Source organism: Biomphalaria glabrata, chromosome 5 (assembly GCF_947242115.1).
Source record: "Biomphalaria glabrata chromosome 5, xgBioGlab47.1, whole genome shotgun sequence".
In the NCBI taxonomy this organism is placed as follows: domain Eukaryota; kingdom Metazoa; phylum Mollusca; class Gastropoda; family Planorbidae; genus Biomphalaria; species Biomphalaria glabrata.
This window is the reverse complement of record NC_074715.1, coordinates 13,326,389-13,398,477: the sequence shown is the minus strand read 5'-3', so window position 1 is coordinate 13,398,477 and position 72,089 is coordinate 13,326,389. Positions and strand designations below refer to the sequence as shown.

The 72,089-nt window shown below is 36.9% G+C and overlaps 3 protein-coding genes across 9 annotated transcripts in view; all 3 read right to left on the bottom strand.

Annotated features, from left to right (window-relative positions):
- The window catches only part of LOC106050841 (putative ferric-chelate reductase 1), a 22,210-nt gene extending 9,181 nt beyond the window's left edge, over positions 1-13,029 (bottom strand). The window contains exons 1-4 of one of the 3 annotated variants that reach the window (XM_056029939.1): positions 12,871-13,029; positions 3,288-3,508; positions 2,075-2,214; positions 713-825 (exon numbers count right to left, since the gene is read on the bottom strand). In XM_056029939.1, coding sequence (XP_055885914.1) covers positions 713-825; positions 2,075-2,214; positions 3,288-3,477 — 443 coding nt within the window. In that variant the 5' untranslated portion in view covers positions 3,478-3,508; positions 12,871-13,029. The remainder of the gene's footprint in view (positions 1-712; positions 826-2,074; positions 2,215-3,287; positions 3,509-12,870) is intronic. The other 2 variants (XM_056029940.1, XM_056029941.1) reach the window with 2 other exon arrangements.
- A 6,220-nt stretch (positions 13,030-19,249) lies between these two features.
- LOC106059539 (putative defense protein 3) lies at positions 19,250-38,498 on the bottom strand. Of its 5 annotated transcripts, none has more exons than XM_056029946.1 (5): positions 38,367-38,498; positions 24,356-24,571; positions 22,941-23,080; positions 22,209-22,321; positions 19,250-20,922 (listed from the first exon to the last, which is right to left on the bottom strand). In XM_056029946.1, the coding sequence occupies exons 2-5, from the start codon at positions 24,543-24,545 to the stop codon at positions 20,760-20,762; spliced, it is 606 nt and encodes a 201-aa protein (XP_055885921.1). In that variant the 5' UTR covers positions 24,546-24,571; positions 38,367-38,498; the 3' UTR covers positions 19,250-20,759. The 5 variants fall into 5 exon arrangements, with proteins under 5 accessions (XP_055885921.1, XP_055885920.1, XP_055885919.1 ...); XM_056029945.1 differs by having other exon boundaries at positions 24,356-24,598; positions 38,367-38,446; XM_056029944.1 differs by lacking the exon at positions 38,367-38,498 and adding an exon at positions 35,632-35,840 and having other exon boundaries at positions 24,356-24,592.
- An 833-nt stretch (positions 38,499-39,331) lies between these two features.
- LOC106062694 (putative ferric-chelate reductase 1 homolog) lies at positions 39,332-69,475 on the bottom strand. Its single transcript, XM_056029938.1, has 16 exons — positions 69,129-69,475; positions 68,202-68,388; positions 62,969-63,111; positions 62,754-62,851; positions 61,167-61,551; positions 57,842-58,030; positions 55,916-56,014; positions 55,411-55,564; positions 53,589-53,702; positions 52,627-52,742; positions 51,509-51,595; positions 51,037-51,108; positions 47,792-47,891; positions 46,011-46,151; positions 41,866-41,960; positions 39,332-40,445 (listed from the first exon to the last, which is right to left on the bottom strand). The coding sequence occupies exons 1-16, from the start codon at positions 69,150-69,152 to the stop codon at positions 40,338-40,340; spliced, it is 2,112 nt and encodes a 703-aa protein (XP_055885913.1). The 5' UTR covers positions 69,153-69,475; the 3' UTR covers positions 39,332-40,337.
- Between the last annotated feature and the right edge of the window lie 2,614 nt (positions 69,476-72,089).

Genomic DNA, 72,089 nt, shown 5'->3' with positions numbered 1-72,089 from the left:
TTCCTGACACGTTGAGAAGTGAACAAGATTTTCTATTCATATTTGATTTATCCACAGTCGTAATTTTGCTTGAAAGCACTTCACATGATCACGCGCAGTTGTGACAATTTTGTCTTTACTTTGAATTTTCAAATTCAAGTCTTTCAGGTGACCAGCGAGATCCTGAATCCATTCCTCAGTTTGGAAATGTTCAACAGGTTCACCTTTCATGTTCAGAAACAATACATTTTCTTCACGCAGTGCAAAAAATCTCAGCTTTAACGACACACTCCTTCATAAAATCACATTCACTAAATGATTTGCTATGGCTTGCAATTAAGTTTAGACAAAATGTAGCTTGCATTCACTGCAGACTCATTCTCGTTGTTCAGCTTAACAACTACTTGTTTCAATTCAAGTAGCTTGTTATCTCTTATTTTCCAGCGTAATAGTCTAACATTATTTTGATAATTTTTGAAGTGGCCAAGCGGGCCGCATGCTAATTGGTCGCGGGCCGCATGCGGCCCCCGAACACCCTGTTTGACATGCCTGGTGTATGTATTAGATCTAGATCTACATACGTAGCGCAATGATATTCATTTTTTTAAACTAACTAAACGCTCGGTAAATCAAAAATTTTAACCAAATCACTCGATGCCAGAAAACATTACATCAAAAGCACTTGCCTAGATAAAATAAAGCATGCAGTCTACTACACGGTTACATAACTGACCTCATTTTATATACAGAGCCAATGACGGCACTTGCGGGAGCTGACCAATCAAATCCAACACTCGTTTTCATTTCATTGGTCGAGTGGGTGATGGCTGTGTTCTGTGTTGATCCCTAAAAGAAATAGAAATAAATCATTTTTAGCGGCCGCCGAAAGATGAATATCCACTATTAGTTTTGTGTGATCCGTCCGTCCGTCCCGTTTACATCACAGATATTAGAAATGATTTTTTTCTGAATACGAATAATTTAATTTTTAAAATTAAATACGTAAACATTTTTTTCTAAAAAATACTAGTTTTTAAAACTATTAGGCTAACAATTAATATTATTTAAAAAAAAAACACTGGAAGGTATTATATCAAAGGTGACCCTTCAATATATTCTTAACACAATTATGCAAATTTTTTTTTTTATCAAAATTTTTTTGTTATAAAATGTATTACTAAGTTGAAAGCTTTGTGTTATCAATACCATATTTGTTTTTTTTACACTTGTTATGGCGACGTAACGGTCTATTAAGTATGTATATAAGCCTAATGTAATTTAAAACAGCATTCAATAAGCAGTGTTTCACATCATGCATATGAATTGCCATATGAAGGATCAATAATGATTAAAATCCTAATCTAAGGGAAAAGTCTCTTCCTTCAGGCGTTGAATGACAGATTAGCCCTTTACAAAACAATTAAATCAAGAAGATAATCATTCAATTACATCAGTTAGGCCGGGTTCACATTGAACAATACCTTCATAACTATCAGTTTATTGAAGGCATATGAATATTAACAATGTAATTAAAAAAATATTAATAAATCTCTGTATCCTGTGGTATCATGTCTTTGTAGTTCATAGTCTCCGGTATTCTTGCGGAAAATATTGAGACCTGCCTTTTTACCTGCCTGAGTGGACCACTTCTTGGATCGATTATATTGTTCCGCCTACATAAACTATTGTACAAGTCTCAAAAAGATTGGTGAAACGGTGCTGTTTTAAAAAAATACCAGATATACATGCAGATAGACATATTTTTAAAAAATGTCCTTAGATAATTTACCGATACAGAGCTAAAATAGAGCTTACAGAAAAAAACTAAACCCCTTACAGAAGAACTAAACCACTTTATGAAGAACTAAACCACTTTATGAAGAATTAAACCCCTTACTGAAGAAATAAACCACTTTATGAAGAACTAGATCACTTTATGAAGAACTAAATCACTTTATGAGGAACTGAACCACTTTATGAAGAACTAAACCACTTTATGAAGAACTAAACCACTTTATGAGGAACTAGGCCGCTTTATGAGGAACTAAACACTTTATGAAGAACTAAATCACTTTATGAAGAACTATCCACTTACTGAACAGTTCTGCAGGTGAGCGACCTTTGAAGATGATGACGTCAGATAGAATTGTCCAACTGTTTTATTCGATTGGTCATCATTCTCACTGGCGGCACACATGAAGCCCATAAAAGGACTTCCCTTGCTGGACAGCGTCACTGAAATGGAACATTTTAAAGTAAATTGATACATGCTAATTAAAAAATGTAAATGTTTAAGCAATGTTATTCTCAGCACACATTCCAATGTGAATCAATAAATCTGTCTAAAAAAATTTGAAAGATAATAAATATGCATGTATGTAAATCGAACTCCTGAAGACAATGGTTTTGACTGTGTTCTATGTGGTAAAATATGTAGGTCACTGTTAGCTCGCAACGTGTGTGTTTTTTTTTAAAGTTATTCTTTCTAGGATTACTTGAGTTTGTATCTTGTTTGTTTGTTCTTAGTTCATTAGCGCTTAACTATCTAATTGTTGAAATTTCTTTTAATACTTCAGTATTTTCTTGGTAACATTATCTTATGTAACAATCTGCCAGTTTCTCATACCGGTTAGGCTCTACGGGTGTGACATCTGAGTGATACCTCTGTTCAGAGATGTAGAGATTCTGACGGTACTGAGTGTACACTGATCCGCTCTTGAACAATGTAATAATGGAATATTATAAACTGAAACCTTCATTGAGGATCTGTACGATAAACCAAACAATCTCAAGGGAGCTAAATCAATAAATAGCTTCATAGTTGCCAACTATATAAAAAGTTAGGTTACGAACGGGAGAGATTTAAAATCTTGTCTACGAGAGGTTGTAAGTTACACTAATCGTATGTAATTTAAAACTTGATTAGTAATGTTTTCATACTTCGGAGGTATTGCATGTGCATTCTTATAGTCGATTTTCAAACGTCGCGGAAACACTATAAATAGAAAGCCGTTTGGTGTATCCGGTGTACAAAATCAAGGAAGCGCCGACAACGTAGATCTTTTTAAAAAGGTTAGATAAACACCACTGTGATAGTGGTGAAACGAAGAATAGTAAACCAATGATCCATAATATTCACGTTTGCCCCTCTGGCATCTAATGCAATTTAGAATTAACTGGATTACGGTTCTTAGAAACTTCCAATGATTTCAACGACAAAATTTGTGGTAAAGCAACTCTCGTTGCTATTGACAACCAAATGACACGTTATATTATGTGATACACACAGACACAAAGACAACGCGTACCAGAAACTCTGCCTCCTGGTTCAACCGTTGCTCGACTCACGCTCATGGCATACGGTGGTGTCGACGTCTGCAGCTCATCATTGTGACCAGGTTTAAGAGTCTTGCACGAGTAGTAAGGTCCACCTGATGGGAACCCGTGGCTCAAGGTAGCAGTCACCAAAATGAAGACAGCAATCAAGACGCTGGCCATTTTTTTTTTCTCTCTCTCTCAATGTTGGCTGCTAAAAGAGAAAGCACAAGCATCACAAAGTGGGCGTGTTAGCAAAACAAAAGTTTAAAAGAATTAAATCTAAAAAACAAAATACAGTTCCAGTTAGAATGTGATGCAGCTGACATTGCTCAATAATAGCATTTAAAAAGTTCGTTACACAAACTCGAAGGCCCCTTTGGGTCCGTTTTTCTTTACTCAAAAGTAATAATGGTAATGCAAACAAATGAATGAAATCAGATCATTATGCCTGAAGGACAACGTCTTTGGCTACTTCAGTTCACATTGTATGGATGTTGGTCGTATGAACTAACAAAGAAATTAGTAAAAAAAAAATATTTACAAAATCCCTGACATCCATTGATTAATTTGTTCCCTGCCTCGTGTTAAATGGTAGCATTAAAGAGCTCACATTCCGAAGACGACATCCGTATGTCTTGGAACTCGAGAACGGATCATCAGTAACACGAACCGCCGTCTTTAAAAATGGTTTATAAGTAAGTGCATGCTAAATAAACAAAAAAATGTGTTCGCTTTCAAAAGACGAAACGTAGACGTTACACCTATATCAAGCAAAATCAGACTTTTAATAGCGCTATTAGGTCTTGAGATGTATAAGAGATAGATACTCTGACAGATGGACATCTTTTTGGCCTGCGGGGAGCGCTAAACAAAAAAAGCCATTTGTTACACCGCGTGTAAAGCGTTTTAAAGAGATGAAAAATGTTCGTTATTGTTAATTTGATTGGTCAGTTCACATACCCCACATCATTCTCCTCCCCTACCCCCAAAGCTGTCCCCCTCCCCAATCCATTTCGTACTTGATAGAATTATTACATGGTCATGGAGAATCTTTTTGACTCGCACATAGGCGTTGAACATGAGATACCAGACACCTGCTCTTTCATAGGAAGACAATCAGGAGGAAGAAGCCCTACATAGGAGGACAACGGCGAGGACAAAGCCTTACCTAGGAGGACAATGATGAGGACAAAGACTTACATTGGAGGACAAAGGCGAGGACAACGCCTTTCAAAAGAGAACGCAGAGGAAACTAAGACAAAGCAAAGTAAAAAAAAAAAACACATGACGAAGTAAACTTTAAAAAAACACAACAGTCTTGCAATGTATTTACTGAAATATGTCAGTAAATGATTGACTTTAAAACTGAATAAAACCAAGTACATATCGTATTTCTCAGACCAAGCGACTCTACTTAGTAGTTCGTCCTTCGCGGATTATTTACGTTCCACAACAGTGCGTCGATAAGAAGCAAAGTGTTCAGCCCGGAAATTAACACACAAAAAACAACAACAACAAAAAACAGATTTTGAAGTGTTCTGGTGTGTCTTATAACTGTCTTAAATATACCAACAACTGTCCAAGACACACAAGATCTGTTCACCATCTGTCTTCACCCCTGTCTTTTGCTAGGAGTCTCTTCCATAGCCATGCTCGTCCATTTCATAATGTTGTCCTCTCATCGCTTCCCTGGTCCGCCTCTGACAATTATATATGGGGAACGATATGGCCTCTCTTGTGCCGATGTGACAAAATTAAAATCAAATAACAAAATGTCTCCACTTCACAATCACAAGAATAAGTCGTAAACTGGACCACATCGACCTCTTGTGTCACATCGGCAGTGGCGTAGCTAGGGATTTGGGGGCCGGGGGGCTGGACCTCTTTAAGGGCCCCCTTGCATTTTGACATTCGACATCATGACATGAGATAATGGCGTAATATTTAATGTAAAAACAAATTTCAAGTGGTGGCCGGAGGTATTTTCAAATTTGGACCCCCGCCTCCACCCTAGCTACGCCACTGCACATCGGTATGGTCCAACTTCAGGTCGTGTTTAAAAATTAAGTCGTCTCTGTATTGAGACAAAAATGTCTCTGTGTCTTTATAGTCCTTAACTCTTTCTCTCCGTAATTATTTATCACATTCTGGTGGCATCAACGTTGGTATCGTCAGTTAGGAGAGAAAGAGTTAAAGCTAATTCTAATGTATTCTCCAATTATCATTTATTCCCCCAGACTCCGCTAGCCCCTTTCTTTTACGACATGAATCTAAAGATGTACTACGTGCTACTTCCGGTTGCACCCCCCCTCCCACGACTGTGGTATCACTTACCCTTATCGTTTGCTAAGTTTCCTTTGAGTTTATAGTGTCTGTGAAACGTCTGACTGGAGGCCTATCGGTCACGGTCGTGAGCCTGGTCTAGGTCTAGTAAGTGAGCCGCGTGAGACCCAACAACCTGGCATTAACTAGACACTTTACAGCCACACACACACACGGTGACAATGGACACCACGGCAAAGCAGAAAGAAATGTGTGGAGGGGGAAGCCAAAGAAGACACGGAGAAAGGTGACCTAGCACTCGGAACAGATTGTTAGCATGTGATCAATTGCCAAACTGCTGACGTGGTGATGTCTATTGCAAAGAAGTGGAGTCGCAAGGTGGGGGCGAAAGGAGCGGACGGCGCCAGATCACCCTATTAGGGCGTGACGCAAAAAGTGGTAAAATGTCAGTGACAACCCACATTTTACAGTCGCGAAAAGATCACTGTATAATTTCAATAGTTCTATTTGTATTATAGACGCACTACTAAATAGCAATTGAATTAGATCTAGAATTTTAAAGTATGGCTTTTTCAGTGGCCCTCGAAAGGGGAATAACTGCTATTAGATTTTTTGTGGTCCAACCGTCCGTCTGTCCCATTTAGATCACAGAAACTAGAAAAGATATTGAAAATCCGACATCATAATATTTTAGACCTTTCAAAGTTCTGATGCAAAGACTACTTTTTTTTCTTTTCTGAAAGCGAATCATTTAACTTTTAAAAGTAAATATGCCAGCATTTTTTAAAAATAAAATACGCCATTTTTACAACTATTTACTATTAATAGTAAAAAAGTATGGGAGACTATATTTTGAAGGGAAGCCACTCACTTATATATTTTTAAAATAGTTATTCAAAGCTCAAAATTTTTGTTACTTTCTAAAAAAAATGTTTTCTGTTATATAAACTGCTTAAATTTAAAATACAATGTTTGCTTTGTTGAAAGAATATATTTAGTGTGTATATAAGTCGAATATAATTGAAAACATCATTATAAGGCAGTGCTTCATATTATGCAGTACATGGTTGCACTGTAATTTACAAATTCAGAGGTATTACTAAAGAGAAATGTTTCTTCCCTGAGGCCTTGAACGAAAGATTGGTCCGTAAGAAAACGATGAATCAGATAATCCTTCAATAACATCGGATAAGCCAGGTTTACGTTGAACCGTATCTTCTCAATCATCAATTCATTGAATACATATGAATATTAACAATGTAATAATACTATGATTAAATACGTACGTATCTCCGTATTATGTGGTTTCATGTCGTCAGTCGGCCTAACAATATTATATAATATCGACAAAACTATTTATGTGTCTTCTTTTTGAATTGTCAGAGATAAGGTCGTGGTTGTTGATAGTTTGTAGTTCATAATTTCTTATATTCTCTCTGAAAATATTGAAACCTGCCTTTTTGCCTGCCTGAGTGTACCACTTCGGGGGCCGATTGTGAGTTTGTGTTTCCACACAAACTCTCTTTGTAACCTAGTTTATGTCATCGATTCAGGACCGGATTTAGACTTTTTGAGCAATGGAGGCCCATTATAATCAACATAATTGCTTTTTTTTTCTCTTTCTTCAAAATGATTGAAAGTAACCCTGGGGGAATTTTTTTTTTGGGGGGGGGGGCGACCAAGCAAGTGTAGGCCCTAAGCTATAACTTATGTTGCCTACAGGTAAATCCAGCGTTGCATTGTTTCTAATTCCGAGTAGTGTCATGAGCTCTCTTCTTGTGACCCTGGTGTTGTCAACCTGTTACATTCGTGTCACTGACATGTCAGGTTGGTCAGTGGGCTGGTTTGACAATTAAGATCTAGGTCAGTTAAGAGACCATAAGAACGCTCTCACACCTGGGAAACAATAAAAGTCCTTAGTTCTCCGTGCGTGTCGGTTCAGGTTCGTTTCCTTTGAACATAATTTGATGGTAGATTCTGTGTACGGAATACGAAATCTTAAGTTCAGATCAGACTTTGATGACCCGTAATGTCAATGGCGTAGCTAGGAATTAGCCATCATTTGGGGGGCCCTAGGGGGCTTGACCTCTTTAGGTACCCCTGCATTTTGAGTAATATTTAATGAAAAAAAAAACAATTTTGAACACTCATTTGGGGGCCCTCTCAAGTGGGACCCGGGGGGGGATTTACACATTCTCCCCCCTCCTCTCCCACCCCTAGCTACGCCACTGCGTAATGTGTGTTTGTCTTGAAACCCTTCAAACATAGCCTAGAACATCATAGAGATTAGAGAAGAAAGGAAATAAATGAGGTCTTATATTTAGTGGTTGTCTCAGGCTGGTCTTATATCAACAAGTGATTCAACTGAATCTAATGGAATTAACTCTTTTACTTCCGCAATTATTTTCCACGTTCTAACATTTAAAAAAATTTTTTTTTTCACATTTGTCCATTCTACTCTTTTATGATTAAACTTCAATAACATTTTTCTTGATAATCTGAAAACGTTACTTTTGGTATATAATTATTCGAGAATGAATTATCTTTTTATATAACACAAATTCAAGTTTATAAAGCCAAAAATTAATTTAATATAATGGGGCCAAACAAACAATGATATCGTCAATTAGGAGAGAAAGAGTTAAAATAGTTTTCCCCCTAGTTTTATTTAGAGTACATTCGTTGGACGAATGTTTCAGCACGGGGTCCCTAGACCTATAATACCTCTAAATACAAAATAGTTTGTTGGTCGCCCTCATAGTAGGACGGTTATGATGTATATCGTATGGATTAGATTAAAGCCTGGACATTAGCTATGATTTTATAATCAGTAAGTTTGATGCATAAAAAACTGTACATCAACTATGGTCCGTATAACTGGACCTTAATTACGGTCAGTAAAGCTTGATGAGCAACAAACTGGACATTAGATGGCCAGTGCATTCTGATGAATTAAAAAAAACTGGACATTATGTTCAGTACAGTTTGCTGAAATACAAACTGACCATTAGCTATGGTCACTACAGTTTGATGTATTACAAACTGAACAGTAGCTATTGCAAGTCTAAAATTTTTCTTAACATTCATTGTCTTACTATATTTCTGACAGGACTAAAGATTAGGAAGGAGCATGTCGCCAAAGTTTATCTTAGAAACTCTCGATGTTCTAGTTCTTTCTACAGGATTTCTGGTGTATGTTTAGTGTTGTATTTACAGCCAGATAATTATAGGCGACGTTCGTTGATTATGAATGTTAATTGTTCGTCGCTAGGATATGTATAGTTTGAGAGTTACTTTTTCAATTTTTTGTTGGTCAAAAGTAAATTGATCAATTATTTTTAATTGGTATTGAAGCAATTACATAATAATAGAGATATTTTAAACAAAAAAAAACATAACAAAAAAAAAAAACAAAAAAAAAAAAACAATAAATTAACATAACATTTCAGTATGTAGGCCTAGGGCATGGGTGCAAGGAAAGACAAAAAATGTGTATGTATTTTCAGGAAAAGTGTTTTTTTTTTAAACATTGAGTGTAATCTTAATTTAAGGTTTTGTTAAATTATTTTTCTATCTCTTAGAAGAGACAGGCGCTTGGCTTCCGAACCGGCGGTTCCGTGTTCGAATCCTGGAGACTGGGATTTTTAAATGTCGTTTGTTTTGGGCGCCTCTGTCCACCCAGCCCTAATGAGTACCTGACACACTTGTAGGTTTGTCGTTGAGCTGGCCACATGACAGCCTGTTTAACCGCGTGCCACAGAAACAGATAACCTTTACATCAAAAGGTCTGAAAAAGGAACTTTACTTACTTTCGAGGAAAAAGTTAGCTGAAAATATCATTAAATTTATTACACTCTTCGACCTCATAATAGTCAGACTCGTGATCTGGCAGTCACAAATTTAAATTTGAACATGGAATCTACATTACATTAAATGTAGATTTTGTTTCCAGTGGAATGTATGTTATAGTTACCATTTGAAATTTGCTTGATCAGATCTTTATTCGAAATATAATTGTTATAGAAAAGGTAAAGTAATTAATGAAAAAAAACAATTTACATTTTGTGCAATGGCATTTTATGTCATAAACCGATAAAAATAAAGAGAGAGACCGTGTGTGTGTGAGAGAGAGAGAGAGAGAGAGAGAGAGAGAAAGAGAGAGAGCAACGTATTTACAGCTCCTTATTTTTTAATACCAGGTCAAAATATCATGGGATTTGTGTTTTATTTAGTTTCTTAAAACTAAAGATCACTATTTGTGTCAAGAGTGAATTCCCAGCATTCAAACGATCATCCATGTTTTTACTATCAGTAGATAAATACAATTTAAAGTAAAGACAGAAATAAATGGAGATGGGCGGTCTACAGATCTTGTGTGGTGTCCCAGCGTTTCAACAGAGTAAGGGATAGGTGAAGGTGAATATGGTGATCAGTCGATATATAAAATGAAAAAGTAAATAAAATGAGGGGGGAGTGGGTGAAGCAAGTATTATGTGAGTTAAAAGAGTTAAAAGGTTTTTCTTTCATTTAACTCTCCAGACTGATCTAGCGAGGTGAACCCTTTAGGGCTTGTCCTCCAAGGCCCAAAGACCAATCGTCACGAACTCTCCTCCTACCCACCCCTATCCACTTTTTTTTCAGGATTCTATTTTCACATGGACATCAAACTTCCTACTGTTGGTACAGACTAACAGTATTTGACTAACGGTATCAGTCGAGAGCCGGGTCAGCTGAGGTAGTGACCGCTGGTCAACCGCACAAAGGTAACTTTTGCTGTCACGTGTCATGCTAGAACAGGACAGTAAACAGAGGACCCGAGGGTATGGGAAAAGTGGGGGTAGTGGTGGTCTGGGTGGTGGGGAATGTTAAGGCGTGGGAAGAAGGAAAAGGGTTGTACGGATATCACGTGACGAGGTGGTTATGGAATGAGAGAAGGTTTCGTGTCGGCACCACCAGCCCAAGAACGTGCCGAGAAATAGGAAAACAACTCTTAAAAAGGTATTTCGAGGCAGGGGCGTATCTTGCTGAAAGTGAGAAAAATTTGAAGAACCACATTATTTTAAATTTACTCAATATATAAGTAAAGTTCCCTTTTCAGATCTATGGGGCAGATGATGTAAAGGTTAACTGTTTCTGTTGCCCACGGTTAGCGAGGTTGTCATACAACCAGCACAACTACCAACCACCTTTGTCTTCCCCTACTAGTGTAGGTTCCCATTAGAGCTGGGTGGACTCAGAGGCGCCCATTCAATATAGTCTAAACGAAATTTTTTTTTTTTAAAATAATATTTCTATTTCGAAAGAATGCCTGTAATGTACAAGATAAAATAAGATATTGAAATTTCTTCTCCGAGGCGCGGTGACTGAGAGGTAAAGCGCTTGGCTTCTGAGCCAAGTACCGTATTCGAATCCTTGAATTTTTTTAAATTTTGGGATCTTTGGTTACCTGACATTAGTTGGGGAAAAGTCATGGAGGTTGTTCGTTGTGTTGGCGAAATGTCACCCTCGATAATCGTGGACCATAGAAACAGATGACTTTTTACATCATCGGCCTTATGGATCAAAAGCTCTGAATGGGGAATTTTACTTTTAGTTTCTTCTGAGACACAAACTCCAACTTTATTCTTAAAACCCCAACGCCCCATTCACCTTTGAACTTCAGCTCTGAAAAGAGACTAATTTATCGAAATCAAAAGAGCGCTGGTAATTTTGCCGAAAGTGGAAAAAAAAAAAGGGGGGGGGAGGTATAGAAAATAGAAATCATTCCTCAACCCATTTGCAACTCTATTAAAATTGTAGACAACTGAGTTAATAGAATATATTATGCACCAAAAAATGAGATTTGTACTTAGTATATCTTGGGAATATTATTTTATTATGTATATATATATATATATATATTATCGTATACACAAGTATGCCAATCTATAGACATTAAGTTGTTTTTTTTCTTGTGTGCATCCGAATACGGAAGTGTTGATAAGCGAATTTTTAAATAAACCTTTTAATAACTTCTGTGCACATTTTTACAAAGCTTATATTAACTTACTCTGTCTGTCTGTCTATCTGTCTGTCTGGTAAAAGGTATGTACAGGTGATTTCTCCCAGACCCATTCTCGGATCAAGTTGAAACTTCGCCCAATGATTCATTGGCATAGACAAGACATGAATTGATAAAAAAAAAAATAATTAGTCAATTAATTATTGGTAATTATTAATTATTTTGTTTGATGCCAACAAGGGAAAATAATCCTTCAGTATTTATATATATGGCTAAATTTGCAGGGGTTAGCCCCATTAAATAATTGTAAACGCTATTTCTCCCTCACGCATTTTTCGATTAATTTGATACTTTAAAAAAATATTTATTTTATCTAAAAAAAAACACACGAATCAATTAAAAAAGAACAACTACAATTAATTAATTATTGGTCATTAATTATTTTGTTTGAAATCGAATAGGGGAAATAACTTGTACATTATTGAAAGATTTAGTTTTAAGGGCGAAGTTCTTCCCCTTTAGATATTTTTTTTAAAGTATTTTTTGTTTTGTTTTTGTTTGTTTTTATGATAGCACTGTACAAGAGCATTTCTAAAGCTGTTTTGCTTGTACCTCACATTTCTTATTATTTAGTTGGTTATCAGTGAGCTTTCAACATGGCGACCTTTAACATTGTTGAGTTTGTCTGCGTCAAAATCTCTCCCAATCTTTTACTTTTGATTCTCTCACGTTTTCCTTTAGTTTCCCAAAAGATCGCCACCACATTTGTTCATTTCGCCTTCTTTCTTTTTGTATCTCTAACTGAATTTTATTGCGGAACGTGAACGGGATCTTGAAAATGTGAATGTTAACTAAGAACAGATTACTCTTGTTTGCTTTCAGTTTGTTAACCCGTTACCATGATGTTAATGTATGATTGGGTCCTATTTAATTCTATATTGGATTATGTTTTTGTATGTGAACAATTGTTACAAATTTAATATTTTGTACAGTATTTTCAATTCTTCTCCTTGACATGCTTTTTTTTTAGAGTATAGTTTATGCAAACGATTAAAGGTCATACATCAGGTCCTAAATTAAAATTATTCCATCAAAGCACAAAGTTGCTATCATACATCAGGTCCTAAATTACAATTTTTCCACCAAAGCGAAACGTCTTTGATGGTGATTTCTCTTATTAGAATAAATTAAGGGAACATCAATAACTGAGTAATTTAAAAGTGTGTGTATATAAACTGTATATAAACTGTTTCGTAAAAAAAAAAAAACAGCAGAGAAGAATGTATTACCTTACTATTAGAAGATGTCTCTAAGTGAACAGTTCAAAATGTTTCTCTTTGTCTTTGTACTTGCTTTGATAGTAAGTCGCAAGTCTCCTCACACTTTATACTCCTTCTCTGTTTGGACATGACGAGAGTTCTCTCCCCTCCATTAGGCCACATCTTAAGGCGATTGTTTCCCCTTCCCGTTCATTCATCATAGACCACGCCCACGCCAAGTCATGTCGCGTACTTCTGAAGAAAGAACCCAAGGGGGAAAATTTAAATAAAAATAATGTGGATCAAGCCTTTTTTTTTAAATTTATTTTAAGATTAGTTTGTTTTTAATAATTCTTTGCGCATATATTCGAATTTGTGTTTGTTCTATTTGACTGCCTTGTACCGAATTGTATTGCTTTGTTGCAAAATTATAATGAATGGAATTAAAACTACAGATATATATCTAAAACAGGATGCATAACTTCATGCCGTATGCTGGCATCAGGTGTAGGCATAAATACCATTATTAAAAAAAAAGAATCTTCCAAACACTCTCAATTGCTGTCTCCCCCCCCCCCCTCTCACCCATTTTTAAATAGTAAAACGTTGTAAGATTGATGAGTCATGGGTCACTCATGTCCTGGTCAAGCAGCTGTTCAGGCATGTCCTTTCTTAGTGACGATGCAATGTTGTCCCTGACGTAATGATGTCACTTGGGGCATGGATCAGGTTGATTAGGATTACACGATGGTCATGGAGAGTATTTCCGTGTTTGTCTAGAGGAAAGGGGAGCGGATGTTTTGGTTGTGAAGGCTGAGAAGTTTCTGATGAAACCATGAAGTGGTCTTACGTCACTGAAGTGAATTTAAAGTTAAAGGACAGGTGTGGTAGTTGATTAGGTTGATCAGGTTGATCAGGCTGATTAGGTTGATCAGGTTGATTAGGATTACATGATGGACAAGAGAACAGCGCTGGCAGAAGAAAAGCGCCAAAGAAAAAAAACAAGGCCCACGACACTAGCTCCAGCTGGAATAACCTGCCCAGTGTGCAGCCGAACATCCCGTGCTCACACAGGTCTCACCAGCCACATGAGGAGGCATAACCCAGTGCAAAGTCCTCAGCCCCCTGGATAATAAAAGTTGTCATAATCGAACATCGATGGACGAACTATGTATATCTTGTTTTAATTATCATATCAATTGTTTTTATATTCATCTACTTTCAAGTTGAATCTGTCTATATTGTTAATATAAAGTTTCAAGAAGTTTGTTCTAGTTTATTTAAAGTTCTGTGTTAAAAATAGAATATTCTTACATCGGTTTAATTATGCTAGCTGAATTTAGCTACAAACCAAGGACCGACGACACCTGATGAAATAATTTTTTTTTTAATAAATGAAGTAAATAAGAGAGAAATCCGTGCATTCTCGCACTTTAGGCCACCATCTGCTGGGCGTGTAGCAACACTAGGCATTGAGTTCCCTGGGACACAATGTATTCCTCCAGGGTGTCGCCTTCCTGTGTTTGGGTATAGCCGCATTCGAAGCAGGACCTTTCGGAAAAGTCGTTTCGGCTCAGTGGTCGTTTTGACAAAGATGTTTTTGCGTGGTATTTTTGACGTGAGATACTGTAGCTGCATTATATATTTTCATCTTATTATGTACCTAAAAATAAAAAATAATGATACATATCTATCATGATCATCTATGTGTAATGACTCAACATTATAACGCGTAGAAGTTGAGTTTAATTGGGTATTTCCTTAGTGACGCGACAGTACATTAAAAAGTGAGAACAGAAATAGAGAGACAGACGATTAACGGACGACAAGAAGTGAGACCGCTTGTAGTGAGTTTTGACGACGTGCACTGTGCCCTTCTTTCTGCAATAAAGTTTTGTGGTCTAAAAGGCCGGATTGACTTCTTTTATACTGTTCGCTCTGTTGCTTTGGGCATTTAAGAACTCACTAAAGTAATAACATTTCAAGTAAACCGATCGCTCAACAACCCCTTCTCTCAATTACCAACCAAAAAGTTAACAACACATGTTTTGGATATGTCTTTTCGGGTTTTTTTTTAATGTAAAGAACAATGATTATATGAGTCCATTAGGTTGGGGTTTTAAATTGTTGTTTTATGATCTGTGTGTGTGTGGGTTTTAATTTTGTAAAAAAAAAATTTTAAAAAAATGAAACAATTTTTTTTTTTACAAAAAAAGTTTTATTTCATTTATGACATCTCCAACTATGAACAAGAGACATGTTGATTGTGCGTTTTGCAAACACCTCGCTTGTAATTTATGAGCGTTGGGGGAGAGAGCATTCCAATATCATGGACTCATTCCAAACAAATCTACATATTTGTTTGTGTGTGTGTGATTGTGTGTATCAGTGTATTTTGTTTTGCGGTGTTGATAACTTAAGCTTTTGTCTCGGGTGTCTACGGATTCTAATTAGGGTAAGCATCTTTATTATTTGTTGACTTTTACCTCAACATAAATAAATTTAACTTTTTTTTGTGTGTCTCTTTTAAATCTGGTCCTCTGTAGAGAATCCCGTGCACAGAGTCCTCTGAATCCCCCCCCCCCCACCCCCAAAGAAATGTCCATCTTATTTAGTACAGAAGATCCTTCCAAGAAGAAGAAAATTGCGTCCCTCTCGTACTCGTAAGTTCATTTATTCTAGTCGTACACGCTAATTAGTGGCTTAAACTATGCTAAGTCATACTCATTGGCTCAGGAATGGGCGTAGCTCAACCCCTTCGCTGAAATGAAACGGATTTGGGGAGGGGGCGGAATTTTGAAACTTATTTTTTTCTTACTCTTTTTTTTTTTTTTGCTTTAATTTTTATGATTGTGAGTGAGATTTTAATGTTAGTCTATCACGTGTCCCAGCGCAAGGGGGGAGGGGTTTGAGTTAAAAATGCCCCCCTCCACTTTTCAATAAAAAATCCAAATGCAAACTACAATCGCTTAATTCCATGAGCGTAGCCGAGAGGGGTTTTGAGGTTACCCCCCCCCTCTTCCAACAGAAGGAAAAGCAAAGCTACAATTACTAAATTTTATGAGCGTAACTTACCTGCCCCCCCTCCCCCTTTCCAAATACTAACGGAAAACTATGGCTGCCATTGTTTACCAGACAGTGGCTAGGCTCCTTTAATAAAGTACAGTGAAAATGAGATTTAATAAAAGAGTAGCAAGACAATGCACTGTAGAATACTGTAGGATACCATAGAATACTGTAGACTGGACCGGCCCTGACTGTAGATAACCTCAGAATATGCTTTTTTTTTATGTTTTAAATACTGGAAAAAAAACGCTTGGTGCATGGGCTTCGCCCCGAACCCAACTGCGGAAGTTCTCAGAGCTCTCCCAGATCCCTTAACTGTCTTTCCAATAACTCAAGGGTACAAAACAAAAACACACAGATATATATATATACGTCCATCCCACCCAAAAAAAAAAAAAATCCTGGCTACGCCCATGTGCTCAGGCAACTCATTCCATGCTCTAAGAGCATCAGGGAAGAAAGGAGTTATAATTTAGGGCTGAGCCTTACCTTCGCTATAACAAAAACATAGGAAAGAAAGTAGTGCTATTAAGGGCATGGAATGGGTTGCCTGTGTCAGCCTGGAAAACCAGTGACTTGGCAGAGTTTCTTTGTAGAGTTTAAGGCATTGGTTAACATGCAGGACTAGACTGACCTAGAGACACGCATAGGACGTAATCATCTTCTTTTTTTTAAGTAACTTCTATAGTTTATAAGATAAGAAGAATTTGACGAAGGAAAGTTCTTTTCTTCTTCCTTCGAGAAACTCAGAGAGAGAAAGAGAGAGAGAACGAGAGAAAGAGAGAGAGAGAGGGAGAGAGAAAGAGAGAGAGAGATTGAACCCAATGTATTTAGATTTGAACGTAGATTATACAGTAAATATTCAAACACGTTCTTAATTTGCATTTTATGTACTTTCCCTTGACCTGTTTTGAAACTTTTATTTAAATTTTTCATTGACCTTTGGTGACCTAGTTCGGCTCTCACCCGTTGAATTAGTGTACACTAACTGTGTCAATATTATCAAATGATGTTTGCGTAAAGGCTTGTTACTAGTGGTGGGCTGGACTTAGTGCCGGAGTCTAGCAAGTGGAGGTCCTGCGCAGATTTTTGTGTGGAAAGTCCCTACCCTCTTCAAGTTTCAATTTAGATAATAATAACTTAATATAATTTATAAATTGTATCTTATTCTAAATATTTTCAGTCCCATTTGAAGGTGAAGACCTAGTCGTTGATTTTACTGGCTGACTCAGGCAACTCATTCTATGCTCTAATAGCACTAGGGAAGGAGGAGTATTTGTACAGATTTGGCCTAGCATTTGGAAATAAATATGTACCGTAATCTTTTTTTTTTTCTTTCTAGTTATTTTATTAGGTTCTGTTTTTTGTTTTTGAAAATTATGGTGAAGTGTTTTATGCATAATTGCTACTTTACTTTGCATCGTGAAGAGTAACATTTAGCAGAGCGGCCATTCTCGAAGTCCCGATTGACAAAAAGTTATTTTAGAAGAACTATGACACATAACAGGCTTCACTTACTGTTTTTTTTTTCCCAATTAAACAAGAAGCAACCATAATTTTAGAAATAGATTCACGACTGCTGTCTGACTTTTCTACTCAGAAGGCCAGAACAATTACATTTTAGTCAATGTTACATTTATTTACTGTTAACTGATGGACATAGAAATAGATTATAGTGCGTTTTTTTTTCTACCAGGGATGTATTCGGAATCTAAATTTGTATAATGGGAAAAAATAATAAAAAAAAAATGTTGAGTTTCAAGACTTTAGTAGTTGTAGGGTATAATAGCTGAATCAAACGTAATGCCATGACTTGCAAAGAACGTTACATTGGAGTGTCTTGGTTATGTACCGATACACGGCCTACTCGATATTTTTGTCACACACTAAATTTGGCTTATTGGAAGGGGAGGGGGGAGCCACCAACATATTTTTGAACCCGAGCCCACGGGTACACCTTGCTACGCCACCGTATATAGCTATGGAGAAAGACTATGCACAGATCCAATGTGATGCCATAACGGTCCAACAGACTTAACTCTTTCTCTCCGTAATTATTTACCACATTCTGGTGGAATCAACGCTGGTATCGTCACTTAGGAGAGAAAGAGTTAAGGGGACAGGTGATGGTCGTGCAGACATACCCAAAGAAAGACCATACCAGCATATTGAGGGCATGAAGACTATTGTAAACAAAATTGGTTTGTCCGGTAAAGCTTGGGGAAGTGGAGTCCACTTGTTGACACTGGTCAGAAAAGATCACTTGAACAACTCCAGCTGAAGTCTATTACACATTGGTTCTTTAAATTCAGGGTTTAGTGTTAACATATTGAACTCTGGTACCGTTAAACACAAACAAGAAGTTAGACGTTGAAAACAAACACAAACAAGAAGTTGGACGTTGAAAACAAACACAAACAAGAAGTTGGACATTGAAAACAAACACAAACAAGAAGTTGGACGTTGAAAACAAACACAAACAAGAAGTTAGACATTGAAAACAAACACAAACAAGAAGTTAGACGTTGAAAACAAACACAAACAAGAAGTTAGACATTGAAAACAAACACAAACAAGAAATTAGACGTTGAAAACAAACACAAACAAGAAGTTAGACGTTGAAAACAAACACAAACAAGAAGTTAGATGTTGAAAAACACAAACAAGAAGTTAGACGTTGAAAACAAACACAAACAAGAAGTTAGACGTTGAAAACAAACACAAACAATAAGTTAGACGTTGAAAACAAACACAAACACAAGAAGTTAGACGTTGAAAACAAACACAAACAAGAAGTTAGACATTGAAAACAAACACAAACAAGAAGTTAGACATTGAAAACAAACACAAACAAGAAGTTAGACGTTGAAAACAAACAAAAACAAGAAGTTAGACGTTGAAAACAAACACAAACAAGAAGTTAGACGTTGAAAACAAACACAAACAATAAGTTAGACATTGAAAACAAATACAAACAAGAAGTTAGACGTTGAAAACAAACACAAACAAGAAGTTAGACATTGAAAACAAACACAAACAAGAAGTTAGACGTTGAAAACAAACACAAACAAGAAGTTAGACATTGAAAACAAACACAAACAAGAAGTTAGACATTGAAAACAAACACAAACAAGAAGTTAGACGTTGAAAACAAACACAAACAAGAAGTTAGACGTTGAAAACAAATACAAACAAGAAATTAGACATTGAAAACAAACACAAACAAGAAATTAGACATTGAAAACAAACACAAACAAGAAGTTAGACATTGAAAACAAACACAAACAAGAAATTAGACATTGAAAACAAACACAAACAAGAAGTTAGACGTTGAACTCACATGTCACATATGTTTACTTTATTCAAAATAAAATATTTACAAGGATTTATAAAACCTGACAACATTCTGAATTCAAAAAGTTTAGCACAATACATACATACATATATATATATATATATATATACATGTACATATTACATTTGTAGTGAAGTTGAACTTTCAAACATTAAAAAAAAAGAATACCAAACTAAATTTAAACTATTTTATACCCTTTATAAAAAATATTTGAAAACTTTCTTATTACATCAAAAATAAATTTAGAATTTAAAAAGGCAAAAAAAGAAAATAAAATTTTAAAATGTTATACAGAGAACATAAAAATTCGAACTAGAAAAAAAAAAATTAAAAATGTAATGTAAAATAGAAACAAGCATCCTAATTGCTATCATTGATTAAACTTATGGCAATAGAAAATATTTAAAAATCCCAGCATAAAATTACAAAGTTGTTCAACAAAATTGGAATGTTTAGAATATAAATGAAAATGATGTGCCGGTACCTTAATTACTATGGCGAACATTTTGGTAACTTACCAATTTCGATCCTAATTTTGTCTCGCTAACTTTGATCCTAATTTTGTCTCGCTAACTTTGATCCTAATTTTGTCTCGCTAACTTTGATCCTAATTTTGTCTCGCTAACTTTGATCCTAATTTTGTCTCGCTAACTTTGATCCTAATTTTGTCTCGCTAACTTTGATCCTAATTTTGTCTCGCTAACTTTGATCCTAATTTTGTCTCGCTAACTTTGATCCTAATTTTGTCTCGCTAACTTTGATCCTAATTTTGTCTCGCTAACTTTGATCCTAATTTTGTCTCGCTAACTTATATCCTAATTTTGTCTCGCTAACTTAGATCCTAATTTTGTCTCGCTAACTTAGATCCTAATTTTGTCTCGCTAACTTAGATCCTAATTTTGTCTCGCTAACTTAGATCCTAATTTTGTCTCGCTAACTTAGATCCTAATTTTGTCTCGCTAACTTTGATCCTAATTTTGTCTCGCTAACTTTGATCCTAATTTTGTCTCACTAACTTAGATCCTAATTTTGTCTCGCTAACTTTAATGATCTCATATTTATGATGTTTATATTAATTTTATTTTTTCAAGAAAGAATCAACCCACCCTTTCCCCCAAAAACAAATCGCAAAAAAAAAACAAAAAAAAACATATTTATGTTCAAAACAAGCTCAGAAACAAGCTACAACCATATAGTCACCTACCTAGTCATATAGTCACCTAACCTAGTCATATAGTCACCTAGTCATATAGTTACCTAGTCATATAGTCACGTAGTCCTATAGTCACGTAGTCCTATAGTCACCTAGTCCTATAGTCACCTAGTCCTATAGTCACCTAGTCATCTAATCAGTCATAGAGTCACAGTAAATTTCATAAGGCCTCAAAGAAGAATTACATTTGACGCTACAATGACTAGGCACGTTATGCTTTCAAAATTTTTGGTTTCAAACTTATCTCCAGGTCAAGTCTTACAGAGCAGCACACAAGACTGACGCCTAGAGAAAACAATAGAACACTGTCAACAAGCACGCAATCAGATTTCTCAAAGTGCTGGTCTGTACGGAGCTGCTGTTTTCATTGGAACTGATCTTATTGTCGACTGTAACATTCACCAAGGAGTCTATCCAGTATACGTTGAAGGATTGAACAAAGGTACACCTGGAGAGTAGAAAGCAATGTATTGACTTGTGGACATCTATTTACGCTGTACAAGAATAGGGTTACAGGACATCTGCCTGTCCTATGGAGGACAGAAAGGACAAAGCCTTTCAAAGGCAGCCAAAACAAAAATAAGGATTGCAATTTAATTTATGAAACTAACAAAAATCATTCGCCGTAAAACAGAACGACCCTTTTTTTTTTTGTACTAATTATTATCGCAAACATTTTGGCTTTCAACATTTCCTCCAGATGATATAATGTGAGAGGAAACTTGGTGGTTGAGTGGTAAGGCACTTGGCTTACGAACTAAAGGGTCTGGACAGAAGCGTAGCTACGCTGGGGGGAAGAGGGGGGATAATTTTAAAATCTCTCGGTGGCCCCCACTTGAGGGGGACCCCAAACGATTGTGTTTTTTTTTTACATTAAAAATTAAATATAAAGCAAAATGCAGGGGCCCCCAAAGAAGTCAAGCTCCTGGGCCCCCAAACGAAGTAATATTCCTAGTTACGCCCCTGGGTCTGGGTTTGAATTTCAGTGAAGACTGGGATTTTGAAGTAGGATGATCAGAGTCGGATGATCAGAGTCGGATGATCAGAGTCGGATGATCAGAGTCGGATGATCAGAGTAGGATGATCAGAGTAGGATGATCAGAGTAGGATGATCAGAGTAGGATGATCAGAGTAGGATGATCAGAGTAGGATGATCAGAGTTGGATGATCAGAGTAGGATGATCAGAGTAGGATGATCAGAGTAGGATGATCAGAGTAGGATGATCAGAGTAGGATGATCAGAGTAGGATGATCAGAGTAGGATGATCAGAGTAGGATGATCAGAGTAGGATGATCAGAGTAGGATGATATCTTCTAAAAGACTGTAAAGTCTCAAATGAAATGAAATCTTGTAGATTCATCACAACACTTAAAAACCAAGTTGTACAATCACGACTTCAAAACAAAAGTGGGGGGGGGGGGCCTAAGAAGCCTTGGGTTACGTGAACTATTAAATGGCACACACACACAAAGCCTAAGTAAGCTAAATAATTCTTTTAATTACACACTTTACATACAAGAAAGTTTTCCCCCCACGTTCAAAATGTGTATATGCAACTTTTTACTTTTTGAATTCACTATTTTCTAACCAAGCAAAACAGTTTGGCAGACAAACATTTTTAAAAAGACCATAAGTCTCGTTAAGATAATAAAAACATCTCCACAAATGCCCTCGATGTGATGCCCTCGTCAGAGAACCATTAACTTTGTATATCAGACATATGACCAACTTACCTGATTTTGAAAACAGATCCACTACTTGCACTGTCAGGAACTGACCAGTTAAAGACTACAGTGTTTTTAGGGTTCCTGCTCACGTGGGTGATCCCTGTATAAGGTGTGGAGCCCTATTTGTTCAAAGTGGAAGACAAACAGTTAATAATAATTCGATTTCTTAAACTATTTTATTTCAAACTTTAATAGATTAAATTGTCCATGTATTTGTATTTCATTGGCTTATATCAAGAGTTCTATAGTTGAAGTATGTTAGAAGTTTTGCGAGGACGAGGCGGATACAATGCAAATTTTTGAATAAAATATCTGAATGGCCTTTACAAACCGATAATGCAAGATTAATTTGACCACAAAAATGTTACACATTTTGAAAATTTAAAGAAAAAAAAACACATTTTCATTAATTGTGCAAAATACCCTATTTAAAATTAAAAAAAAAAACATTGATCATGAACTATATGCAACTTCTCAATAACCTTGACTGCTCAACAGTATTATATTATGCTCATAATTCTGAATTAATAATTGATAAACTGTTGCGTATATATTTCATTGAACAGTGTAAATGATCATGAACTATATACAGCTTCTCAATAACTTTGAATGCTCAATGTGGATGGGATAACCGGTTTGTCTTGTGTGTTATTCTAAGTGAAAGTAATCTGAAGAGGAAAAAAGGAAGTGATATCATCTTTATTAGATACTAAAATACTGAATTCAAGTGTCACTTACTGAACAATTGACGAGCTGAGTGATGTTGACATAATCATCTGTTCGTGAGAACTCTCCTACTGTGTTGTTTGCTTCATCCTCGTATTTACTGGCAGCGCACATGAACCCCATGAACGGTACATCTATGCTTGATAGTGTCACTGGTCAAACACAAAAATGACATGTCAAAAGTAATGTGCATTATTAACTTTCAAAGAAGGGAAGGCATTGGTTAATTATAATTAACATCTAGAGAAAAACAATGGGATCAGTGAACGTTGTCGAATAATCCGTTACAACAAGAGTATTCGTGTGTTTAAACCAGCAAAGTAAGAAACAGTGAATTAGATTGCAATGTCAGATAACAGAGGAGCGAAAATTGTATACATGCAAAAACCAAAAGGCAGGCGACCCAAAGGCAGACCCCGAATGCGATGGATTGATATGGGGGCAGATCTGCAACAGCTTGGGGTTAGAGCGTGGAGACAAAAGGCCCAGGAGAGATCTGAATGGAGGGCTGTGTTGAAGCAGGCCATAGCCCTCCAAGGGCTGTAACGCCAAGGAATGGATGGATGGAATTAGATTGTAAACAGCAACAGCATAGTGAAAGTCGTTCACACTTTCAAGCTAAATGCTTGCCCAACATGTCCTCCTCTTGTCGGAAGTCTGAAGCCGTGTTTCTCATTTACTAGTGGCACCCCCCCCCCCCCCCCCCCCAAGAAACGCTGCCTTACTGGTCGCAGTAAATTATAACCATGAGTGCATGAGTTCCAGTCTTCTATGTAGTCTTAAACGCGGCTATGGCCACATTTTGATTCACGGTGCCCCCTCTCCGGGGAAGAAGAGGAAACCGTGCCTCATATTCTGTTTGACTGCCCCAGACTTGCTGATCTCCGTCTCGACAGGTCTGGGAAACCCAAAATTCTCGACCTGTATGGCGACATTTATGCACTACGCAAGACAGCAGTGTTTCTGTCCAGGGCTTTTGCAAGAGAGGATTTGAGCCTCTCAAGCCCTCACTCAAATGGAGTTTGATGATGATGATGATGTAGTCTTAAACTACATACTTACACATGAGGGATGATAAACACAATACGAGGGCCGATTGGTGTGGGGATAATGCCAGGGCCGATTTTGATATCCAGTCAGCATCTAACATAAGGATATGAAACACAGAAATGCCCTTACATGATTTATAAAAAAAAAAGGGGGGGGGGGAGAGAAAGAGGGGTGGGGGGATGAATTAGAAAGAGGGGTGGGGGGATGAATTAAGTTTATTCTTAGGAGAATGCAGACATTAAGAGAAATGAAGAGATTCGTTGATCCAGCGCGTGAGAGTCAAAGAGATGGGTACAAAGAAACGGTCACGCATGGATGGACCTGCAGACCAACAAACGATCAGTGAAGACGGTCATGTCACGTGTGTGATAACTTACCGGAAGTGCTGCCTCCAGATTCCACCGTAGCTTGACTCACACTCATTCTATAGGGGGGAGCTGTTTTCTTGGGCCCATCACCATGCCCTGGTAGAAGACCTTTGCAGGAGTAGTACGGCCCACCTGCTGGGTACCCAGCGCACAAAGTAGCAGCCATCAAAATGAAGATGGACACACAAATACTGGCCATGGTTTTATCGTGTGATAGTGGAAGATCTGGACAGAAAGTGTCAAATTCTGAAACTTGTTCAAGTGAAAAATATAAAACGAAACGAAAACTAAAAAAAAAAAAAACTTTAAAAAAAGTTAAAATGTTTTTACCAATCGTATTGTTTATCGCAATTTTATGCTTTCTCGATGTGCTTTGATCTTATCACTTGACTGGACTAGTTTGGAAAAGAAAGGAGAAAGAAGAGAGAAGGGGGTATCTGGGTGAATGCTACCGTGTTCGCTTTTTTAATTAAAAAAAAACAAACATCCCTCAGGGCTCAAGCCTCCTCGAGGGGACTAATCCTATACTCTTAAGCGAGCAATTCTTGTATATATATTTAATATATATATATATATATATATATATAAATTTTATTTCGAAAACGGCTCTAACGATTTTCTTTAAAATTGCAAGGTACGTGCATATTAGTGAGAAAAAAATTCTCAACTCATTGGCCACATTGGGAAAACTTGAGGTCGACCGTTATATCTGTTTGAAAATGGCTCATTATCGAAAAATTAATTTTGGCTAAAATGTTTTATGAATGAAAATTTTCCGTGACGTGAACGGGAAAAACGCAGCTTACGTCACTAGGCTTACCGCAATACACTAAAATATTTCTTTGCAAACAAGAACAAGTTTTAAAGAACCATTTGACCTAATTAAACATTTCCGCACCATCTTACTGTAGATTGATTTATTATTTGAACTATGAAAGAGAAGTAATGAAATTAAATGTGCCAATGTATGATTAGTTATTGTGTTTTGAAGGCTTTATAAATTGATAACACTTGAATTGCCTAGAGCGGTGTAGATACCTTGTACTTTGTTGTTTATTTTGCTGGTGACCTTCAGCTGTTCTATTTCAGCTAAGCAAGTTGGCGCCTGTCTTTTAAGCGTTTCGGTATTACGTCGTCCACTTTTTTAGCTCACCAAAAAAAGACTGCCTTTGGCATGCGTTCGTCTGAGGTTCGTCTTCCATACAGGATACCGCTCTGTCCAGCGTAACTGACGGACTTAAAGAATTACCTCTATTCAAAGGCCCCGGATACACATTTGAGACCAAAGAAAATCTGCTGCCGAGAACAGAGGCAGACGCGAAAAGAAAATCTTAATCGACCACCGGTTGACAATGGTTATGCTTGCCCTGGATGTGGCAAATTTTGTATGTCACAGCTGGGGCTGCGTAGCCACGGGAAATACTGCACTCCTCATTAATCTTCGGAATCGAAGACAAGCTTTATTATTATTATTTTTTGCTGTTGAATTATTACAATGTGTTCGTGCTTTGTGTCTACTGTCCCGTACCAAAACAAAGGAAATGGTCATAACACAGCTTCTCTACTTCTTAATTGCTCACACTGAACAAGATATCTAGCCAGCGGCCAACGAGTTTGCGTACGCTGCAGCCTCTTTTTATTTAACTATAAACCTCGGTAAAAAGCTTGGAGTTAGGGCTTGGAGATGGAAGGCCCAGGTGAGATCTGAAAGGAGGGATGTGTATAAGCAGGCCATATCCCTCCTCGTGCTGTAGCACCACTGGGATGGATGGATGGCAAAAGCCGGTATGAACTTCTTATAGTCTAACAGTCAGGCTGGACAGGCACGTATCCCGTATGGGTAACGTGCATATTGTTTGGCGTAACAGAGGTGCCCCACGGAAACGTTTCTTTAGAAAACTAATGCAATGATTTAAGTCTATTAAGAAAAAATGCGCCATTTTACTTTGTCACAAAGTGCTTGTTTTACCCTATAACGTAGAGGTTTGCGTCACTTGACGTTTCGTACTAAAGACATAATGAATATACTAATTCCATAATTAAATGTCTGAACGTAACCATCTAAGAAGTTACACTGCAAAGACTTTCTTCTAAGCCAGTAATAGTAGACATACGATAGTTTTACACAAAAGATGTATTGTAAAACTATAAGACGGACGTAAGCTGTGGTTTGTCTAGACTATAGAAGGACTTAAGAGACTTTATATTTAATCGCCATATACAATTACACGTAGAACTAACAGAACACTAAAGCAACTCTTCAGATTTGTAGTCTTTATATGATCGTTCATTTTCGTAATTACAAAAATATTCCCAAAATGACTTAGGAAATTATTTAACCGAGCGAGGCTCGGCCACCTGATATTTCAACTGATACGATCAGATCTGTCAAGTACGATTTCTTCTTGCTCGATACCAAACAACAGTTCATTACCAATAGTTAATTTTATTGTTATTTATGAATTTTATTATTATTGATCCTTGTTTTGTCATGCACACGAAATAATTGTGTAAAATTTCAACTTGATCCGAGATTGGATGTGGGAGAAATAACGTGTACAAACTTTCCCCAGATACCGAGTTGATATAAGCTTTGTACAAATGGTTTTACAAGTCTGTGGAATTCCGAAGAATTCACAATTTCACAGTTTTAATCAAGCAAATCATATACCTGTCATTCATACCATAAGAAGTGCTGCAACAATTTTTACTTTAGTTCATATCGACTCACCAATATTATTTGGACTCCAGCTTAGCATATTTTAGCTGAACGATATTAAGAATCTCGAAACGTGTAGATCTAACGATGATAAACGAATATTTAAATAGATAGTTCGGTATTCCCCCCTCCCCCAGAAATATACGTAGTTTACTATGCACCATGCTATCGCTCTATTCATCAAGCTAGCCCGCTGATTGACCCCCATAAAATCGAAACTAAGACGCATGTTTCGAGAATTATCGGTGTGACAGGCCGAAAACAGACGAAGTTCTTCCCCTTTAATTATTAAGAAGAAAAACAATTTTTTTTTTTAAAACTTGTAGAGCGATTGGTTTTTAACATAGACTATATATATATATAGTCTATGGCTTTTAATAAACAATGGAACCACAGACCTATATATGCTATACATATACTGGATAATGAAATTATATTATTATCCGTTAATGATCAGATTACAGACCTATATAGAATTTGTGTACGTAACTCTTTAAGCTGCAAGGGTAGTCGCCCCAAATCTACAAAAATCTAATCTTTTCTGTCTTAAGTTAACAGCGAGGTGTATTTATTATTGCAAAAGTAAAGGGGAGAGCACACATGAATTTAAAGCAAGTGATGCCTGCCAGCTACACAACCTCACACATAATAAAACCTTAAAAAAAAAAAAAAAAAAAAAACATGCAAGATCTTCTAAAGCTAACGTGAAATTATTTTATTCAAATTGAAATAAACTCCAATTTTTAATTTTCTCCTTTTGGTGTATAATTAGAAAAAGACGTAACAATCGTTTACAACTTAAACTACGATGCAAGTATCAGTGGCGTAGCTAGAAATTTGCCAACATTTGGGAGCATTAATGATCATAGTTGACTTGTCTATGGGTCTAGAAGTGAAATGATTATATGAATGCTAAAGAAAGGCATCTAGTGTTACATGACATCACTCTACGAGGCCGGAGATTTCCCTAGGCTAAAAGTAGCAATCTAAAAATTACGTCACAATTCTAGATGCTTCCGAATGTGTTCAACGTTGCTAGGATTTTTTTTAAAAAAAGCAAATATGAGGAATTTAGGTCAGTGAATTTGTCGTGATATAGCAAAATACGCTCTGGACTGGACCCTCAGAGAAATAGAAAGGCTGGAAGACCAAAGCAAACAGCGAGATTAGAGAAATAAGAAGCATAGATGAACGCAGACCAAAATGTCGGGCCAGAACAAAAACCGATGTCGAAGCACTGTTGCGGCCCAATGCCCCACTTGGAGTTCAATGGATTGAGTAAGGCAAGTCAAAAATGTATAGTAGATCTAGCTTGCTTAAATACATTCTTAGTTCTATTCCATTATTAGTCCTACTCAAATCTTTACATATGGTGAAAAAAGTTATTATAATTTTACTGACGCGATACAGTATCTTTTTTTCCCCACCTGCGCCGTGTTAAGTGATGTGCGTAAAGATGAGCCATCTCATTTTGGATTTAGGGCGTTCATTTATTATTCATGTGGAATTTATAATCTAAAATACACTTAAAAACTCGTATGGGAAATTTTTAACGAAATTTTTTTTCCGTGTCGCCAAATTGAAGGTCAACATGTGTGTTCTCAAGGGACACGCCACCCTCGCGTGAACACTATTGAACTAGTTCCCTTGCACAGTTTCAAGCCTTTCAGTCTGTGTACTGAATGGGGCTAGTGTGGGGGGAGAGAGAAGTGCGTGTATCAAGCGTTCAAACAAAATACATGAAGGTCAAAAGAGGTGAAACACTACAAGCACGTGTAATTTAAGAAGCTGGTCACATAGTGGACCGTGACGACCAAGACGTCTCGCGGAAGACTTTTGAATGGTAAGGAACTAATGAAAGACGAATGCAAACGCCTTTAGGTGATTGAGCACATTATAAGGGCAAGTGATAAACTGAACAATGTCAAGGACGCTCATTTCAACTTCATTATTGCCAACTAAATTTTTTTTTTAAATATTGAGCTATTATTTAATTTACATAAATGATTTACCAAATTGCATTAGTTCAGGAACAAAAGTCAGATTATTTGCAGACGATTGCATAATATATAGAACAATAAAAACAACACAAGACAGATATTTTACAAAGAGAGTAGATGAATTACAGAAATGGGAATCAAATTGGAGCATGTCTTTCCACCCAGAAAATTGTCAGTTGTTAAGAGTAACAAAAAAACTAAAATAAATTAATTCCACTTATCTTATTCATGGCAAACCAGTAACACAGACTAAAAACGCAAAATACCTAGGTGTTATAATAAATGAAAAACTGTCATGGAATCCACATATTGATGAAACTACAAAAAAATCTAACAAAGCATTAGGATTTATTAAAAGAAATTTCTATAAATCAAATAAGAACATAAAACTAAAATGTTATTTAAACTTGGTTGGGTCAATAATAGAATATGCATCCTCCGTTTGGGACCCCTCAACTCAAGAAAACATTAAGAAACTGGAACAGACACAAAATAGAGCAGTGAGATTCATAACAAACGAATATTCACATTTGACTAGAGTAACACCTTTAGTAAAATCACTAAATTTAGAATGCCTTCAGGACAGAAGGCTCAAAAGTAAAGTAGCAATCATACATAAAACACTGAACCATAATCTTCAAATACAAAAACAAAATTTAATAAAATACTCTGAAAGACACAAAGATAAAGGCACATTCCTCGTCCCATATGCTAGGACAAATTTGTACAAATACTCCTTCTTCCCTAGTGCTATTAGAGCATGGAATGGGTTGCTTGAGCTAGCCAGGAAAACCAGTGACTTGGCAGAATTTAAGTCATTGGTTAATATGCATGACTAAACGCATGACGCGTAGGACGTAATCATCTTTTTTGAAGTAACGTCTGTATTATATAAGATAAGATTATTTTAACAAGATCTTATATAATACAGACGTTACTTCAAAAAAGAAGATTACGTCCTACACGTCATTCACCTAGTCATGCATCCCAATGCGTAGCAGCTAATCTTCGCACCAAATCTATATTACACCTAGTTAGTTGCCCATTTGTTAAACAAGTCATAGAGTCAAAGTCTTATGCGTCTTCCATATTGAAATTATTCTGTGCTACAAATGGAATACCTGATAAAAGTTGATTCTGCAGTTCTAAAAATGTAAACAAAAGTTGTATGCCATTTTTACAACATGTAGCTAAACACCTGTACACCGGATACGCCAAAAAGGCTGGCAGTATATAGCTTTACGTCATGCATGAAAATCTAGTGTAAGGCTACATCTTAAGAAACAGTATCAATGCAACGCTATTTACTCACGGCTACTTGGTCGTCTGCTCGCGTGTGTCCACTCCTGCATTACCTCTCTTAGTAGGCTCGTTCAGGAAATCATTTAAAACAAAATATGGAAGGCTGATCAATGGAACGATGTTTATTTGGAGAGGGGGGGGGGGCTATTAACTCTTGAAACAAATCAGTGCATATATACTTGCTTTTTTTAAAAAGTACAATCTTTAAACGTTTACTGTCTCCCTTGCAGACTTAATATATTGATTTCCTAAGGCGTATTGTTATTTTGACGTTTTCAGTGTTCATAATATAGGCATTGGTTAGAAGCAATGCACTTTAAAAGGTTAACGAGAGTTCTTGCACTTGTTGTTATCAGTCTAATCAAAATTTATAAACCCTTTGTATTGTATTGTCAGGATTTTGTGATTTTACCATCACAAAAAGAGATACAAGACACCGATAGCAAAGACAAACAGACACAAACACTCTTTTGTTCCCCTGGCAATCAAATCATTAAATAAGAACAATCTGGTATAAACTTTGTCACGTGTAAATTATGAGTGAGTCTGGTGTGAATGTACACTTTGGTTTCTTATAGTTATGTTTTTGGTTTGGTGTAATGCACAAATTGTAAGACAAATTTCCATACGGATAATAAAGATTATTATTATTATTATTATTATTATTTTTATCACAAGCTTGAATTAATCTCTTTTAGAATTTCACATGACACATGCAGTGGTTATTTAATACTATCTACAAATCTTTGTTTTATTGCCATTTATGTCACATGTTATCCCTTAGCGTTTCTACATATCGCTTTCACTTTTACTCTGTAACTGTGTTAATGTAAAAATTGTAAGGCTCTTTTAAAAGTCAAAATATAAACCAAGAAGAGATTACTGTTATCGTACAAATCCACAATGTGCTGTCCTGTGACATTATCTCCCTTGCGATAAGTATAGTCATATAAAGAGGGGAGGGGATGTGTGAACCGTATGAAAACTTAAGTTATTCTCATACCACCCACTCACACACCGCGTTAGTACAACGTAGGCCTACTACATTTTACCCCGTAATATAGACCTTTACGCGTTGATGAAATCCCTAATGTTGAGCGTGTGTGTACTTTGTGTGTATACTTGTGTATGTCTTTCATGTGTATGTGTTTACACGCGTTATGTGTTTACTCGTGTTATGTGTTTACACGTATTATGTGTATGTGAGTGTACATGCGTGTGTGTACATGTTTTTTGTTAGTTGCATAAGCGACATTCATAAATCGTTCAACATTTCATAGTTTGACATCTAAGAACAAACTAATCGATAAAATAAAGGCCTCAGAAAACTTAAAAAACAAAACGGGAAAACCTTTCTGGACAACCTCAACGCAATACGAAATTTTGGCAAAGCTTATTTGGCGCTAGACGATTCGGAAATAAAAAAAATAGAAAGAACTTTTCCCACTTTTCTTTCCCCCCCCCCCCCCCTCATCCCTTGTTTCAACAAATGTTTTAAATATGATAAATACCAGTACATATCTGGAACTAATAGGTCAGAGTTCCTTTCCCCCCCCCCCCCTTACACAAATTGTAGGTAAGCTGGAGGACGCTCTTCACTTAAAAAAAAACAAAAAAAACACACAAAGCAGATTATCTAGAGTCTAGTAAAGGTCATCGGTTTCTGTGGCCCACGGTTAACGAGGGCGTCATGTGGCCAGCACAACGACCTACCACCTTTACTTTTACCCGACTAATGTCAGGTACCCAACAGAGCTGCCCTAGAGATCCCGAGATTACAAATCCCTGTATTCACCAGGTTTCGAACCAGGCACCCTCCGGCTCCGAAGCCAATCCCTTTACCACTCAACCACATGAAATGGATGTACCTATAGCGAAACAAGGTCTTCCGGTGGGGTGATATATATGCAACCGAATTGATTCCACTTGGTTACTTAAAGGGACCATTTTCTCAATGGGCGACTCCCACAGCAGCTGGTGCTTCATCTTCGGTGTCGCAGTCAAGGCTCGGGTGACTGGAGGTAACATCCATCAGTAAAACAAGTAAATTGGCAACCACTTGAAACCAGCCGAAAAACATTCTTGGCATACGCCTAGAATCCTTAGACGCATTGTCTTCACTTTCATCTCATTAACAAACAGGTGGTAAAGTAATACAAGAAAATATGCTAATTCACCTATACTTGTTTACAAACAAAGCAAATTATACTCTCAACATTCTATGAATGTAGGCAAAGGGGTTTTGAGTTTGAACTCCCCTCCAGTGGAGTTTGAAGCTAAATATACCTTTTCAATATAAAAAAAAGCATATGTAAAATCTATGAGCGTAGCTAAAGGGGTTTTGAATTTAAACCCCCCGCCATCGGGGTTAGAAGCTTAAAAATACATCTTCAATGTAAAAAAAAAAGCAAATTACGTACTCAAAATGCTATGAGATTTGCCAAAAGGGTTTTGAGTTTAAACCCCCCTTCAGAGGGGTTTGATGCTAAAAAAATACTTCAATTAAAAAAAAAAGCAAATTACACACTAAAATTATTTGAGCGTTGCCAAGCTAATTGAGGTTTGAGATTAAACCCTCTCCTACAGATGGCTTTTTTTTTTTAAAGTTTAAAACCCCTCCAGATGGTTTTGAGTTTAAAATCCCTTACAGAGCGTTTTGAGGTGAAGAACCTCTATCGTCAATATTATTCTAAAGCAAACTACAGTTCTATGACCGTAGCTAAATGGGGTTTTGAATTTAAAAAAAAAAAAAAAACTCAGCTTTTTTAGTTTAAAACCCCCAACAGATGATTTTGACGATAAAACTTCCCTTTTCGATATAAAATCTAAAGCAAACTACAGTCACCTATTCCAAGAGCGTATTCAAGAGAGGTTACATATTTCTACCAGTGGCTGTGCTCCATTAATAAAGTGCAGTGAATAGTCATTAGCGAAATTAAAAAACACTAAATGTGGCTCAACAAAGATGGCTAAGAGATTTTTGGAGTCAGTTATAGAGATCGGGTCTAAATCAAGGAAATCCTATGCCGAACTAGGAATCGACCCCTTAGTAATATTGTGACAGAGCGTCGCATGAGGTTTGCGGGACATGTTCTCCGACAAAATGAATTACGCATAATAAGAGTTGCGATGACATCCTATTAAGTACAACTTGGCGCCATACATTCATGGAGGTCCTCAGAGCAGGTGGGAAGACGCTTCAGACATTACCAGTGACAGATTTTTGAGGAATCAGCTTGACGGCAAATGCCCCGAACGGCGCGGGAGGGTCTAAGTCAGTAAGAACAGCACATTAGGTTTTTGAAATAAAACTTTTTAATAGATGGAAAATGCACTGTAGATACCTCAGAATATGCATTTTGTTGGCTCTTAATACCAGAAATAGTGCTTAGCGGTGGGGCTCCACCCCACGGTGGGGGAGCTCCTAGCGCTCCCCCAGACCCCCTTGCTGGCAAGGACGGGGAGTCTACAATTTTTCCACTAACTCCAGGAAGAAATTCTAGGGTACAATAAACTTCTTCCAAAAGATAGAAGGGTCAGAATGTAATAAAGATTATGTACACACACACATACATACATATAAATATATTTTTGCGGGGGGGGGGGGAAGCAAAAATTCCCCCAACCCCCCCCCCCCGGGGCTACGCCCATGTGTTGTAGTAAGATATAAATCTAATATTTGTAAAATAATTCGAAATCGAAATAAACCACTGCTTAAAAGTCAATTCAGCAATGGCAAAACCACAAAAGTGGTATGTTGTGCTAAAACTATTTCTTGGATAGTGTCCATATAAAAAACGTGAATGGCTTAGTCACTGCGTTTAGTCAGAGTCACACTTTGGAGTTCCGCTGTGTTGACCGTATGGCGTCACAGGTTGTCCCAGGTTTTTAGTTTGGGACTTCTGATCGTCTGCTTTTAATCATCAAAGTTTGACCTACATCTTACATCTGGTCTCGAAAGCGAGTTTTACTTTTTTAAATACAAAAAAAAAAGTGCTATCCATGTATGAACAGCTTATGGCCATATTACAAGGTCTTCGGGAAACAGTATCAGGAAAAAATAGGCAGACAGAAAGCGATGGGAAGACAACATGAAAGAATGGACGGTCCTGACATTGAAAGAGGTTTTATCCAAAGCAATATACAGGAATGGAGAAAGACCCGACAAATATGTGTGGTGCCCTAATGGTCCAACAGAATGGATCGAGAGGAAAGTTTTAAACAGACACTACTGACAAATATCAACGTTATAGGGGAATAGGTACTAATTCAATTAAACAAAATAGTACTGTAACAAAATCATGGCAGTCCACAAAGTCTTATACCACCATATCTAACGTTAAACAATAACAATGTAGCAGTGTAAGATGCTTTTTTTTTTTAATTCAGTAGAATATTAAATTGTTAAATCATAAGATATAAGTTTTGACCAAATGAGCTGGTTAAAACAAATCTATGAATATTTCACGAGATAGATCTAGGGATGGTTAATTTCTTTTTGAATATTTTCACAAATCTTTGCAAGCTAAATAGTAAATTTGATTATGTGATTGGCCCTTAGGACAAACACTCGAATGTCTAAAGGACAGAAGATCTAAGTGCCATTTGATTATAAAAAGTTGATTTACTTAGCAATGGAACTGAGATTCTTACAGAAGGATCCTAGGTCTCACACATTTAAGGACCCCATTACAAACGAAGAAATTAGAGACTAAGGTTACTACTACAGCGATTGGACCCCATGATGACCTGCTAACTAGTGTAGGAAAAAAATACAAAAAACTTTATGATCATATTACAAGGTATTCGGGGCTCGCCAAGAGTCTTGGGCCAAAACCTTCCTTCAGGTAACAGTACCAGGAAAGGAGGCAGACAGTGAAAGCGACGGGAAGACTAAAAAAATGCACGCTGCTGAGGTTCTATTCAAGGCAAGGAATGGAGAAGGATGGTCGACTAATCTTGTGTGGTGACCCAACGGATGTGTGACTGAACTTATCTAGGCACGTGAAAAAACACAGCTACTAAAATCACTATAAAATTTGCACTATCTCATGGTTTGAACAAAATTAAACTATGTACCAAGGTTTTAAGATCTAGAATACTGAAAGTGTAGATACATATCTAAATTTAAAAAAAAAAAAAAAAAACCTAAGTACATTTATATTTTGAAATGCACACAGATTTAGCTGTTTTCTAATTCATTTCATGCAAAAATTTAAGCAAGTAAAAGTGGTCATTATTATATGCATGACTTTTTAACTTACCTCTAAAATAGATCACAGATAAAACAGGTGTTTTCTCTAAAAAAAAAAACTTCAAAAAACGGGGGTAGATAGATCTCCAACAAAGTCAAATGTACACCCAGTCAACACACTGGCTACTTGTTGACACAGACTCTCGTGGCAGACTACCAATAACACATGTCCTTCATTTATCATAAACCGCGCCTACTGGGTCATATGACCTATTTCCTTATAGTGACGAATGAATAAGGTCCCAAAACTAATGCGCTGCGTGAAGCACTGAAATGTGTACGAATTGAAGAGTTTTTTTTTTCTTTTTCTTTCAATTTGTTTTTTCATTTATTTTTTTTATCGAAATGAAAATATTTTTTTTACTCAAAGAAACAAGAAGTCTCCATGTCTCAAAAGTCACGTGTATCTATATTTTTGTTTAAAATGTAAAAAAAAAAACAATGTCTAGAATCCAAATTATTAGTCCTAAGTCGAAATACAATTAAATCTCACTGAAAGGTTATCGGAGAATGACACTCTCTGGGATTTAAACTCATACAATCGTGTCAACAATTCGAAGCAAACACCTCGCGACCACCCACCAATATGTTTGTACTACACGCGTTACAATAGTGTAAGGCTTGGGGAGTGCCCTTTGAAACTCACAGACGCTGGCGATTACACACAAGTACAAACATATATAACTATACGTTAAGTTTGTCTATGATGGTTGTTTTAAAATGGCTGCCTGGTAGTGTGGTATGTGCTCTGGACTGTCGTTATGTGGGTTCATCCCACATGCGCTAGGATGAAATTATGTCCTCAAATCTCAAGGAACATAAGAAACATGCAGGGGCGTAGCTAAGAATTTAACATCATTTGGGGGCCCTAGAGGTTAGGCCTCTTTGGGGGCCCTTGCATTTTGCGTAATATTTAATTTGTATGTAAAAACACTCATTAGGGGGCCCCCTCAAGTGGGGGGGGGGGGCGGAGGGATTTTCAAAATTCTCCCCCCTCCTCCCCCACCCTAGCTACGCCATTGGAAACATGTAAAAACATTTTTAAAGCATGAGTTTGTTCTTTACGCCAGCGTCTTCATCTGTTTGTTCTTAAATCTCCAAAACTGGTATACATTTAAGTCCCTAATGTAAGAAAACAGTCGTCCAAGTCTGAAGGTCAACGCTGATCACTCGTGTAACCCTAGACTTTAAAGTATTATTGTATTCATTAAAATTAAAGAGTGATCAGTGTCTCGGACTTCACAATGGTCTCCAGTTCGAGTCCAACAGAGTCCAATCGTCGTAGAAGGCCTGAACACTGATCTGCAACGTCGCGACCTGTGGGCAGTGTAGACCAATGGCTCGTTGCCACGTCACAGGTTGTCTGTACGACGTGGTAACGAGCAATAGGTCTCTACTGCCCACAGGTTGCGACGTTGCTGGTCAGTGTTCAGGCCTTGTATGACGAATGGTGTCTGTTCAGCAGGGTGTTATTGAAGGCAAGTCAAAAAATCGATTCACGCAAAATATGCATGTGCGCTGTAATATGTCACTTTTGAAAGATGGTCTATTACTCTCTCTCTCTCTCTCTCTGTGTGTGTGTGAGAGAGAGAGAGAGAGAGAGAGAGAGAGAGAGAGAGAGAGAGAGAGAGAGAAATGGAGTTTTTTTAAAATTATTTCTTTACAGCTCAGGTCACTTTCGGAACATATAATTAGTGCACATATAAAGGCACTATAACCAGTCAGGCTGCCTATCTAAATAGAACATAGTAGGCGCATTAATACAAACTAAAAAGGCTACACGTTTCGATAGGTTGAAAAAAAAAAAGTTCCTGCACTTCGTACCTTAGTTTTACATAGTCATGGCGACTAGAGCGTGTTAAGATCTGTTTTGCTTTCCTGTTTTATTGACAGAGACAAATGTCAGGACACTATGACATCATCCTCAAGTGACGTCCTTGTCAAATAAATGAGGGATCAGGGCCGGGTTGGGGACTCCCATGTTACGAGAACGACTGGACGAGTTGGGTAAACGGGCTCATTAGTTCCGGTAAGACATCAGCAATAAAACAAAATCTTATCATTCAGAGCCGGATTTAAGCAAGTTGACACACATCGCCAGATTTATTTTGTTTTTGGTGGAAAAGGTGTGTTGGGGGGGGGGGGGGCTTACCTTCTGTCGAATGCTATAATTAAAACACAATTGATAATACTAATCAATGTCTAAAAGCATGGCATATTTGTGAATAAAGAAATAAAGTACTTATCAGTGTTTTTTTTTTCTTATATTTAATATGTAATTTTTTAATTCTATATTTCTGAATATGTGGAAGCCTTCCATTATCCCCCCCCCCTTCCTCGGCGGCCACCAAGTCCGCACTGTCGTAGATCCGGCCCTACTACTCATTGTCAACAATTCGCTGTTTATTGTTCCCCTCTAAACTTGACTAGGTGTAAACTGTACAGCACGGCATGGTCGTCAAGCAGTTGTTGGTGTAGAGTGGATTAGGTCGTAGTTGAAGTGCTACTGCCAACTCTTTTTAATCTAGAATCTATTTCAAACATCTTGAAAAATAAACTATACTAAGATAGAACGAGGAGGGAGAGAGAGATACGGGGAGGGGGAGAGAGAGATAAGAGAGAGATAGAGAGAGAGAAGAATGATACAGAGAGAGAAAGATAGAGAGGAAGAGAGAGAGTGAGGGGGAAGATACAGATAGAGAGAGAAAAAAGGCGGTAGGGGAGAGATGAATACTATCTGCTTACATTGGTGTGTATCCGTCTTACTGTATCCAAGTAAATCACACACAACACAAAGCGTTCATCTAGCTACCTTGTTTTGTTTTTTAAACCCCGTGCTTTGTCCTTGACCTGGTTTCAAAATGCTTTTGATGTTCCTAGCCAGCTTTAATGAATTCTTTTCTGTTAGTCCGAGTGATGCACGTCAACAGACACTTTGTATGTTTCTCTCTGGCTATATAGAGACCAGGACTAGTGACGGGTTTTAGCGCCCCGACCCTCCTTCGAGAAAAGAAACGTCGCCAGTGTTTTTGCTGTCTGTCTGTCTTTCCGTCGTTTATTTTAATTATTATTCTGCACGTTTCTTCAAAAAATAAAGATTATTACGACAGAAATTTCAACAGGGATAAGAGATGTCTACGTGGAACATTAAATAAAGATTATTACGATATAGCCAGACATATCAACAGGGATAGGAGATGTCTACGTGGGACATTAAATAAAGATTATTACGACAGACATTTCAACAGGGATTAGAGAAGTCTACGTGGGACATTAGATAAAGATTATTACGATATAGCCAGACATATCAACAGGGATAAGAGATGTCTACGTGGGACATTTAAGCGCATGAACATATTTTTGAATAAAATCAAGTTTTGAAATAAAAAGAAGTTTTTGAACTTTTTTGGAGATTTGTTTAAAGTTGTAAACATTCATGGAGAAGGTAGACTGTCTGGAGCTACAAATTCTACATGTTACCCTATCAACTGTTTCAAAAAGTTCCCAATTAACCGGTGCTCAAATTTCCGAGTGCCAAATTTACCGGTGCCCAAATTTCTGGTGACTAATCTTCCTGGATTCTTCAACAACTAGATAAGTTTCACGTTCAATGTATAAGTAAATAACTAAATATTTTAATGTAAACTTCACAAAGAGGTCTCTATAATCTTTCATTCATCTCTCTATAAACAAAAACATATTGCCAACTCTTTTACAGTTAAAAAAAAGTGTTTATTTGATATGCTCTTTTGTTCCATTAGAAAAAATAATATTGTTACATAATAACTAATAAATTTAAATAAAAATAAATAAATGTAAAATGAAGTAATCAATGACTTTACCATGTGGATTATCTTTACATTCTAAACGCCTGTATCAGGCTGTATGTCACATGGATTTGACATGTGGTATCCAAGGATTTGATAGTTGTTGTTTTTTTTTTTGTTTTTTTTTGCTGTTGTTTTTTTTAAATCTAAATTTAAAGGGTATTTCAGAAACTTTTCAATAAGCTATTTTACAAAATAATGCTAAATCTAATACACCGATTTCTAGAAAGTACATATTATTTATATTATAATTTGTTTATTTAAATTTCATAAAGTCATGTTTATGTTCAATTATTATTAAATTTAATTCTCCGTAATTAATATGAAAGAAAAAAAGAGAACATTATAGTAAGACAATATTCATGTAAAATCTAGACTGTTATAGAATATAGCAGTGCAACAAACATTCAAGTGCGTGATTTAAATTGAAACTAATTCTGCAGTTAAGTCAAGTCTTGAGACACGCTCTGCATGAAACACGATACTGTGTCTTGATATGTCATGATGTCGAATGTCCAAATGCAGAAGCCCCTAAAGAGGCCAAGCCCCCCCGATTGGAGTTACGAACATAGTCCCAAGAAGATTTTATTCACGATGTTTAACTCAAATTTTATAAAGTTACGAACTACCTGGACAAGTCTGTAATTAGGTCTGCATAAAGTCCTTAATGAGGTCTGCATAAAGTCCTTAATTAGGTCTGCATAAAGTCCTTAATGAGGTCTACATAAAGCCTTTAATGAGGTTTGGACATGGACTGGGAACTGTGCATAAATTATATATGTAATATGAATACACACACACACATATACATTAAAAATGGATTATTTGACAAAATAAATCTCATAGATTATTTAAAAAAAAAAGAAGAAAAAAAAAAAGATCTCATCTCTTAGACTGCATTGCTCGGCATCAAGACAATCATGGCGATGACAGTGGTAGTGATGGACGCTATTAACAGGATATGAGTGCCAAGTATAAACTTCAGCAAAGAAGATCTCTGTGAGAAAAAAAAAAGTCACGTGTTTATAGAAATCTGTCTACTTTTTTTTTTTTAAGTGTTAGGATAAAAATATATTTATATTTTTTATATCTAGAAAGAATATTCGTTGGCCTCTAGATCCATATATGCTTTGAATCGCTCTGAAATCTAGTAGGATTAATGGGGGACTCTCATACTAAAAGTTAATTACAGTAATGTTCTCTTTGTTTACACTTTAAATTGTAAGACCTCGTTATGTCCCCTAATCAACAGAATAAAACAGAGAGACCAAATGACGTAGCGATATTTTTAGATCTTATCTTATATAATACAGACGTTACTTCAAAAAAAAAAAAAAAGAAGAAGATTTCGTCCTACGCGTCATGCATTCAGTCATGCATATTAACTATATGGTTTACTGAAATACGTAGTATATCAATACTAATAATTGCGTTATTTCAAAACTTCTAGAAAATAATATGAGTGAATGTGTAAAATTGTCACAAACAAAAACTTCTCTTTATCTTAATATGAATTTGAATGTCCTCTTTTGTTCCTCTCTTTCTTAACTATTGATTCATAAATAAAAAAAAACATTAAAAAAAAAACCGAGGAGCTTAGTAAGGGATATAACTGCCTTCGTCAGGGCCAGCAATCCTTGCTAGTAAACACTATCACATGACAAGTGCACCTTTTCAATATTTTTGCACTTGTTCATGTTTATAAAGATTGTCCAGATTGTTATCTGTGTTTTAACGTTTAGACTGAAGGCCTCGTATATCCAGTGAACCTGTTGATGAAGAAACTTGCCCACACTTTAAACAATTATGGAGAAATATTATATGGGATATAATAGAGTTTAATGTCACCGTTTCTGATCTGAAATCTATATGTTTAGATAGGAGGGAGGGAGAGAGAGAATGGGTGATGAGAAAGAAGGGAAGGATTGAGATGGCAAGAGAGAGGTAGGAGAGACTTAGAGGGAAAGAGAGAGAATGGGGTGATTAAAGATGGAAGCGGTGTGAGGGAGGAAGGTGGGAGAGGAATGAAGATGCTCAGGGGGAAAAATGAGGATAGATAGAAAGAGAGAGGAAGAGAGATAGAGAGAGGAAGAGAGATACAGAGATGGAGAGAAATAGAAGCTAGATATAGATAGAGGAAGAGAGGTCTAGAGAGGGGGAGATATAGATAGAAAAAAAGAGATTTAGAGAGGGAAAGAGATATATAGAGGAAGATAGATACAGAGAGGGAGAGATGCAGATAGAGAAAGAGAGGATGGAGGGAGAGAGACAGAGAAGATATATTATATATATATATATAATAATCTTTATTATCCGTAAGGATACCATATCCTCATGTTGTCTGTGTATAATGTAACCATGTTTGAATGTAAGTGTAGAAATGGGGTGAGGTAGCGGTGCATCAGGTCCACACTTACAGGCGGCTCTGAGTTGACATCTTCCAGCAGATCTTTGGTGCTGGAGTAGATTGTGTTTCTCATCTCATAAATAGAATACGACTGTTGTTTCTTTACTGTGGACACAATTTGAAAACAAAAAGGGAAATACCGTGACGACAGAAAAACGTCTAAATAAAATACATTACAACACTAGGGATAGAGATTAACATCTTGCATGGCGGAATGTCAAAATAAAGATAAAATCGAAACTTATTTTAAAACGTAAAAAAACAAAAACAAATTGTCTGCACAGAAGATGGGCCTCCGTATGTAACTAGAGATTGCCAAAGTATAAAAAAAAAAGTTTTTCATATTTCAACCAAAATCTAACTATGACCTTTGAACTTATTCAATCCCAGGATCAGTTTAATGTTTTTTTTTTGTTTACTCTAGTTGAGCCCAAGTTGAAGACTCGTGTGAAACTGTTGTTTGGAATGGAAAGCAACATCTCCCCCCCCCCTCTTCCCAATCAGTTTGACTCAGCAAAATATATACACATCCATGCCTCTATGATTCGGTTGTAACTTTAATATAGATCGCAAAGTCGTATCGATACACGGATACAGGAACATTGTCAAGGGTGCAAGCGCCAACGTCATGTCACGTGACTTAATTCTAAGGAATACCTTTTCTCCTCCACCCTGTCCAACAAAAGAGTAGTGGTCAAAATAGTTACCTAATGATTTAAATAAGCGTGACCCAGACCCAGCATTGTCACACGCGTGTACACGCCATTGTGAGTCGTCAAGCCCGTTCCCTTATAAGGCGTTAACCCTTTCCTTCGTTTATGTCACGTGTTATTATAGCCATTAGGTATTGTCTATTGTCCAGCCAACCAGGGGTCAAGGCTTCAAATTCGTTTTGACCAGGGTCAGTGTTTAGAGTTAGATCCTTTCTCTTAGACCTATTTGTGGTTTCTTACAATGGATGACATCGATACCAAACGGTATGCGTCTTGAGGGTGAAAGCGGGGCGCCATATATCTGACCTCCGTCCGCTATTCATTACAATGACAGCTTTTGTTCTGCAGGCAGGTTTACATTATCTAACAAAGCAGACGAAGGCAGAGGCGTTGTTGGGGGGCGGGTCACAATGCCCCGGGCGCCACCACCACCCCCCACGCGCAGCCAATATTTCTATTTGATGTTCATTGAAAATGCGCCAATAAAGTGCCTTGCCCCCTGCGCACGTTTTGCTCACTACGCCCCTGGGCGAAGGCCTCGCGACGTTTATTGTTTTATTTTATTTTTAACATGAAGTTAACAGCACAACCACCAACCACCTTTATTTTTAACCAACAAATGTCAGGTAGAGCTGGGTGGACCCAGAGGCGGTCTAATAATCCCGAAATTAAAAATCCCAGTCATCACTAGGGACCCCCGGTTCAGAAGCCAAGCGCTTTACCATTCAGCCCCCGCGCCTCCCATTTTTACCATTGAATTTCATGATTGTTTATGTTATAGATTCATTCTTCAAAAAGTGTAGATAAACTGATCTTTTGTATATTGTTTCGTTGTAACCGGTTAAATATTTTCTCATTTCATTTTTTACATTTGTACATTTTTCACATTCATTATACTCAGATGACTCAGATACAATTACAAATTACCTCCCATACATAAAACTTATTAAATCTATTAATAGATTCGAACTGTTTGTCAGAGTGGAACAATAAATATCGAATAAAAGGAAAAAAAAAACAACGTTAAAACAATTTATGGTTTGGCTGTATTTTTGACCTTGTACAAATTGACACAAAAAGAGATTTAAAAAATTTTCCATATCTGGCATTCTGAACGTGGAGGGACGCAATGTAATTGTAGAGAAAAACTATTTCAATTGCCCTCTAACACAGTGATTCCCAAAGTGGTCTATATAGACCCCCAGGGGTCTATGAAGACCTCCAAGGGGTCTACGAAAGTGAAAAAACAAATTGGGGGTCTATGAGATGTACACGGGGGTCTACGATAGTAGATTTCATCTAAGCAGGTCGTGACTTTAATTTTTAAATCCCATTAATGTAGTTCTTCACACTAAGATATAATTTGTACCTAAGTTAATTCTGAAAATATCTATCCTGCTATTCAAACGAAAAATTGTTGTATTTAATTTCAATATTTATTTAAATAACTTAATTTTGTCTACATGTAAGTAATGTTTAGCAAAAACAATGTAAACTGTATAGCGTTGATTAGTTAAAATTGTTCATTCCTTCTTTGTCAAACAAGCCAATTGCCTTTTTTATGAATATATGAAACTAATTGCGCTGGAGGATCATCTGAGACAAATGTCACACTGATAAAAAGATAAAAGAGATTTGAAACACTTTCGAACATTCCACGATAAAGTTCAAAATCTCTCTTCAACATCATAAAGAGAAGATGATGGTTTGTGGACGTCTTACAATATCTTTTTACTTATAACAAAATAGGGAGCGCGGTGATAGTGGTTAAGCGCTTGGCTTCCCAACCTGGTTTTCTGGGTTAGACTCTAATTGAATTTTGAATTTCAGGATTTTAAGGGCTCCCGAGTCTACCCAACTCTAATGGGAACCTGACTTAAGTTAAGAAAGTCAAGGCATTTGGTCGTTGTGCTGCCCGTATGACACCCAGCTAGTTAACCGTTGGCCAAAAATAAACAAACAACAACAACACCAGATGACCTTAACATCATCACAAGGTGTGAAAGGGAAACTTTACTTTTTTTTTTAAAGCAAAATACGCAAAACACCATAGATAGATTTTTACCAGCCGTTGTAGTTTTAAAAACTGTTTTGCACAAACCTACATCATTATGAATAGAATTTCTTTAAGCAGCAATACAGTTCAAGGTCACTTCGGTGGCATGAGTTAAAAAATTAAAAGCTTCTTATATAATTCTTTGCAAACGACATAAACAGTTTGGGATCAGCGGCGTCACAGGCTCTGACAGGGTGTAGTGATGTGTGGTGCAAACTGCATTAAGGTCGCCGGCTCCTTATTTTTCCTTAGGGTTGACCCACCTAACCTTTCCCATGTTTGAGTATATTTCTAAGGCAGACGAGTTTTGAATTCAGTTTTACTTCTGCTAGGGGGGTAGCCAGCCAAGGCTAATGAGCCCTTCATGTTTGAAGCTTCCTGGCTTAGGCGACAGTTGCTCGCCTTTGCCCCTTCTCTTGTTAGTGAGAAAATCTTCGCGGACTCAATATTTGTGCCAGACGTGAAAGATCAAGAAAAAAAACGAGAAACTGTTCTTTGCAAAAACTTTAACAATGATAATTAAGGCAAATTATTAATTAATTTATATTTAGTGTCTGAAGCACTACTTCATAAAGCAACACATTCCTATCTGAAACATAATATTCAAAGCAACGAATGATAAACCTACAAAAAAAAATGTATAGTGTGTTTGGAGATTCCATCAATAAATATTGTTATTTTATTGGCTTAAATTTGAATTTGGTCAATAAAAATGATCGATCTCTATATCTTAATATGTAGCTTTCAATCACTTTTTCCCTTTTCAACTCAATACAGATAGAATTTGTTTAAATAAAATGTTGATGAATTTGCAAAAATTTGCAAGTTAAGCAGGGGGTCTACCGAAAGCCAGAAAACATGGCAAGGGGTCTACGAGACAAAAAAGTTTGGGAACCACTGCTCTAACACCTTTCCTGTGACTTACAGGAAATAACGAGATTTTTTTTTAATTTATTTGAAAGGTGTGGGAGTGATATATGGCTTCATACCATCCAAAAGACAATGGTTTTGTATTGAAACGATCCAGAAGACAATGGCGTCTTGAAACGGGGCAGAATCTGGAGTGACTAATCAAGCCAATTCAGGAGCGGTAGAGTTTGCCCTAGTTCGTGCATGTAAGCTGTCAGCTGATAGGGCAGCTTTCTTTTTCTTTCTCTTGACCAAGGCATCTTCGTTTCTTTTGCTCTTGGCAAGGCTCGTATCAGCACGAACAGTCTGTCTCCATGCTGTCCGGTCTTGCTATCTCCTCCCACATACTTTCGTTGGGGTGCTAGAGGGCTTCAAATTCTGCCAGAATATCTCAAGACCAAACAGAGTCCATCCCTTATTCTTTTATCCAGTCAAACCCCTAACCCTTCCTCTCACCTGGCTACCTCAGTTACTTACCATTGACTCTGATGTTACAGAAGATGATCTCCAGGACGACGATGACCACTATTTGATAGATGGCGAAGGCATACACAAGGTAGACAATCGTGAAGTGGACGGCTGCCTTCTGAAGACCGCAACCAATCACAATATTGAACACTGCAAGGAGGAAGTATTAGGGATCATTACGTCATACTTTTCTAAATTGCGTGGTGTGCTAAAAATAGCTGCTAACATCAATTCAGAAATATTATTATAGTTTTTAGCTTTTGAAATATTTTTTTCTAGTTTACATATAAACTGTTTTATACTTCGCGTTTAGATTTGGTTAAGCAAATAACACTATATCAGCAGGAATAAATTAATATGCGTGGCAGAGCTCTCAGATTTAGCTTCGGGATAACAACTGGTCATGGAATTTGATGAATTTTGTGGATTCTCTCTAACGTGCGGGTGTCTGACACATGAGGGTACTCCCAAGGGTACCTGACATTCTTTAGAGGGCGCGCTCTATAATTGATAACTTACATCAACTCGGAGCAATCTCCAATGGATACCTGAAATGTATTGGGAGGTGTATATTTAACAATGATAATGTCTGATGAAATACTGCTTCATCTTTTCAGATGGCAACTTCTAGGTCCTAAAACAAAAACCTGAAAGTTAATTCAAGATGACAACGAGACATCGTGTTAACTATTTAGAATTTGTCACTGAAGGACATTCCTGTTCAGTATCCTGTTTGTGATCAGAAGGGTGGCCAGGTACGTTACTGATGGCGGTGTCAAAAAGTAACTTCGATGACGGAGATTTACATCGTGACCCAAACCTCTTACATGACGGCAGAGGATGACAGCAGGCTCGAACACTGAAACCGCTGTGATGGAAACGCTTACCACTAAGAAATTAAGAAGAAATCATCAACAAAAGAGGCCTAGTAATATTATATTATTGTTTATAGTTATACGGTTGTCTTCGTTTTATGAGTCAGATTATCATTATATACAAACTAAGGCCTAGTAATAGTTTGGTCGTTGCCAGAAAGGGAGGCAAGAGGTGGTATTTAAAGACTTGCTTCTATTCAGTTTCGTCAGAGATCTGCGACTAAGAGAATTTAAATCGACTTGTGTGTAGTGTGTAAGCCCTAGGCATATCTTCGTGCCCTGCCTTAACTCTTTCTCTCCTAATTGACGATATCATCCTCGATTTGACCTCATTAAATTAAATTAATGTTTAATTTTATAAACTTCATTTTGTGTTATAGGCCTATACAAAAGCTTGCATTCTGCTTTAATTCTGGACCAAATAAAACAATTTCTGATAACAAACGACAAAGCTATTGAAGCTTAATCATAACAGGGGAGTGAAATAGTAATGGGCAAAATGAAGAATCCCATCGAAACGTGGAAAAATAATTACGAAGAGAAAGAGTTAACACATAAAATAAAACAACACATTCTTTCTTTAGCGTTAGAATATAATTCCTGCTAACAAATCATTAAAAAAATAGTGTACGCTTCTATTGTCCTGGGAACGAAGAAGTCACCAGGTGATAAGTCATAAATCTAGATCTAGGCCGAATTGAAAGAAAAGTTACAGGTGGAAAAAAAAAACACGTTTCCTAGAGTGACAAAAAAAAAGAGGGGGAGGAAAAATAAATGACACTGCTCATGACAGGCTTTAGGGGTCAAGGACTAACACGGACTGAAAAATCTAAGCTTGTATACAACACTGAGTGTGTGTAGCAAGGAGTGGTCTCTGGAGGGGTGTGTCACCAGGGGTCTGTCACCTTGCTTTACCTGTCGCCACGTGTGTCACAATTCCGAGTAGCCAGTGGCCATAGTTGAACACAGGTCTGTTCACCGAAGTGGAACTGGGTCGGAACAGGCCCATCAGTACCTGTTGAGAGAAAGTGTGTTGATAGTAGCATGGGCGGACATTTTGTGTCAGAAAGAGGCAGGAACTAATGATAAAAAGGGGGGGGGGGAGGCATATCACTAGTACAAAAAATGAAGACCAGACTTATAATGCGAAAAACATGCATATATGTAACCCTGCCGGACCAAATTAAACAAGGGACGTCTGGGTCACGAGGCCTTCATCAGCTACAAAACAAACAAAAAATAACTAACAATTAACACAAAATAGTCTTAAGTTAACTTATCTGTCCGATGTTGTTCTCTATCGAGGCAGACTTATAATGGGACTTACAGCTTAGTTACTTAACTAGGGGACTCGAATTCCAGTCCCGATGTAGACTAGATTTTTTTAAATTCAACTTTCGACTCGAACTGAGTCGCGTTTGCTGAGTGGCTTAAAGCAGCGCGGGAACCTTCTACTATATAGCCTGCCCCCACTTGTCCATAAAAGACATTAGACCTAGACTCAAAATTCATACTATAGGAACATGGCACACGCACAATGCAAGAACAACTTTTTAGGAGGGGGGGGGAAGTAATGGGTGTGGCGTTGACACAGTTAACATGTTTAAAAACGAAAAAAATTACCGAATTTTCACAGCACACGCAGATCGAAATTAAAATAAAAAATGTTTGGGTCACGAGGCCTCCGTAAGCTACACAAAATGAAAGCAAATAAAGTTGAAGATTAACTACTTGATCTAGATCTTGTGAAAACATCTCCGATGATGTTGGCAAGCACTGGCAGCAGAATAACTAAGAAAAAAAAATAATACTCCTGTTCCAAAGCTCGGGAAAAATAGGTCTTAGCTAATGGATTTACAAAAGGGTGGGCGGGAAAGGAACGGTATGTTTAAATTCTGAGGTGCTGGTTCAAATCCCAAAGCTGCCCTCATCATCACCATGATTAAATATGTACTATGATATACTATGATGCACTATGATGCAATATGGTGTACTATGATGTACTATGATGTACTTTTCACTTTCATTTAGTAACTTGAATTGGTTTATTAATTCCCGACTAAAGAAATGTATTTCGGAGGATCACCTAATGGGGATATAAAATGCCAAGGTCACATCAACAATAAAGGGGCGCAACACATGTTCACATAAAAAAATAACAAAAGTATATTTCAATAAGCTTTCTTATATGTTTCATTCACAGCTTAAACGTAGGCTTTTAAACGATGATGCTCTCCCCCCCCCCCCTCCAAAAAAAAATTTTAAATGGACCAACTGTATTGAGAAATGCGCTGTCCATCTCACAAGAATAAGACTGATTGAAGTGAACCTTTCCAACTTAATTATGGAAGCGATAAAGAAAAAAAAAATATCATGACTAGGCCTACATGGATTGTTTTCTCTAGACTAGACGCTGGTGCACTATGTCTCTTGAGTTCACATAGTCTTCAGTGTTTTCTCTTCTTCTCTTATAAAATACAGACGTTACTTCAAAGAATCCCGTCCTACGCGTGTTTCTAGGTCAGTGTTGTCATGCATGTTAACCAATGCCTTAAATTCTGCCAAGTCATTGGTTTTCCTGGCTGACTCAGGCAACCCATTCCATTCTCTAATTCTTTATATCTTGGTGTCCAAACTGTTGAGCCATGAAGAGAATTCTATAAATAGATGGATATGGATAGACATAAAAGAAAAAAAAAACACCTAGATCTAGCTTCTAAAACATTAGGAGCTGAGATCATTTCTATAAGGACAAACAAAAATGTCGGCCCTTGACCTTCCTGACACCAAAACATGTGATCCACCTAGACACACTGATTTGCCCTCTGTGTACCCCCTCAACACACACACACACACACTCACACACACACACACACGCAGACTTAAAAGTAAATTCTACGCCTTTCTTCACATTGACTCAGCGGCACTGCTTTCACATTTTCACCCATTTCAAAATCACCCCTCTCCTTCTGTCGCCTAATTATACCCCCCAAACCTTTTATCTCGTGACCCAGTAAATAGAAGTAACCCAGAAATGTTATTTTCATTTGATCTTACTCCTGCTTGACCTAGATACCATTCAGCCAGAACCAATGACACGTGACACTGATGACAAACACTAAGAACTTACTATAAAATTAGACATTCAATTAGAGACTCACGATCAGGTTTAGGCAAACATAGAGTTCGATAACCTTTAACCTTAGGCCTATATGGTTCATTTGATACTTCAGACTTCATACACCCCTCATGGATTTATAATTAAAGAGAACTTGTCATTTACTTATCCCGTAATGTCAGTAGCCTATAGATTTAGAGACATCACTTTCTTTCTTAGAGTAAAGTTTTAAATGTAAAAGTCTATCTAACAAGATATTATCTTACATTATCTTATTAATAAGCGATAGTTCTGGGACTTCCTATTCCTTCTCAAATATATAACAGACGCGTCCATCTATCTAACATTTTATAATATAGTATACCATTTAGCGCACGTAGACAACAGTTTTAGGAATTGAATAGTTTTTTCTTGATGATATGATTAACAAGTCTATGTACTAAGACTTGGTTCTTACAATACTTCTACTTTGAGATAGTATATAAAACTGTTCTATTAATTACAGACAAAATTTAATAAGGAAATACATTGGTTTATGTTGATCCTAGTCATATTTATTGGACTAGCCGACCCGCGGCGTAACATACGCCGCTATTTAGTGTCGCGCTAAGGAGGGCGCGGGTGCAGGTGGGAGGGAGGCATGGTTGGGCAACGTAGAGAATTATATATACATATAAAAAATTACTTGTTCTCCCCCCCCCCCCTCTTTTTTTTCAGAGCCGCGCTCTCAGTCGCCGCGAAAGTTATGTGGGATAACTCTAGTCCAACTTGCAGAAAAAAAAAGTTATTTTTCCACGACTTTTTCATCTAGGGTTAGAGAGTCGACATGCGTGCGTGGTGTCTCACAGGGTTGGGCGACGTAGAGAATTATATATACAGATGGGGTTGGAGAGACAGATAGAATTTATTAAAACATAAACTAACGTATCCCTTGTCATTATAGTATTGTAAAACCTTCAAAGGGATTCAAAGTTTGTTCCTTCACTTCATTTGCATATAAACTACTAGTCTGTTCTATTAGCCTATATGTCCACATAACTACCTGCAGAATGACCAAACATGTTGTGGCTATCCCAACCACCGGGTGCAGCTTCTTCAGACGTAGAATGCTGATCTGTACAGACAAAAAACATCAACTTGTGTTACGTCTTATAGATAACATCATATTAACACCACACCTCTGGGCTTTGGGAAATAAATTGATAATGATCTCTATAAGCGAAAAGGAAGGTGCTTTTAGTTTATATCTAAGAGGAGTTAGGTGCCTAGGAATTTAGAATTAAAAAAAAAAAGAAACATTTGATTGAAATGGAAGGGATAGATTGGGCGTGGCTAACGGGTAACAGTTAAGCTTAAGGTCTAGAATGGTGGGGCTTCTTAAAGGGCTAGACTAAAAAAATACTTTTAAGCATAGGTATAGGTTAAGGAGCTAGAGAGTGAATATTGGAATGATACCGATAGATAAAAGTTCACATATCTATATAACCTTTGACCTGGATATGAATTAAACTTACTTCACTTAGTCCTTGAACTTCATAAAAGATGAGCACAAAGGCAATGATAGTCAATATACCAGCAATCAGCATGCACAGTCTATGGACCTTTGTTTAGGGAAAGAAGATAGTATAAAACTTTGTAAGTCTCCTGTATTCTCCAAATAGAAAAGTAAGTAAATATAAAAACAATATAAATTTAAAGTATGTTTCAAAAGCGGTGATGTGGTGTGATCATATAACAACCAACATAATGGTCTGATATTCAAACTGCTTACCAGTGTAAACAAATAAAGAAAAGAAAAAAAGAAAAAGAAAACCGCAAACTAAAACTTTATGGCCATATCACAAGGTCCTCGGGGCTAGCAAAGACTTCCCTTCAGGGAAAGAAGAAGAAGAGACAGACAGAAAAATCGGTTGGAAGACAACATTTAAGAATGGATGGGTCTGTCATGGAAAGAGATTCTATTCCAGGCTACAGACATCCAAACGGCCTCCAGAGAAGGAAAATGATGGTGTTTCCTCTACAGTTTCTACTTTTACCTCAAAAATTTGGTGGGTGACGCCTATGTTCAAAAATAATAAAAACAAAACAAAACAAATGTTCAAATGGTAGAAAAATGTAAGTATCCGTGAAGAGAGTATTTCGCCCTCAGGGCTGACTCATTAAAGTTCATTGACTCGTCACAAACAAAACAAAAAGCCTATCGTCAAGTACACATCAGGAGGAACCAGTGCAAAATGTTGTCTGCTTACATTTAGAAAAACACACATTTTAAAAAGAAAAAAAAACGGGGGGTGGGTGGGGGGAATCTATACTTTAATGTTGTCAAGGTTAGTGTTTCCCTCCTTAGATATTTAAAAAGTTATAAATAAGTTTTGGATCTAATTTAGAGGAGACAATGGCATAGGAAGCGCAGTGGCTGAGTGGTAAAGCGCTACTCTTCCCAACCGATAGGTCCCGAGTTCGAATCTCTCTGAAAAGTGCGTTGGTCGTTGTGCTGGCCACATGATGCCCTTATTAACCATCGGCCACAGAAACAGATGACCTTTACATCAACTGCCCCTATAGATCGCAAGGACTGAAAGGGGTTACTTTACTTATGGTAGGATGCAGCCAATAAAAACTGACAACTTACTGTATACCACACTTTACGTCCGCAGATTTTTGTTTTTGGCCACAGTGGTTTATAAAACCTGGCCATGACTGTGCCGATGCTGGCACAGAACAACCAGGCAAACAGCATCAAACAAGCTGAAACATAACATTAGAACACAGGTAGTTAGATATGTATTGCTACTCCTGGATTCATTATTTTAAAACATTATTATTTTAGAAGCCAATTTCAGATTATAGTTTACAGCGGTGAGCAATAAAACAAATAGTGTTAGATAGTCACGTCTTTTAAAATTAGTTTTTCTTTTAGCTATGACAAAGAAAAAAAAAAGTAGATATAAAAAAAATAAGATCACCGATAAAATAGGTTACAATTTTTTTTAGCAGAGGGAGACAACAAAGAAACTAAAATTTGACTAATAATTTAACATGAATTATTTCCCTTTAAATGTGCTTTCACAAGCGGCACATCTCATAGAAATAGTGCTCGACAGTTTTCTCTACCTTTTTTACAAAGTTTATATCTGTCTGTCTGTCTGTCTGTCCAAAAGTTTATACACGTTATTTCTCCGACATCCTATCTCATAAAAAGCTAAAAATTTCGCACAATTATTTCTTTTACCAGACAACACAAGAATCAATAAAATAAAAATTAACCAATTACCTAACTAACTATTGCTATAAATAACTTTGTTTGGTATCTCAAAAAAAAAGGAAAGAAATAGTAATTGACTGAAGTGGTGGTATAAGCTGAATTACTCCCTTTTATAGATTGTCGTTTGCTAATTAAATTACATTACTGATTCAAACAAATTGATACACTTAATATAAGCTTTGTTTTTTTTTTATTGTGCTTGTTTTTTTATTTTTTTTCCACTACAGACAGGCTTCCAAAGTATGTCAAAGGATAGTTTATCACCTAGTGTAAACCCAAGTCCAGGAAATCGTGCCCTTTAAACGCCAAGAAGAAAACAAAAAACTCACCGTGTGCCTTGATGAGAATACTTGGAGTCTGGAGCTGGCGTGACACGTCGTATGTCCTGAGATCAAGTCGTCGACCAGAGACTACTGGCACTCGGCTGTGTTCTTGTTTCACGCCTGGAAGTTGTTTTTTTTTTTAATGTCATCAAGAGATATATATGAAGTAAAGCAAGTCATAGGGTGTCAACTTTCAAGAAGTTATTGAATTAGTAAAACATGGAGAGAATAAGGGGGTGGGGAGTGTTAATATCTTCTTCTTATCGTATAGATTACAGACGTTACTGCAACAAAAGAAGATAATTACGTCCTACGTCATGTGTCAATCTAGTCATGCATTTTAATCAACGATTTAAACTCAACCAAGTCGTTGGTTTTCCTGGCTGATTCAGGCAACCCATTTCATTCTCTAATGGCATTATTGTAAGAAGAAGCACTTGTACGACTATGGAATAAGAAATGTCTCTTTGTGTTTTTCTGAGTATTTTACTTGGTTTTGTTTTTTTATTTCTAAGTTATGCTTTAGTATGTACTAGTAGCCGGATATGACCCGCGGCCGCGGTTGTGGTTGGGACATTAAACATATGATACGGTCTCTACTATGATCTCAGTTTTATCAAGATTGATCAAACGGTTTTAATTTCTATTCGGGGGCATACACACATGTTGAATGATGTTTAGTGATTTTACTAGTGGTGTTACTCTAATCAAATTGAAATATTCTTTTGTTATAAATCTCACTGCTCTATTTGTATTGGTTCTAGTTTCTTTATGTTTTCTTGACTTGTTCATTGTTTGTTGTCTATGTTAACCCTGGATATAACCAATAATTGCAGATGCACACAAAGGTTAAGCTGGCAAAAGAGGAGTTTCTTGTGGTGTGGAGCAGAGCTCATCAGTATGGTTAGATGAACTAAACTTTGTTGAGTGTTTTGGGGACGGCTTATACAGGACAGGTCAATGTTATATGTGTATACATATGTTACGGGCGAGGTGCGAACTACTGACATTCTATAGCAGCCATTCTTTTCTTCATCTCCTGCTTTGCCTCGGCATTCTATTGAAAGCGACATCTTTATGTGTACGAAATCAGTCATGTAACTAAGTTCGATAAAATATATATATTTTTATTTTTTATACTTTTCGATTTCCCCCTTCTCCCTCCCTTCCAAATCAGAAATGAGTGACGTGCTCATCCTTGACTATCACATTAACACGCTCGTAGACTGTGTACTAGGTCAAGGAAACTCTTAGCTTCTTGAACATATATATAACAAAGTATCTAGTCTGTTTATCTATTATGATTATGCGTATTGTTAATTTCTGCATTTTAAAACATTAACAGATGCCATAATAATAATAAAGAAACAATAATTATATTGAAGAAAATAATGTATCTATTGGTATAAGTAAATGTAAATTGGTAAATGTATAAGTAGTTTACATTTTAAATTGTATTGATTATTATTTGAGTATAACAGAGGTAACAGAGGTGCACACAGGAAGCGCCATAATGATCGATTCAAGCGCCATTTCGCCGTCACTGGCATAGTGGAAAGTAGCTGGCAGCAGATGGTCTCTGAAAGAGTCAGTTGGAGAGCTCTCACGAACGCCGCGGGACACACATTTGAGGCCCAAAGAAAAGCCCTTGTCGAAGACAGGCGCAGAAGATACAAAAGTAAACCGTAATAGACCCCTGGTGACAAAATATGCAGGTCACAACTAGATTTGTGCAGTCATGTGAAACAATGCATTCATCTTTAATTTAGGGAGTCGAAGACATTACCATTATTATTATTTAAGAGAGTGCCATCTCCATTAAACTTACCAGCGAGCAAAGACCCCTGAGCTAACATGAGATACACATCTGTGGATAAATCGTGGGCTTTGTTTTCCTCCACAATTTTCTTACGTGCAAATTGGCAATACAGGAGATCATCGCCAGGATTTTTCACACTTGCCTGATTTAACATAACTTTATTCTGCAGCAATAAAGAATATTTAATTCAGAATGACTGATCACAATAAAAGTTTTATGATTTTTTTTTTCTTTCATTGCAAAACTAGCAAGTAAAAAAAATATGTTAAAAAACAAAACAAAGCTTATCTAGGGGAAAGAACTCCACATTTACATCTCTAAATAATGTAAAAGTTATTTTCCTTTTTCAATATCAAACAAAATAATTAAAACAATTAGCACAATTATCTAAGGGAACGAAACCCTACAGATTTAACCAAATATGTGCATACTGAACGATTAATTTCCCTTGTTGGTATCAAACAAAATAATTAACTACCAGTAAACTACACACGAATGCGAATGTATCACTGACCAAATGTGTCATCACTGTGTTTCCATATCGTGTGTTGTAGGACACGTGGACGGATAGCTGGTCGCCGTCCTGTATACAGTCCACTACACTGTCCGAACCCTGGGAAACAGTCAAATGATACGTTAATTATGAAATAGTTTCACACCAGCAGCTTTCAATTCAATCCTACACCAGAGACCTATTATATGCCTATCTTATCTTATCTCATCATATCTTATCTTATATATTACAGACGTTACTCCAAAAGAGATGATAATGGACCTAATTCACGAATCGTAAACAAAACAACATTTAGCCACGTGATAATATTGATAAAACAATGAAAAAAAAACGTATCACGTGACAGCCTTTATGGATTGCGTAATTTGTATAGAAGAGATAGAGAACCACGTGGCTAAGTGTTGTTTGTTTACGATTGGTGAATGAGGCCCCTTACGTCCTAAGCATTTCATGTGTCAATCTAGTCATGCACGTTAATCAGTGACTTAAACTCTGCTAAGTCCTTTGTTTCCCTGGCTGATTCAGGCAACTCATAGTTATGGAGTGTGTGTGTGTTTCCATGGTGATAATGAAGAAATGGAGTATTTATTGTTCGGTTTAGAGAGAGAGAGAGAGAGAGGGGGCATTAAATTAATGTTAGTCTTGTAGAATGATGCAAGATAAGCATTTATTTAAAAAAAAGGGGGGGCGGACCACCTCAATTCGAACTCATGGCTAAATCCTCCTCAAGCCGACATTTTAACCACTCTGTTAGTAGTTCTTTTGGACATAGAAGATTGTATTGCTATGTATTGTTTCTATAGTTTCGTCGTATTGATGTGTTCACTAAGTCTCTATAAAGGGGACTAATTCAGCTTATACCACTACTTCATTCAAGTATAATTTCTTTCCCTTGTTCGAGATACTAAACAAAATAATTAATTACCAATAGCTAATAAACTAATTGGTTAATTTGTTTTATTGATTCTTGTGTTATCAGGTGAAAGAAAAGATTGTGCAAATTTTGATTCGAAATCGGGTGTCGGAGAAATAACGTGTACAAAATTTTTACCAGACAGACAAAGTGAGTTAATATAAGCTTTGTTAAAAGAAAATTATTACATTTTACACGTGTCCCTAGGTGAGTCATTGCAAGATATGACCAGATAAGCTCAACGCTTATCCATTTAGCTTTACAATTAATCATTGCAAGATATGACCAGATAAGCTCCACGCTTACCATTTAGCTGTACAATTAGTCATTGCGAGATATGACCAGATAAGCTCCACACTTATCCATTTAGCTGTACAATTAATCATTGCGAGATATGACCAGATAAGCTCCACGCTTATCCATTTAGCTGTACAATTAATCATTGCGAGATATGACCAGATAAGCTCCGGCTTATCCATTTAGCTTTACAATTAATCATTTGAGAGATATGACCAGATAAGCTCCGGCTTATCCATTTAGCTTTACAATTAATCATTGCGAGATATGACCAGATAAGCTCCGGCGTATCCATTTAGCTTTACAATTAATCATTTGAGAGATATGACCAGATAAGCTCCGGCTTATCCATTTAGCTTTACAATTAATCATTTGAGAGATATGACCAGATAAGCTCCGGCTTATCCATTTAGCTTTACAATTAATCATTTGAGAGATATGACCAGATAAGCTCCGCTTATCCATTTAGCCTTACAATTAATCAATTGAGAGATATGACCAGATAAGCTCCAACTTATCCATTTAGCTTTACAATTAATCATTGCGAGATATTACCAGATAAGCTCCGGCTTATCCATTTAGCTTTACAATTAATCATTTCGAGATATTACCAGATACGCTCCAACTTATCCATTTAGCTGTACAATTAATCATTGTGATTGTAAACGTTGAAGGTTGGATGTAAATTCCAAATGACTTTCAAATATCACATTTACCATGGTTTGGTCAGACGAGAAGGCCAGAGCGATGTATTGACCATTTGCACCCGGAAGACGCCGCGCCTTGATGTAGAACCAAAAGTAGTCCCCGAGGTTGGACCACATGACGATGAAATCACATGACTTGCTGTTGCAGCCAATGAAACAACCTCTGTCTTGACCACACTTGGCTTCTTCTAACGTACCCTAAATACAAATGTAATAGAAAGTATGCATGCAGCTAGTCAAGGAAAAACACTTCAATTGAACTGAAATATACTTACTAAGACTAAGACTAAGACTGCTTTATTGATCCTTGTGTTGTGATTACGGATCACATTGGAGATTAGGATCGAAGGGAGAAAACTATAAAAAGCTTTTTGGAATTCCTGGTTTACAGAATGTAGTAAGGATTGATAAGCTATGTCGTCTATTTTAAAAGTTACCTGGTAATTTTTACTATTCCTCTATTCAGCTAGCAAATTCGTCGGCTCAAAAAAACAACAAAAATCCTGGGTGAACACCGATATCGAAAACGGCTCTAACGATTTTCCTAGAAATTTGACAGCTGATGTATATCTTTGGCAAAAGAATAAGGTTTTCTAGCTAATTGGCCACACTGGGAAAACTCTAGTGTGACTGATATCATTTTAATAAAACATAATGAAAAATTGATTTAAATTTGGCTTGAGGTCTAGACAATCTTTATCTTAAACAGACACGTCTTCCGGTATTTCCGCGTAGGCCCTGTTCATTCAAGAGTTTTATAAACTTATACACTTTCAGGAACATTCTGCGTACTGTCTTATAAATTCTAGTAGATTTATACATTCGCTTATCCAGGTTTTATCGGGGGTGTGGGGCGGGCGGGTTAAAAATGTTCATTTTTTTTAAAAATCTATATATCATTCATTAGTTATTAAGAGCAAGCTAATCGCTCTATAAGCTGTATAAAGAAGGTTTTTGTACTGTACTTGTTCCTGTGGTAGTCAACACTGTGAAATCCAATTTCTAAGCTTTCTCTTTACAAATATTTTTAAATTAGGCCTCTGAGTTGGCAACAGGGATCATTCACTATTGTGTCCCTCACTTGTTTGGTCTATCTATTTCAAAATCTTTCCATATTTTCATCTTTTTATTTTCTTTATTTTTCATTAGATAACCTTATATCATTTTCACATTTCCACATTTCGCTTTCTCTTCTTTTTCTATGTTAAGTTTTTTTTTTGTTTTTTGCTTAAATGATGTACAACGAATATTAAAAATTTATAAACTAAAACATGTAGGCTATATCATGGGCGTAGCCAGGGGGGGGGTTCTTGGGGTTCAAACCCCCCCCGAAATGAAATACCCCCCCCCCCTTGGGGGAGTCGGAATTGAGTGACTGATTTTTTGCTTTGATTTTGTTTATTTTAGGTGAGATTTTAATACTAAACCATCACTTGCCCTAGCACAACCAAAGGGGTTTTGAGTTTAAAACCCCCTACCAGGGGGGTTCGAGTTTAAAAACCCCTACCAGGGGGGTTCGAGTTTAAAAACCCCTACCAGGGGGGTTCGAGTTTAAAACGCCTACCAGAGCAGTTCGAGTTTAAAAACCCTTACTAGGGGTTTTGAGTTTAAAACCCCCTACCAGGGGTTTTGAGTTTTAAACCCCCTACCTGGGGTTTTTGCAGTTAACTCCCCCTCTTCTATAAAACAAAACAAAAAAAAATGCAAACGAAAATCCCCTAATTCCAAGAGCACAGTTAAGGAAGATTTTGATTTTAAAACCCCGTCTAAAATTTACGATAAACCCCCTCTTAAATATAAAAAAAAGCTAATTACGCACTCAAAATGTTATGAGCATAGCTAAATGGGTTTTGACTCAGTTTTGAGTTTAAACCCCACTTCAGTGGGGTTTGAAGGTAAAAAATACCTCTTTTTAATAATAAAAAAAAAGCAAATTATACACTAAAAATGTTATGAGTGTAGTCTATGGGGTTTTGAGTTTAAACTCCCCTCCAGTGGAGTTTGAAGCTAAAAAGTACCTCTTCAATATAAATAAAAGAAAATTACTAACTCTAAAATCTATGAGCGTAGTCAAAGGGGTTTTGAGTTTAAACCCCCCGCCATCTTCAGTGTAAGAAAAAAAGCAAATTACGCACTCAAAATGCTATGAGCGTTGCCGAAAGGGGTTTTGAGTTTAAACCCCCATTCAGAGGGGTTTGGTGCTAAAAATACATCTTCAATATAAAAAAAAAGCAAATTACACACTAAAATTATTTGAGCGTAGCCAAGCCAATCGGGGGTTTTGAGTTTCTTCTACAGATGGCTTTTTTTTTTAAAGTTTAAAACCCCTCCAGATGGTTTTGAGTAAGATCCCCCTACAGAGCATTTTGAGGTGGAAAACCCCCAACAGAAGATTTTGACGATAAAACTTCTCTTTTCGATATAAAATCTAAAGCAAACTACAGTCACTTAATTCCAAGAGCGTATTCAAGAGAGGTTACACATTTTTACCAGTGGCAGGGCTCCATTAATAAACTGCAGTGAATAGTCATCTACCGAAATCGAAAAACACTAAATATAGCTCAACAAAGATGGATAAGACAGAGTTCAGGAGTCCGTTATAGAGATCCGATCTAAATCAAGGAAATCCTATGCCGAACTGGGAGTCGACCCCTTAGTAAGATTGTGAGAGAACGACGCATGAGGTTTGCGGGACATGTTCTCCGACAAAATGAATTACGCATAAGAAGAGTTGCAATGATATCCTAGTACAACTTGACGCCACTAATTCATGGAGGTCCTCATGGTAGGTGGGAAGAGGCTTCAGACATTACCAGTGACAGATTTTTATGGAAACTGCTTGACGTCAAATGCTCCGAACGGCGTGGGAGGGTCTAAGTCAGTAAGAATAGCACATTAGGTTTTTGAAATAAAACTTTTTAATAGCAGGAAAATGCATTGTAGATACCTCAGAATATGCATTTTGTTGGTTTTCAATACCAGAAATAGTGCTTGGCGGCGGGGCTTCGCCCCGCGCTGGGCAGCTCCTGGCGCTCCCCCAGACCCCTTTGCTAGTAATGTCGGGGAATCTACAATTTTTTCACTAACTCATGGAAGAACCTATTCTAGGGCACAATAAACGTCTTCCGAAAGAATGAAGGGTCAGAATGTAATAAAGATTATGTACACACACACACACACACACACATAAATAGATATAATTTTTTTTCCCGGGGGGGGGTGAGAAAAAAATTACCCCCCCCCAAACCCCCCCCCCCCCGAAAAAAAATCCTGGCTACGCCCATGGGCTATATCATGAAATCATTTTTAAAAAAAATAAACATTAAAAACTGACTTCTGAAGCAGTCGATTTTGACCAGTCCGGTGGCTGCAGAGCTGCTGTTTTATTGGTCAGCTTGATCTGTGTGGCTGTCACAAATGACGTCATTGTCGTCCACTGCTGCATGGTGGAAGATTCCGCGACTGTGGTCAGTGACAGAGCAGTTGTCTGCTCAGTTTGGTTGTGTGTGCTGTTCGCATCCGCTACGACAAATAGCGACGTGGTAGCCAGCGTTGTGGTTACAGGGGCAGGGGATGTTGGGCGGTCAGACTCACAGGGCTGGATGAATGGTGTCCGAAGGTCATTTGGGCTGCTTGACAGAGGCTGGGCCGTAGAGTCCTGGATGACCACGGAAGTGAGTTTGCTCCAGAATGTATCAAACTTGAGGACAATGGTCGCACTGAGAAACAGAGACAAGATATTCACAAATACTTGTAAGTTGAAACAATATTCTGTAGGGAACACGACAACTGGTTCACCCACAAGTGGTTCACAGACAACTGGTTCACCCACAAGTGGTTCACATACAACTGGTTCACCCACAAGTGGTTCACAGACAACTGGTTCACCAACAAGTGGTTCACAGACAACTGGTTCACAGATCTGATTCACAGACACATTTTTCATAGATCTGATTCACAGACAAGTGGCTTACAGACAAGTGACTCACAGACAAGTGGCTCACAGATCTGATTCACAGACACATTTTTCACAGATCTGATTCACAGACAATTGGCTTACAGACAAGTGGTTCACAGACAAGTGGTTCACAGACAAGTGGTTCACAGACAAGTGGTTCACAGACAAGTGGCTCACAGACAAGTGGTTCACAGACAAGTGGTTCACAGACAAGTGGCTCACAGACAAGTGGTTCACAGACAAGTGGTTCACAGACAAGTGGCTCACAGACAAGTGGTTCACAGACAAGTGGTTCACAGACAAGTGGCTCACAGACAAGTGGTTCACAGACAAGTGGCTCACAGACAAGTGGCTCACAGACAAGTGGTTCACAGACAAGTGGTTCACAGACAAGTGGTTCACAGACAAGTGGTTCACAGACAAGTGGTTCACAGACAAGTGGCTCACAGACAAGTGGTTCACAGACAAGTGGTTCACAGACAAATAGAGGCTGAGAAAAGGAGTGACCATGCTATCCAAAAAGAGACAGAAAATGATAAGGATTTTCTAAGTTAGACATAGTGAGACAGACTAAGGAGTAGGAACCTGGCAATGAAGAGAGAAGCAGACTAAAGAGGGGAACTTACCAGACCCAGACAAATAGAGGCAGATTAAGGCTGTATGGTGAATGATATTTATGCTCTAAAAGAATGGGCAGAACTAGAACTAGGCCTGGTCTGAAAGTGTCAGCAGTGGTGCCCAGAGACACACTCTCAAACACACACACACACATATATACAATTACAAACACACACTCCTAAGTAGCGGAAAAAAAACATATTTCAAAATACCCAGAATGATTTTTTAAAATGCAACATAAAACACACACACAAACACACATCCAAAGTGTCTTATGAAAGAAATGCACTAGTCTTCTCTCTTAACATGTATTTGCTTATTTTATTTATTCTTTGAATATCTTACAATATTTGTAGATGCCCTTGTGGTGTGTCCGGCGCCGTCCAGTTGAAACGAATGGAGGTCCCATTGTAAGGTGAACTGTGTGTCAGCGTACTCTCATTCTGAGGATTGTGAAAGATTTCGTTACAATAACAGTCTTTCGCATTAGTCGATGACTTCATGATAAATATTTAGAGTATAACCTTATATATATATTCAGATATAAATCCGAAACTTACATTTCCACACTCGTAGCGAGCACCAGGAACCAAAGTAAACTTTCCAATGGGATCTTGTTTACTTCTAGGGTCACGTGGGTCAATCCTTCGAGCTTGAACTAAGAATCCTTTAAGTATCGTCTGACAAAGTCCTCTTAGCATCACTAGTAAAGTAAACATCGAATACACTCAATAAGAGTCTTAGCATCACTAGTAAAGTAAACATCGAATACACTCAATAAGAGTCTTAGCATCACTAGTAAAGCAAACATCGAATACACTCAATAAGAGTCTTAGCATCTCTAGTAAAGTAAACATCGAATACACTCAATAAGAGTCTTAGCATCACTAGTAAAGCAAACATCGAATACACTCAATAAGACTCTTAGCATCTCTAGTAAAGTAAACATCGAATACACTCAATAAGAGTCTTAGCATCACTAGTAAAGTAAACATCGAATACACTCAATAAGAGTCTTAGCATCACTAGTAAAGTAAACATCGAATACACTCAATAAGACTCTTAGCATCACTAGTATAGCAAACATCGAATACACTCAATAAGACTCTTAGCATCACTAGTAAAGTAAACATCGAATACACTCAATAAGAGTCTTAGCATCACTAGTAAAGCAAACATCGAATACACTCAATAAGAGTCTTAGCATCTCTAGTAAAGTAAACATCGAATACACTCAATAAGAGTCTTAGCATCACTAGTAAAGCAAACATCGAATACACTCAATAAGACTCTTAGCATCTCTAGTAAAGTAAACATCGAATACACTCAATAAGAGTCTTAGCATCACTAGTAAAGTAAACATCGAATACACTCAATAAGAGTCTTAGCATCACTAGTAAAGTAAACATCGAATACACTCAATAAGACTCTTAGCATCACTAGTATAGCAAACATCGAATACACTCAATAAGACTCTTAGCATCACTAGTAAAGTAAACATCGAATACACTCAATAAGACTCTTAGCATCTCTAGTAAAGTAAACATCGAATACACTCAATAAGAGTCTTAGCATCACTAGTAAAGTAAACATCGAATACACTCAATAAGAGTCTTAGCATCACTAGTAAAGTAAACATCGAATACACTCAATAAGAGTCTTAGCATCACTAGTAAAGCAAACATCGAATACACTCAATAAGACTCTTAGCATCACTAGTAAAGTAAACATCGAATACACTCAATAAGAGTCTTAGCATCTCTAGTAAAGTAAACATCGAATACACTCAATAAGAGTCTTAGCATCACTAGTAAAGTAAACATCGAATACACTCAATAAGACTCTTAGCATCACTAGTAAAGTAAACATCGAATACACTCAATAAGACTCTTAGCATCACTAGTATAGCAAACATCGAATACACTCAATAAGACTCTTAGCATCACTAGTAAAGTAAACATCGAATACACTCAATAAGACTCTTAGCATCTCTAGTAAAGTAAACATCGAATACACTCAATAAGAGTCTTAGCATCACTAGTAAAGTAAACATCGAATACACTCAATAAGAGTCTTAGCATCACTAGTAAAGTAAACATCGAATACACTCAATAAGAGTCTTAGCATCACTAGTAAAGCAAACATCGAATACACTCAATAAGACTCTTAGCATCACTAGTAAAGTAAACATCGAATACACTCAATAAGAGTCTTAGCATCTCTAGTAAAGTAAACATCGAATACACTCAATAAGAGTCTTAGCATCACTAGTAAAGTAAACATCGAATACACTCAATAAGAGTCTTAGCATCACTAGTAAAGCAAACATCGAATACACTCAATAAGAGTCTTAGCATCTCTAGTAAAGTAAACATCGAATACACTCAATAAGAGTCTTAGCATCTCTAGTAAAGTAAACATCGAATACACTCAATAAGAGTCTTAGCATCACTAGTAAAGCAAACATCGAATACACTCAATAAGAGTCTTAGCATCTCTAGTAAAGTAAACATCGAATACACTCAATAAGAGTCTTAGCATCACTAGTAAAGTAAACATCGAATACACTCAATAAGAGTCTTAGCATCACTAGTAAAGTAAACATCGAATACACTCAATAACACTCTTAGCATCACTAGTAAAGTAAACATCGAATACACTCAATAAGAGTCTTAGCATCACTAGTAAAGCAAACATCGAATACACTCAATAAGACTCTTAGCATCACTAGTAAAGTAAACATCGAATACACTCAATGAGACTCTTAGCATCACTAGTAAAGCAAACATCGAATACACTCAATAAGACTCTTAGCATCACTAGTAAAGTAAACATCGAATACACTCAATAAGACTCTTAGCATCACTAGTAAAGCAAACATCGAATACACTCAATAAGACTCTTAGCATCACTAGTAAAGTAAACATCGAATACACTCAATAAGACTCTTAGCATCACTAGTAAAGTAAACGTCGAATACACTCAATAAGACTCTTAGCATCACTAGTAAAGCAAACATCGAATACACTCAATAAGACTCTTAGCATCACTAGTAAAGCAAACATCGAATACACTCAATAAGACTCTTAGCATCACTAGTAAAGCAAACATCGAATACACTCAATAAGACTCTTAGCATCACTAGTAAAGTAAACATCGAATACACTCAATAAGACTCTTAGCATCACTAGTATAGCAAACATCGAATACACTCAATAAGACTCTTAGCATCACTAGTAAAGCAAACATCGAATACACTCAATAAGACTCTTAGCATCACTAGTAAAGCAAACATCGAATACACTCAATAAGACTCTTAGCATCACTAGTAAAGCAAACATCGAATACACTCAATAAGACTCTTAGCATCACTAGTAAAGCAAACATCGAATACACTCAATAAGACTCTTAGCATCACTAGTAAAGCAAACATCGAATACACTCAATAAGACTCTTAGCATCACTAGTAAAGTAAACATCGAATACACTCAATAAGACTCTTAGCATCACTAGTAAAGCAAACATCGAATACACTCAATAAGACTCTTAGCATCACTAGTAAAGCAAACATCGAATACACTCAATAAGACTCTTAGCATCACTAGTAAAGCAAACATCGAATACACTCAATAAGACTCTTAGCATCACTAGTAAAGCAAACATCGAATACACTCAATAAGACTCTTAGCATCACTAGTAAAGTAAACATCGAATACACTCAATAAGACTCTTAGCATCACTAGTAAAGTAAACATCGAATACACTCAATAAGACTCTTAGCATCACTAGTAAAGCAAACATCGAATACACTCAATAAGACTCTTAGCATCACTAGTAAAGCAAACATCGAATACACTCAATAAGACTCTTAGCATCACTAGTAAAGCAAACATCGAATACACTCAATAAGACTCTTAGCATCACTAGTAAAGCAAACATCGAATACACTCAATAAGACTCTTAGCATCACTAGTAAAGCAAACATCGAATACACTCAATAAGACTCTTAGCATCACTAGTAAAGCAAACATCGAATACACTCAATAACACTCTTAGCATCACTAGTAAAGTAAACATCGAATACACTCAATAAGACTCTTAGCATCACTAGTAAAGCAAACATCGAATACACTCAATAAGACTCTTAGCATCACTAGTAAAGCAAACATCGAATACACTCAATAAGACTCTTAGCATCACTAGTAAAGCAAACATCGAATACACTCAATAAGACTCTTAGCATCACTAGTAAAGCAAACATCGAATACACTCAATAAGACTCTTAGCATCACTAGTAAAGCAAACATCGAATACACTCAATAAGACTCTTAGCATCACTAGTAAAAGCAAACATCGAATACACTCAATAAGACTCTTAGCATCACTAGTAAAGCAAACATCGAATACACTCAATAAGACTCTTAGCATCACTAGTAAAGCAAACATCGAATACACTCAATAAGACTCTTAGCATCACTAGTAAAGCAAACATCGAATACACTCAATAAGACTCTTAGCATCTCTAGTAAAGCAAACATCGAATACACTCAATAAGACTCTTAGCATCACTAGTAAAGCAAACATCGAATACACTCAATAAGACTCTTAGCATCACTAGTAAAGCAAACATCGAATACACTCAATAAGACTCTTAGCATCACTAGTAAAGCAAACATCGAATACACTCAATAAGACTCTTAGCATCACTAGTAAAGCAAACATCGAATACACTCAATAAGACTCTTAGCATCACTAGTAAAGCAAACATCGAATACACTCAATAAGACTCTTAGCATCACTAGTAAAGTAAACATCGAATACACTCAATAAGACTCTTAGCATCACTAGTAAAGTAAACATCGAATATACTCAATAAGACTCTTAGCATCACTAGTATAGCAAACATCGAATACACTCAATAAGACTCTTAGCATCACTAGTAAAGTAAACATCGAATACACTCAATAAGACTCTTAGCATCACTAGTATAGCAAACATCGAATACACTCAATAAGACTCTTAGCATCACTAGTATAGCAAACATCGAATACACTCAATAAGACTCTTAGCATCACTAGTATAGCAAACATCGAATACAATCAATAAGACTCTTAGCATCACTAGTAAAGCAAACATCGAATACAATCAATAAGACTCACAAATATATATCAGAAGCCTGATAAGTCATTAAAATAATAATAATTATAATATTTAACATTCCTAGAAACAGGCAGACCTGCCACATCAGTCTAAGACTGTTTTCTTGATCCTTATGAGAGATGAACTGTAATTACAAGGACTTTTTAAATTAAAAAAAAAAAATCCACAAAATAGAACACAAAACATAGTAGAGTCCATTGAGTGACTTCGAGCAGACGTCTTCATCCTTTTCACGTTCCAGAGTAGCGCTGGTACAGTCTGACCCAGACTATTCGGTATAGAAGGCCTCAACACTTACCTGCAACGTCACAACCTGTGACGTGGGAATAAGTTACTGGTCTAAACTGATTTGTTTTAATGATTTATCTTAATGATTATGGTCCACTGGTTATTAGTATATTATTAGCTAAACAATAAAATATAGGCCTATACTTCAAAAGAATACTTTCTACCATTAAAATGTCTCTTGAATGCTTCCCTACTATTTCTGCTTCACAGTAATCTGTGCCTCATTTGAAGCAGACAATCGATGCCAGTTGTTTTGGTTTTAGTACTTTTGATGAGATAATTCTGTGGTGGCTTGGCTAACTACATCGTAATTTACCGCTGTTCTTTACAATACTATCTACTAACCTTGTATAGTTTCCCCTGGTTTGTATAAATTCTGCGACACCAACACAGCATAGGGACTAGTGGTTGTCCTGGGGGTGTTCTGTCCATGGGAAGGCAACAGAGTCTGACAAGATGTAGGTGGCGCTCCTCCGGACCTGCACTGACTTCTTTGTATGACTAATAGAACTACCAGCAGCACAACATGTATCTAATAGATTAAGTACAGTTTGGTGTTTGGTAGTATGTGTTTCATTCAAATCGCACATGTATACTACCGCATTATAATAAAGTCCTGTTTTATAGTATAAATAGGAATCAGATTGGAGCATGTCTTCCCACCCAGAAAAATGCCAATTATTAAGAGTAAAAAAAAATATAACAAATATAAACTACTTAATCTGCTAAACTAGTTACACAGACTAAAAACTTAAACAAGCAATATATAAATATAAATAAATAAATATATATATATATATATATATATATATATATATATATATATATATATCAATGCTATTTCAAACAAAATTAATTTAATTACCACTATTGACTTTAAAAATATTCAAAAGTTAATATTAAAAATACATCTCGTTATTTGTGATATTTTTCACCTTGTATAATTTATACCGCTAACTATTCTGTTATGGAGGGATAGCCAGCCTTGATCTGTGGTAACTAAAAAAATTATAGAACAAGATAGGCTTTGATCTATCTTTAACTCTTTAGGCGCTTAGGGTCTCAAAACCCTTGCCATAAAGAGGCTCGGACGACAAATAGGTGGACAACGACTTTGTCTGCATCAGATGTGTGGCAAAATAAGCAGGTCACAAATGGGTCTGCGTATTCACGTGAAATACCGCACTCCTACTTAGTGTTTGAAATCGAAGACAATACCTTAGTAGCCTTAATGTTTAGTTTCAAATTTGAACACAAAAAACAACAACTTACATTTCGTTGTGTTTCCTTATCCATAGAAACGAAACAATAACAAAGTAATAGAAATGTGTTGGAACTCTTTTTTTTTTAAGTAACGAATCTTGTTTCTATGGTTATATCATTTATAATTTAAGAAATAAACAGGAACAAGTCAACAATAAGTATTTCACTTGAAGAAATCATTCACACCTTACTATTCTCACTCGAGATCAAACATTTTGTTGAAACATTTCATGAATTCACTGTTAAATAACAAAAGAAACGGATCCCAATAGAAAGATTCAGTGTTGGATCTAACCAAGCGTGTACTGAAATTTTAAACAAGACTGTGATTGATGGACATTCAATCAAACCAGTTGGTCCGTGATCAGTGACATCACTCCCTTAAACTTTCATTTAATTACCTGGCTTCATCACAACTTTCACTGACTTAGTAGGCCTACCTGGTCAATTATTTTCTTTAAGAAACCCAAATAGTGACCGAAATCTGGCCTCATTACGATATAGCACAAAAGTGATTTTGTAGCCACACTGCCGATTCAAATATAAATCTCTGAATACCTAACATTAACTTATCATGAATAACATAATTAAGTGGTTTAGTATAAATAATAGTTATTCCCCCTCCCCCAGGACGACAGGGTATGGCAGCTGGCATGGGTTAAACTTGATTCATTTATGACGACAGTCCATAATCGCATATCACATAGTCTGACATTTTATACTTAATATCACAACCTGAATTCTTAAAATTAAATTTGCACTATATAAAGGCATTTTCTTCGAGTTGAAGGATGAGTGCTGGAAGTGGGGAAACAAGGGCCCAGTGGGACGGGTTCAAGACCATGATGATACCACTTAACACTTTTTTTTTTTAATTTTAACAAATCGATTCGTCCGGAAATTTGCCTGGGCGCAGTGAGCCCCTGCCCCCTTCACCCTCATGTTTCCTACGCCACTGAGTACATGATATAAATAGTAGTAGTATTTCTTGTGATCTACTATTTGTCTTTCATCTCTCCCACAACCAAAGATTTGTGTTTTCTAGCCTCAAATAAGCAAACAAACAAAAACAACCCCGAGCCTTTATCTACATTTTTATCCTTCATATTTTCTGTTATTTAACTATCTGTCTAATAGCCATGTAGAAATTCAAATTTTGCTATATGAAGCCGAGAACAGATTTAAAAAGCCATTTCATCAACAGCTGCCTTCGTAGGTTCTTTCACATCCTTTGGTCAGACAACAATGATCTCTTACAAAGATCTCAAACTCCAGTAAAAGAACTCAGAAAGATGACGATAGGTCTACTTAAAACAAGTTGTATTTTTTTTAAATATCAAATCCTACTTTATGTTCACATAAGATTGTGAAATGTAGAGAACAAAATTGGTCATTATGAAGATCAAACCCCCGACATAAGCGTTACTAGCTAGAAGCTCTATTATCTTAGCTTTCCATGCATGTTTATATGTGCACAATTTTAGGTTGAAATAAATGATTCAATTAAGCTTTTGACTTGTGTCTTTTAACTAGTTTCCACCCACATCCCACCTTTTGACTAGCAATAAAGTGTTATCTAATAGTAGCAAATGTGAACTTATGGTTACAAATATGTTGTATTTAGCAGAGGCATTTAATTATTTCAAAGTGAAATGTATACACATTTGATTTTTTTAAACTAATTACATTGCCAAGGGAATAATAAAAGTTATTCTGTTTGTTTATTTAAAGTAGTGTCTTGACTATACTACATTATATGATGCTATAGTGAAGGATATAATCTACACCAACAGTGTATTCCATTATGTTTAAATTGGGTCTATGTACTTTTCGCTTAGAGTGTCGAATGGGATCTATATTTGATACATGTGTCCAAACCGTCGTGGTACAGAGGCCCTTCGGCATTGTTCCTTATACGTTGTAATCACAACCATGTTTTTTTGTTTGTGTGTGTGTGTGTGTTAGGTTTTCTTTGGTGTGAGGCACGGTGGCTGAGTGGTAAAGTGCTTGGCTTCCGAACCGGGACGTCCCATGTTCGAATGCTAGTGAAGAACGGGATTTTAAATTTCGGGGTCTGAGTCCACCCAGCTCTAATAGGTACCTTACGCGGTAAAGGCGGTTGGTCGTTGTGCTGGCAACACGGCAGCCTCGTTAATCGCGGGCCACAGAAACAGATCGTTACATCAACTTCCCTATAAGCATGAAATGGGAATGTTCTTTTTATTTTGTGTACAAATAACCATTTAGGGGCCTCTCATTATTCTCTATGACGGCGAAAAGAAAATCTTTATCGGCCACAGGTGGACAATGGTTATGCTTGCCTTGGTTGTGGCAAAATATGTAGGTCACAGCTGGGGCTGCGTAGCCACGGAAAATACTTCGAAGACAAGCCTTATTATTGTTTACTATGTGTACAGCTATAGCCTAAGTAGGCTGACAATGGGAAGTATGCTCTCCTCCTACGGTTGAGTCCTCAAACATTTATATAGAATAGTATAGTATAATTATAAAAATTGTATATATATATATATATATATATATATATATATATATATATATATTCCGAATATATATTTAGGGCTCATTCACCACAGGTGGTGTGCTGTGTTGAATTAGCCTAACATTTCCTAGCTAGTGTGTGACCGCTGGTAGTCTGAATGATTGATGGTGACGTCTGGCCAATAGTTGTGCAACTGACTTTTAATTTGGGAAAATGCGTGTGTTCGGTGAGGCGTGACCAAGTCGTCCAATGACGAACATTGTGTGTCAGTTCACAGATCACCTGGACACAACCAGTACAGCCAAACGTGAAGCTCCAGGGATCGGCAGGATGGGGCAACAGGTACAGGGGAGGGAGAGCCTAGAGACATGGCGAGAGGAGACAACATTGAAAACATTTGGATTGGGACTCATTTTTTTTGCTGTTTTATCTTTAGAAATTTCCTTCAGAAATGAAGATCATTGCGTCCT

Coding starts and splice junctions, on each gene's coding strand:
- LOC106059539 (XM_056029946.1), bottom strand. CDS start 24,545: ATGGCCAGTATTTGTGTGTCCATCTTCATTTTGATGGCTGCTACTTTG. Junction 22,322..22,940: donor CTCAGCTCGTCAATTGTTCA/GTAAGTGACACT, acceptor TTGAACAAATAG/GGCTCCACACCTTATACAGG. Junction 20,923..22,208: donor GGATCTGTTTTCAAAATCAG/GTAAGTTGGTCA, acceptor TCTACTCTCCAG/GTGTACCTTTGTTCAATCCT.
- LOC106062694 (XM_056029938.1), bottom strand. CDS start 69,152: ATGGATAAGGAAACACAACGAAAT. Junction 62,852..62,968: donor CTCGCTACGAGTGTGGAAAT/GTAAGTTTCGGA, acceptor CACAATCCTCAG/AATGAGAGTACGCTGACACA. Junction 55,565..55,915: donor ACACAGTGATGACACATTTG/GTCAGTGATACA, acceptor TTATTGCTGCAG/AATAAAGTTATGTTAAATCA.